The sequence below is a fragment of the Urtica dioica genome, chromosome 6, assembly GCF_054948205.1.
Source record: "Urtica dioica subsp. dioica isolate 48M chromosome 6, U.dioica_male_clone48M_v1_H2, whole genome shotgun sequence".
NCBI lineage: Eukaryota > Viridiplantae > Streptophyta > Magnoliopsida > Rosales > Urticaceae > Urtica > Urtica dioica.
The window spans coordinates 7,276,241-7,346,661 of NC_142761.1; the positions used below are offsets into that span (position 1 = coordinate 7,276,241).

General features: G+C 42.8%; 5 protein-coding genes and 1 long non-coding RNA gene across 9 annotated transcripts; 1 reads left to right on the top strand and 5 right to left on the bottom strand.

Moving 5' to 3' along the window:
* Nucleotides 1-15,155: 15,155 nt before the first annotated feature.
* On the top strand, nt 15,156-19,176 carry LOC149393207 (disease resistance protein RPV1-like). The gene is made up of 5 exons (XM_089617942.1): nt 15,156-15,637; nt 15,996-17,037; nt 17,117-17,428; nt 17,551-18,234; nt 18,327-19,176. The coding sequence occupies exons 1-5, from the start codon at nt 15,156-15,158 to the stop codon at nt 18,987-18,989; spliced, it is 3,183 nt and encodes a 1,060-aa protein (XP_089474068.1). The 3' UTR covers nt 18,990-19,176.
* Nucleotides 19,177-21,772: 2,596 nt separating this feature from the next.
* LOC149393208 (protein root UVB sensitive 2, chloroplastic-like) lies at nt 21,773-23,811 on the bottom strand. Its single transcript, XM_089617257.1, has 6 exons — nt 23,701-23,811; nt 23,048-23,403; nt 22,895-22,978; nt 22,796-22,823; nt 22,330-22,719; nt 21,773-22,089 (listed from the first exon to the last, which is right to left on the bottom strand). Exons 2-5 carry the CDS (start codon nt 23,078-23,080, stop codon nt 22,556-22,558), a joined length of 309 nt encoding a protein of 102 aa, XP_089473383.1. The 5' UTR covers nt 23,081-23,403; nt 23,701-23,811; the 3' UTR covers nt 21,773-22,089; nt 22,330-22,555.
* A 7,170-nt stretch (nt 23,812-30,981) lies between these two features.
* LOC149393209 (serine/threonine-protein kinase SRK2A) lies at nt 30,982-36,624 on the bottom strand. 4 transcript variants are annotated; one of them, XR_016299864.1, is made up of 5 exons: nt 35,236-35,559; nt 35,072-35,164; nt 34,860-34,964; nt 31,407-31,919; nt 30,982-31,303 (listed from the first exon to the last, which is right to left on the bottom strand). XR_016299864.1 is itself a non-coding variant. In XM_089617677.1 (5 exons), exons 3-5 carry the CDS (start codon nt 35,329-35,331, stop codon nt 34,770-34,772), a joined length of 384 nt encoding a protein of 127 aa, XP_089473803.1. In that variant the 5' UTR covers nt 35,332-35,559; nt 35,633-36,048; nt 36,467-36,624; the 3' UTR covers nt 34,045-34,769. The 4 variants fall into 4 exon arrangements, 2 of the variants coding, with proteins under 2 accessions (XP_089473802.1, XP_089473803.1); XR_016299863.1 differs by lacking the exons at nt 30,982-31,303; nt 31,407-31,919 and adding exons at nt 31,968-32,165; nt 32,626-32,725; XM_089617677.1 differs by lacking the exons at nt 30,982-31,303; nt 31,407-31,919 and adding exons at nt 35,633-36,048; nt 36,467-36,624 and having other exon boundaries at nt 34,045-34,964.
* On the bottom strand, nt 35,338-35,752 carry LOC149393210 (serine/threonine-protein kinase SAPK7-like). Its single transcript, XM_089617943.1, has 2 exons — nt 35,606-35,752; nt 35,338-35,559 (listed from the first exon to the last, which is right to left on the bottom strand). The coding sequence occupies exons 1-2, from the start codon at nt 35,750-35,752 to the stop codon at nt 35,338-35,340; spliced, it is 369 nt and encodes a 122-aa protein (XP_089474069.1).
* Nucleotides 36,625-42,343: 5,719 nt separating the features above from the next.
* On the bottom strand, nt 42,344-42,997 carry LOC149393211 (uncharacterized). Its single transcript, XM_089617944.1, has 2 exons — nt 42,629-42,997; nt 42,344-42,547 (listed from the first exon to the last, which is right to left on the bottom strand). Exons 1-2 carry the CDS (start codon nt 42,995-42,997, stop codon nt 42,344-42,346), a joined length of 573 nt encoding a protein of 190 aa, XP_089474070.1.
* A 2,567-nt stretch (nt 42,998-45,564) lies between these two features.
* Nucleotides 45,565-47,248, bottom strand: LOC149393212 (uncharacterized). The gene is made up of 3 exons (XR_016299882.1): nt 47,019-47,248; nt 45,839-45,957; nt 45,565-45,633 (listed from the first exon to the last, which is right to left on the bottom strand). It is a non-coding gene; the product is annotated as an uncharacterized LOC149393212 (long non-coding RNA).
* Nucleotides 47,249-70,421: the final 23,173 nt, after the last annotated feature.

The window sequence follows — 70,421 nt, forward strand, 5'->3', positions numbered from 1 at the left end:
ATGAGGTGATATACATTGCATTTCAGCAATCTTGTACATGGATTCCAAATCTATGAGAACTTCACAAAGTTACTCATGACATTCTCACAACTTAGTACTTCACCAATAGGCCCTGTTCAGAATCACATAGTGAGTCCGAACTCTGACTTTCTCAAATGAGAATACGTAAGCTGTGAAATGGCATGTCTCATTTCAGGATTAAGGTAAGCACGATGCAATTCATACGTAGTGACTTCGAGACATAAGAGGTTAAATAGTTTGTTCTTATTTTGTCTGTAGAAGTGCACTGGTCAATTCAGTACCTACAGAAGATACCTAGAAGAACTATAGAGTCTCCAACTCTCAATGCCCCATAACCAGACATCATAGATTCTCCTAACAATCGTACTGAGGTTAATAGTCCTTTGACCCTTAGATTGCGAATATATCGTTTTTAAGCAAACTACGAAGAGTTTTTTCATGCAAATCTACATTTGTCTCTTCGTAAGTTGTTAAATTTGTTTATGGACTAAAGACTAATGTTTTATCATAAAGCTTCAAACAGACAAGGAAAAATGAATGAACGTTTCAACTTTTTATTAAGGGTTATTAAGTTATATAGCCATACGGATATAATGGATTGAGATATAGCCTACCTTTAGTTAATTTCTTGTAAATAGCCAAGTAAACTTATTAACATATTAATAAAAGAGTTATTTAACACAACCAAACATATATTTTAGGTAGTTAATAGGCTGCACGTATGCAAGTTGGCTATTTACAAAGTATTTACCAAAGGTTGGCTAATTTACAATTCCTATAGTTTAGGTGGCTTACGTAGCCAATTTTTTGTTTTATTAATGAATAAGCAATTACAAGGAAGAGTCTTCGTGAGACTTTATTACATCAAATGTACAAAATAAAGACTACAACTCTTCTTGTGGGCACCATTGACAACATACGAGTGCGTCGTCGTGCGGATTGGTTGTCCCTATGGCTTCTTTTTCGGAGAACGAGATTTGAACGTTTTGTTCCGGTCTGATTCTGGTGGTCTGGTTACTCAACTGACGTTGATATGCTTTGATTGAGTTGACCGTTCCGTTGCAAAACTTTAAGCCGCCCATTATGAAGTCAACTCTATGTTTTGCGATGGTCGGTGGGGAACTCTGTTCCCCTTCCTCAACAGGTCTTGATCTCTTGGGGGAGAGGTTGCCGCTTCCTCTATTGTTGTTGTTGAAGACCTTCTTCTTTGGCGGGGGTCCTAGATCAACGTCTTTTAGTTCCACTTTTGCATATTTTTCTGCTAGAGCCTTGCGCATGGTTTCACAATTAACCGTGTCGTGTCCATTTTTTTGCCTGGGGACCTCCCTCCTTAATATTCATCGATATATATATTGCCGAACTTAACCTGCCATTCAGCAATATTGTTAAACTTTGGAAAGGAGCAAAGGTAGTTAAAAAGTTTCAAATACTTTCTTTCTTATGGGCTATTATTATAACCATCTTGTTTTCATTGCGATATCCCTTTTGACCAATACCATATCCCAAAAAGACACACAAAGCAGATTTATGAGACAATTTATCGCGCTCGACGTGAGGTCAAAGCACGAAATAAGTGGAACCAAACACACGCAAAAAGGCATAATCATGGACATTGCCAAACGATTTTTCAAAGGGGGACAAACCTGAATTGTGAGCGGTAGGAATTCTATTTATGACAAAGGCAGCGGTATGGATAGCCTCCCCCAAAAACTACTTGGAACCTTGGTGGACAATAAAAATGAGCGAGCGGTATCAACAAGATGACGGTGTTTCCTTTCGGCAACACCGTTTTGCTGAGGTGTGTCAGTGCATGAGGTTCGAAGAATGGTCCATTCAGAAGCAAGTAACTGGCAATAAACGTTAGAAGTATATTCACCCCCTAAATCACAACGAAAGCATTTAATGACAGCAGAATTTGTATTTTAACGAGAGCTCTAAATTCACGATAAATACCCATAAAATCATAACTACGTTTCATAAGATAAACCCAAGTGTAACGAGTCAAATCATCAATAAAAGAAAGGTAAAATCTAGAACCACCCTGAGTAGATACAGGGGCGGGTCCCCACACATAAGAATGCACGATATCAAAAGGAGCAATAGATGACGAAACACTGTTTTGAAATGGTAAAGGTGATAATTTTGCAACTTTACAACCACTACAATCAGAAATATCATGGGAGTTCAAATGACCTAAAGGTTCCGTAGAAACCAAAAAACGCAAACGAGACGCTGAAACATGACCTAAACGAGAATGCCATAAATAAAAGTCAGATGATAAATGACTCAAACGAAAAGAAGATAAATCCACACTAGAGGCAGCCACATCCGATACTTTGAGTTCAACCAAGAATAGAGTCCCCCCTACTTACGGCCCGTCCCAATCACCGTCAAAGATCGCGGATCCTGAATAGAACAAGTGGAAGAAGAAAAGGTGACTAACAAACCAGAATCACACAATTGGCTGATAGACACAAGATTCATAGCAAGACTAGGGATATAGTAGACATCAGGAAGCGAAATATGAGATGTGATAGTAGAACCAACACACTCCGATGGCATAGGAGTGCCATCAGTGGTCACAATGGGAAGAGATGAATGACAAGACAATGACACAAAATATGGAAAATGGGGGGACATATGGTTGGAGGCACCTAAGTCAAGTATCAACACGAAGGATGGTATACCTGTGACTGACGATGAGGACAAACCTTTAGAGGAAGAGGCATACATGGCATGAGGTTGCGAGGCAATAAACTGCTAGAACTGTTCAAATATGTACGGATCCATAGATGGAGCAACAACATCGTTGGTGAGCTGAGCTACCCACGAAGCTGTCAGACGGGGTGCCTACGGCTGGGATAGACATTGTTGTTGTTGTTGTTGAGGTGGTCATTGTGGATGCTGAGGTGGTCGTTGTTGCTGCTGCGATTTACCTTTGCCCAACAAGAGTGGACACTGAGTCTTCCAATGCTCATTCTCCTTACCTCTGCTCTGATATCAATATTCGTATATATATATATATATATATATGTATATATATATATAAGTCATTATTATTATTATTAGAATAAATTCCATTTTTACCCCTTGGACTCGTACCTCAGTTACATTTCGCCCCCTGGACTCAAAAATGTTACAAAACTCAACTCACAACTCAAACACGTGTTACAAGGCCCCACTTCCGTCAGTATTTGGACGTTAAGTTTCACGTTTTGATGACGTGGTAAGATTTAAAAGGGTATACTAATATTTTCTATTATTCTAAATACTTTTAAGATTTAAATATTGTTATCAGATATATTAAATGTTATTAAATATTTCTATTATTCTCTCTCTCCTCTCTCTCTCTCTCGGCTCTCTCTCTCTCTCGGCTTTCTCTCTCTCTCTCTCTCCTTTCTTCTTCTTTTCTTCTCTGCATTTTTTTCTTTCCTGCGATTTATTCTTATTTTTATTTTATTTTTACAGAGCAATTATCAACTCTGTTTCTCACACGAGGTCTCGCTTGACATGTTAGCATAGCATTTACAAAGCTTCCGTATTAAATATTAATCACAAGCATGAATATTCAACAAGAAGATTAAATATTAATCCCCTCCTAATACATCTTAAAACGCAACCGTTTGCAGATACTCATTCAAAGACCTAAAACCAGTTCCTATAAATTACATGCATGAATATTCAAAAAGAAGATTATACAGGTTTTTGGTCCCTAAATATCTCAAGGAAGCAAAACACGAATAGTCAAAGAATCACAGACCTGAATAGAGGAGCTATGGCACCCATTTTCGAAGCCGGTGAAAGAAGCCATGAACGAGAGATTTCGTTTCTGGGTATTGACCGATCGGCGAAAAGATACTAACTTTGAGGAATTTCGATGAAGAGAAATGGATGATGAGGAAGAGAGAGAAGAATACAACGATGGCTTCTTTTGGAGGTTCGGTGAATACAAAGACGACATCGTAGAAAGGCTCGTGATCTTCATTGTTTCCTTATTATTGTTAATAGTTTTTTATGCGTATTATATTCGAGGCCCAATGACCCGAGCCGGGCGTCGGACCCGTTCTTTCTTAAGCCCATCCTCGATGCCAAGCAGATCGCCACAAAGGTCCAATCCTTGGCTTCTCTCACCCAGATCAATCCCAATTTGAAACAGGTTTGTGATTGTGTTATTCGTTGCTTGAGATTTTCGTTTGCATTTTGAAGCGTTTCTCTGACGATCTAATGAATGCAGAGAATAAAAGAAGAAGAAAGGAGAGAGAGAGAGAGAATATTAGAAATATTTAATTATAATATATCTGATTACAATATTTAAATCTTAAAAGTATTTAGAATAATAGAAAATACTATTATACCCTTTTAAATCTTGCCACGTTATCAAAACGTGAAACTTAACGTCTAAATATTGACGGAAGTGGGGTCTTGTAACACATGTTTGAGTTGTGAGTTGAGTTTTGCAACATTTTCGAGTCCAGGGGACGAAATGTAATTGAGGTACGAGTCCAGGGGGTAAAAATGAGATTTATTATTATTATTATTATTATTATTATTATTATTATTATTATTATTATTATTATTATTATTATTATTATTGTTGTTGTTGTTGTTGTTGTTGTTGTTGTTGTTGTTGTTGTTGTTGTTGTTGTTGTTGTTATTATTATTGTTCTTTAGGATTATTACCATTTTCCTTACAAAAGGCACACTTATCAGGATGGACTGTCATCGATGGCCTGGGCGCACTACCACCAGACGACCGATATGGGGGAGTAAGGACATCAGGTGCTGGGGGTGGTGGAGTCTCCTTGTCAATCTTAGACTTGAGACGAACCTATTCGGCCAGCAGCTCGTTGACCACAGAATCAACAGAAATAAGAGGACTGCGGTGAAGAATCGCACCACACAATCCCTCAAAATTGTCGCGAAGCGCCATAAAAAACTAAACCAATCGCTGCTCTGTACCCGATAGATGTAAGAAGCCATTGCCCTCAACTCAGCCGACTCAGTCAATGCCAACTGATCCCACAACAAGGACATAGCAGAATAGAACTCCTGAATACTCATACTATTCTGCCGAAGCGCATAGATATCCATCTTCAACTGATACTGCTTGAAAAAATTAGACTGAGTGTAGAGTCTCTCCAGATGTTCCCAGACCTTCTTGGCAGTCTCGTACTTCGCCAACTAAGCACCGATCGAGTGGGTAACAGAATTGTTAATCCACGTGATAATCTTCCCACTATCAGCCTCCCAAACATCCAATAGAGTCGTAAAATGATCGGCCTTCTTATCGGAAGGCTTAGGCCGCCCACCTGTCACATAACTCTACATCGATTTTTCACGCAAAAAATTCCTCATAACGTAACTCCAATATGAGTATTTTTTGCCATCCAACTGAACACCAATCGTCTGAATGGAATCATCTCTACGACCCGCCATATCGAAAAAAACAAATCCAAACCCTCCAAAAACAAAGTCCATAAACGCAATCACCAGCGCATCCAAACAACACCAAAACGAAGGAATACAATCACCCAACCAATTACGACATCCACAAATAAAGAAAAAGAGCCGAAAATACCAACTGTATGGACGAAAACACCGTGGTTGGTATATTATGTTTCTTAAATCAATCAACAAAGCCATGAGTGGAGAAGATGAATCTGATACCATGAAGACTTAGGGATTCAGAAAAAAGAGAGTCTGAATAATGAATTGTATTAAAGAGAAATACAATAGTTTGAGTATATATAACCTTAATAGAACAAAAAAAAAGAAATAAAGGAAAAGGGACATAATCCTAAATAAATATAATAATAATAATAATAATAATCATAATTAATATATATATATATATATATCTATTTAATACTTAGAAGTGCCGATGACCTTTTACTGTTCATTTACTGTTCATAAGAGAAGCCAATTAAAATCTTCCATGTCATTATTTTGTCCAATCAAATTGATTCACCTGGGCCCAGCTCCCTGGCCCACACGCAGAAAATCCCAGAAGCCTTAGCTCTAACACGCGCGTAATTCCTCTTCTGCGCGCGTGTGAGACGAGCTGACGAACTGGGACGAGCTGACGAACTGAGGGTGAGACGAGCTGACGGACTGAGGGTGAGACGAGCTGACGAACTGGAGGTCGAGGTCGAGCTCGCCTGGAGGTCGAGCCTGGCTGGAGGGCGAGCCTGGCCTGGAGGTCGAGCTCGCCCCGGGGGTCGAGATCGCCGGGGGGTCGAGATTGCCCGGGGGTCGAGATCGCTAGGAAGTCGAGATCGCCTGGAGGTCGAGCTCGCTCGGGGGGTCGAGCCTGGCTGGGGGTCGAGATCGCCCGGGGGTCGAGATCACCTGGAGGTCGAGCTCACCCGGGGGTCGAGCTCGCCTGGGGGGTCGAGCCTGGCTGGAGGGCGAGCCTGGCTTGGAGGTCGAGATCGCCTGGAGGTCGAGCTCGCCTGGAGGTTAACCCTGTGGTCGAGCCTGCCTGGAGGTCGAGCCTGCCTAGAGGTCGAGCTCGCCTGGAGGTCGAGCTCGCCCAGGTGTCGAGGTCGCCTGGAGGTTAACCCTGCCTGGGAGGTCGAGCCTGGCTTGGAGGTTAACCCTGCCTCGGAGGTCGAGATCGCCTGGGGAGTCGAGCCTGGCTGGAGGGCGAGCCTTCCTAGAGGTCGAGCCTGGCTGGAGGGCGAGCCTTCCTGGAGGTCAAGCTCGCCTGGGAGGTCGAGCTCGCCTGGAGGTCGGGCTCGCCAGGAGGTCGAGCTTGCCTAGGGGGTCGAGCCCGCCTGGAGGTCGAGCCTACCTGGGAGGTCGAGCCTGCCTAGAGGTCGAGCTCGCTCGGAGGTTAACCCTGCCTGGGAGGTCGAGATCGCCTGGAGGTCGAGCTCGCCTGGGGGTCGATCTCGGATCTAGCCTGGCCTGGAGGGCGAGCCTGGCTGGAGATCGAGCCTTCCTGGAGCTCGAGCTCGCCTGAAGGTCGAGATTGCCTGGAGGTCGAGCTCGCCTGGGGGGTCGACCTCGCCCGGGGGTCGAGATCGCCTGGAGGTCGAGCTCGCCCGGGGGTCGAGATCGCCTGGAGGTCGAGCTCGCCTGGAGGTTAACCCTACCTGGGAGGTCGAGCTCGCCTGGAGGGTCCAGCTCGCTTGGAGGTCGAGCTCGCCTGGGGGGTCGAGATCGCCTGGGGGGTCGAGCTTGCCTGCGGGGGTTGAGCTCCCTGGAGGTGGAGCTCGCCTGGAGGTCGAGCTCGCCTGGGGGGTCGAGCTCACCTGGGGGGGGGGGGGGGGGGGGTCGAGCTCCCTGGAGGGGTCGAGCTCCCTGGAGGTTGAGCTCGCTTGGAGGTTGAGCTCGCCTGGGAGGTCGAACTCCCTGGAGGTCGAGCCTTCATGGAGGTCGAGCTCGCCTGGAGGTTGAACTCGCCTGGGGGTAGAGCTCCCTGGAGGTCGAGCCTGCCTAGAGGTCGAGCTCCCTGGAGGTCGAGCTTGCCGGGAGGTCTAGCTCGCCTGGAGGTTGAGCTCGCCTGGGGGTAGAGCTCCCTGGACGTCGAGCTCGCCTGGGAGGTCGAGCTTGCGACGTGTCTCGCCTGGTTTTTATGATTTGGCGGAGTATATTGGTCTCGAGGATGCCTGGAGATCAAGCTCGCCTGGAGGTCGAGCTCTCCCGGGGGGGTCGAGCTCGCCTGGAGGGTCGAGATCGGGGGGGGGGGGGTCGAGCTCGCCTGGAGGTTAAAACTTTGGGAGGTCGAGCTCGCCTGGAGGGTCGAGCTCGCCTGGGGGGTCGAGCTCGCCTAGGGAGTCGAGATCGCCCGGGGGGGTCGAGCTCGCCTATCGAGCTCGCCTGGAGGTTAACCCTGCCTGGGAGGTCGAGCCTGGCTTGGAGGTTAACCCTGTCTCGGAGGTCGAGATCGCCTGGGGGGTCGAGCCTGGCTGGAGGGCGAGCTTTCCTGGAGGTCGAGCTCGCCTGGAGGCCGAGCTCGCCTAGAGGTCGGGCTCGCCTGGAGGTCGAGCCTGCCTGGAGGTCGAGCTCGCCTGGAGGTCGAGCCTCCTTGGAGGTTAACCCTGCCTGGGGGGTGGAGCTCGCCCGTGGGGGGGGGGGGTCGAGATCGCCGGGGGGGGGGGGGGGGTGGAGCTCGCCTGGAGGTGGAGGCCGAGCTTGCCTGGGAGGTCGAACTCCCTGGAGGTCGAGCCTTCATGGAGGTCGAGATCGCCTGGAGGTTGAGCTTGCCTGGGGTTAGAGCTCCATGGAGGCCGAGCTCGTCTGGGGGGTCGAGCTTGCGACGTGTCTCGCCTGGTTTTTATGATTTGGCGGAGTATATTGGTCTCGAGCCTGCCTGGAGGTCGAGCTCGCCTGAAGGTCGAGCTCGCCCGGGGGGTCGAGCTTGCCTGGAGGGTCGAGATCGCGCGGGGAGTCGAGCCCGCCTGGAGGTGGAGCTCGTCTGGAGGTTAACCCTGTCTGGGAGGTCGAGCTCGCCTGGAGGGTTGAGATCGCCTAGGGGGTCGAGTACGCCTGGGGGGTCGAGCTTGCCTGGGGGGTCGAGCTCGCCTGGAGGTTAACCCTGCCTGGGAGGTCGAGCTCGCCTGGAGGGTCGATATCGCCCGGGGGGTCGAGCTCGTATGGAGGTCAACCCTGTCTGGGAGGTCGAGCTCGTCTGGAGGTCAACCCTGCCTGGGAGGTCGAGCTCGCTTGGAGGGTCGAGCTCGCCTGGGGGGGTCGAGTTCGCCTGGGGGGGTCGAGCTTGCCTGGGGGGGTCGAGCTCGTCTTGAGGGTCGAGCTCCCCGGGGGGTCGAGCTCGCCTGGAGGGTCGAGATCGCCTGGGGGGTCGAGCTCGTATGGAGGTCAACCCTGTCTGGGAGGTCGAGCTCGTCTGGAGGTCAACCCTGCCTGGGAGGTCGAGCTCGCTTGGAGGGTCGAGCTCGCCTGGGGGGGTCGAGTTCGCCTGGGGGGTCGAGCTTGCCTGGGGGGGTCGAGCTCGTCTGAAGGTCGAGCTCCCCGGGGGGTCGAGCTCGCCTGGAGGGTCGAGATCGCCCGGGGGGTCGAGCTCGCCTGGAGGTCGAGCTCGTCTGGAGGTTAACCCTGTCTGGGAGGTTGAGCTCGCCTGGAGGGTCGAGATCGCCGGGGGGGTCGAGTTCGCCTGGGGGGTCGAGCTTGCATGGGGGGTCGAGCTCCCTGGAGGTCGAGCTCGCCTGGAGGTTAACCCTGCCTGGGAGGTCGAGCTCGCCTGGAGGGTCGAGATCGCCCGGGGGGTCGAGCTCGTCTGGAGCTCAACCCTGTCTGGGAGGTCGAGCTCGTCTGGAGGTCAACCCTGTCTGGGAGGTCGAGCTCGCCCGGAGGGTCGAGCTCGCCTGGGGGGTCGAGTTCGCCTGGGGGGTCGAGCTTGCCTGGAGGGGTCGAGCTCATTGGAGATCGAGCTCGCCTGGAGGTTAACCCTGCCTGGGAGGTCGAGCTCGCCTGGGTGTCGATCTCGGGTCGAGCTCGCCCGGGGGGGTCGAGCTAGCCTGGAGGGTTGAGATCGCCGGGGGGGGGGGGGTCGAACTCGCCTGGAGGTCGAGCTCGTATGGAGGTTAACCCTGTCTTGGAGATTGAGCTCGTCTTGAGGGTCGAGCTCGCCTGGAGGGTCGACATCGCCAGGGGGGTCGAGTTCGCCTGGGGGGTCGAGCTTGCCTGGGGGGGTCGAGCCTGGCTGGAGGGCAAGCCTTCCTGGAGGTCGAGCTCGCCTGGAGGTCGAGCTCGCCTGGGAGTCGAGCTCGCCTGGAGGTCGAGCTCGCCTGGAAGTCGAGCTCGCCTGGAGGTTACCCCTGCCTGGAAGCTCGCCTAGAGGTCGAGCTCGCCTGGAGGATCGAGCTCGCCTGGAGGTGGAGGCCGAGCTTGCCTGGGAGGTCGAACTCCCTGGAGGTCGCCTGGAGGTTGAGCTCGCCTGGGGGTAGAGCTCCATGGAGGTCGAGCTTGCCTGGGGGGTCGAGCTTGCGACGTGTCTCGCCTGGTTTTTATGATTTGGCGGAGTATATTGGTCTCGAGCCTGCCTGGAGGTCGAGCTCGCCTGAAGGTCGAGCTCGCCCGGGGGGTCGAGCTCGCCTGGAGGGTCGAGATCGCCCGGGGGGTCGAGCTCGCCTGGAGGTTAACCTTGCCTGGGAGGTCGAGCTCGCCTGGGTGTCGATATCGGGTCGAGCTTGCCCGGGGGGGTCGAGCTAGCCTGGAGGGTTGAGATCGCCGGGGGGGGGGGGGGGGGGGGGCGGTCGAACTCGCCTGGAGGTCGAGCTCGTATGGAGGTTAACCCTGTCTTGGAGATCGAGCTCGTCTTGAGGGTCGAGCTCGCCTGGAGGGTCGACATCGCCAGGGGGGTCGAGTTCGCCTGGGGGGTCGAGCTTGCCTGGGGGGGTTGAGCCTGGCTGGAGGGCGAGCCTTCCTGGAGGTCGAGCTCGCCTGGAGGTCGAGCTCGCCTGGTAGTCGAGCTCGCCTGGAGGTCGAGCTCGCCTGGAAGTCGAGCTCGCCTGGAGGTTACCCATGCCTGGGAGCTTGCCTAGAGGTCGAGCTCGCCTGGAGGATCGAGCTCGCCTGGAGGTGGAGGCCGAGCTTGCCTGGGAGGTCGAACTCCCTGGAGGTCGAGCCTTCATGGAGGTCGAGCTCGCCTGGAGGTTGAGCTCGCCTGGGGGTAGAGCTCCATGGAGGTCGAGCTTGCCTGGGGGGTCGAGCTTGCGACGTGTCTCGCCTGGTTTTTATTATTTGGCGGAGTATATTGGTCTCGAGCCTGCCTGGAGGTCGAGCTCGCCTGAAGGTCGAGCTCCCCGGGGGGTCGAGCTCGCCTGGAGGGTCGAGATCGCCCGGGGGGTCGAGCTCGCCTGGAGGTCGAGCTCGTCTGGAGGTTAACCCTGTCTGGGAGGTTGAGCTCGCCTGGAGGGTCGAGATCGCCGGGGGGGTCGAGTTCGCCTGGGGGGTCGAGCTCGCCTGGAGGTTAACCCTGCCTGGGTGGTCGAGCTCGCCTGGAGGGTCGAGATCGCCCGGGGGGTCGAGCTCGTCTGGAGCTCAACCCTGTCTGGGAGGTCGAGCTCGTCTGGAGGTCAACCCTGTCTGGGAGGTCGAGCTCGCCCGGAGGGTCGAGCTCGCCTAGGGGGTCGAGTTCGCCTGGGGGGTCGAGCTTGCCTGGAGGGGTCGAGCTCATTGGAGGTCGAGCTCGCCTGGAGGTTAACCCTGCCTGGGAGGTCGAGCTCGCCTGGGTGTCGATCTCGGGTCGAGCCTGGCCTGGAAGGCGAGCCTGGCTGGAGATCGAGCCTTCCTGGAGGTCGAGCTCGCCTGGAGGTCGAGCTCGCCTGGGGGATCGAGTTCGCCTAGGGGGGTCGAGCTCGCCTGGGGGGTCGAGCTCGAGCTCCCTGAAGGTTGACCTCGCCTGGAGGTTGAGCTCGCCTGGAGGTTGAGCTCGCCTGGAGGCCGAGCTTGACTGGGAGGTCGAACTCCCTGGAGGTCGAGCCTTCATGGAGGTCGAGCTCGCATGGAGGTCGAGCTCACCTGGAGGTTGAGCTCGCCTGGGGGTATAGCTCCCTGTAGGTCGAGCTCGCCTGGAGGTCGAGCCTGCCTGGAGGTCGAGCTCGCCTAGGGGGTCGAGCTCCCTGGAGGTCGAGCTTGCCGGGACGTCTAGCTCGCCTAGAGGTTGAGCTCGCCTGGGGGGTCGAGCTCCCTGGAGGTCGAGCTCGCCTGGGGGGTCGACCTTGCGACGTGTCTCGCCTGGTTTTTATGATTTGGCGGAGTATATTGGTCTCGAGCCTAGCTGGAGGTCGAGCTCGCCAGGAGGCCGAGCTCGTCTGGAGGTTAATCCTGCCTGGGAGGTCGAGCTCGCCTAGAGGTCGAGCTCGCTTGGAGGGTCGAGCTCGCCTAGGGGGTCAAGATCGCCTGGAGGTCGAGCTGGCCTGGAAGTCGAGATCGCCTGGAGGTCGAGCTTGCCTGGGGGTCGAGCTTGCCTGGGGGTCGATCTCGGGTCGAGCTTGGCGTGGAGGTTAACCATTAATACTTAGTTAAACACGTGCGTTAGCACGTGGTACAATCTAGTGTGTATATATATATATATATATATATATATATATATATATATTGCTAATAACAGTGACTTGGGAATTTGATAAAAATTGATGTTAGCTACTCAAAAAGGCTTATCAAACTTCCAGACCTCTCACAAGCTTCCAAGTTAAAGCATGTATATCTAGAACATTGTACGAGCCTGCGTGAAGTTCCTTCGTCTATTGAGAATCTCGGTGAGCTTATAACTCTCAATCTCAACGGTTGCTCATCGATACAGAAGTTCCCAAAGCTTTTCCTAAAAGATTTGTGTGTTTGGTGTTGAGTGGAACGCTTATAGGTCTAATACCTTGGTGGATTCTGTAGCTCGATCATCTCAAAATACTGAACCTTTCCGGTTGCCAAAATCGCACGTGTCTCCTGTTGCCAAGAGTAACAGCTTCTAGTGAAAATCAAGACCTGTCAAGTCTCATAAAATCAAGTATGTCACAACATTGAATTTTGTATTTGCAGCCATTCATAGACTGCTTTTTGCCTGGAGTTTGCATTGCATCATTAATGTTTTAAGTAACCACGTTGATTTGGTGGTTATTGTGTTGATTTCAAGGACTTTTCTCACAACATGTTTGGCTTCTGACTTTAAATATCTAGCTCATAATTCTATGTTTTTTTAATTGCTTAGGCTTCTATGGGGAAGAGACACAGATACAGTAAATGCAGACTTGAAGCTCTGTTCCAGGGCCATTGTTTCTCGTGAATTTACGATGGTGCGTTCCTTAGACTATAACCTTATCGCAGCAGATTCAAATTCCAGTCCATAAGTCTCAGTAGTTCGACGATGAAAAACAATATTTTTTATGTTCTTTCTCATTTTCCGAGCGCATATGCTGGAGGTAGTTCCTCTCAGAGCAAACATTGGATTCTGTTGTCCGAGAGGCCATATTCCAGATTGTTCGATTATCAGTTTAGTTGTGACACCATCTGTATTGGCTTCGAAACCAGACTAGACTGAAATCTTGGGCTTTCTTTTATGTACGGTTGTCGAGTTACATAAAGAGTTCAACTCACATTGCGAACCAATCTACACGCCTTCAAGTATTGATGTTTTATTAGGTGTTTAAATTATTCCTAATAGGATTTTATTTGTGTAATAACCCAATTAAGAAAAGTCATGCGGAAGTTAGACCTACATTTAAATATGTCTTTCATCTTTCAACCAAAACAATATAACCACTCTAAGATCAACATTACCATCATAATGGCTCCTCCTGTCCGAGATCACTGGTTTGCTATATAGTTAATCTTTAGTAAGTTTTTGATAAATAGCTATAAACTAATATTTACACGTTCAAAAAGCTTAACTGTAACAATAAAAAGAAAATAAAAAATGTGTACTATTTACCTAATATTTATTGAACGTTAGTTAAACAACAATTTGAATTTCGAAAGTCTCAGTGGGTTAATTTCCAAATTTTTTGCTTATAGAATTAAGGGGTCTTTAAATAATTCGACCTAGAATTATATCCCAATCCTAAGCACCACCCCTTAAAGATCTACAAAACCTATATATATATATATATATATATATATATATATATTTAACATTATACAATGAATCGTAAGTTATATATGGACATTTAAATACAAATTATGAGAAAAATCTTTAAAGCTTCATAAGTAAGACTTCTTACGTTTCATTGCCCTCCCCTCATCTCACATGCACGAGGTCTTATAAAAAAGGCTGAGCAGTTGGAGGATTCTCAGAGATGTTGAATATTGAAATATTGCATGAAACAAACAAAAAGTCGACGAAAAATTATTATTATATCGATCTCGGACGATGAAAGACAAGCATTTCAGTAAATATTATCTATATGTTATAATTTTTGTTTTGTTCACAAAATTTCTGTTCATAATTAATTTTTGTCGACAGCATTATTTCAAATTTCGCTAAATTAATTTTTTAATATCGACAATTTTGTAAAATTGACCCATTACCAGCTATCATTTCGATTCTTGGTTAAGTAATAGTTTAGACTTTAGATAGAGCAGTGATATTAGTTAAAGGTTTAGTCAGCGCGTTGAATTACATAGGTGGGTCCCACCTCACGTGTGAGAGTCGCCATCAATGGCGCTGAAGTATTTTTTTTTTTTTTGAGGAAACGTGGTCGGAGCCACGGAATATCATAAAAGCCCTCACGTATGGCGGAGGAAAACCGTGGTTACAAAGATAAGAATGAAATCGAAACCAACGGAAAGAAAACAGGAACACAAACAAGCAGGGTCCTAGGAGGCCGTGCGGGACCTCAGCTCGCGATCATCGGCCCTAATGGCCTCTTCCGAACAAGGCGGGACTAAACCCAGCCAGGTCGAAGACGAGTGATGGTTAACCGCGTAGCGCGCTAGATTATGCGCAGCAACATTACAAAGACGGGAAATATGTAAAATGCGAAAAACCTCTAGCTCCCTCACCTCTCTGAAGATGCGGTGCAAGATCGTCCCAAGCTCTGTCGCAGGCGTCACGCCCTCATCGATCATCCTCACCACCCCCAAGCAGTCGGACTGGATCTCCGCTCTCCTGCCCCCGACGCTGCGAACTAGCTCTATGCCCTGGAGGACAGCATACGCTTCCGCAAGCTGGGGGGAGAACCCCCTAGCCAGGAAAAGCGTCTGCGAGGCGATCACCTCTCCGGTGTGGTCTCGAACTATACAACCGACACCGAAGCCTCCACGGTCGCGAGCGAGTGCCGCGTCGACGTTAATCGAGAGGGTCCCGTCCCTAGGGGGGGTCCATCTGGGGGTCGTAGTCACCCTCGTGCTCGTCGGAGTCTCCCCAACCGAAGCCGCTCTATACTCCTCGAGGAAGCTCACAGTCCACTGGAGCTTCGATCTCTCTATGGCGTCCTTGAGTGCCAACGAAATCTCGTCGCCTCTCCGGAGTCTTTCATCGTCTCTGAAGGTGTTGATGTGTTCTTGTACCAACGATGTGTAGAGATGGTCAGTGAAGCCGTGACGTGTTTCGCCTCTGAAACTGAGAAAAACGTCGAACTCTGGACTGGAAATAGTCGCCGAAGAAGAAGAAGAAGGAGAAGCCATGAGTCAATTTGGAAATTGAAGGCGAGCATTGTTAATTAGAGGGACTAATGTCTTCTTCTTCTTCTTCTTCGGCGACTATTTCCAGTCCAGAGTTCGACGTTTTTCTCAGTTTCAGAGGCGAAACACGTCACGGCTTCACTGACCATCTCTACACATCGTTGGTACAAGAACACATCAACACCTTCAGAGACGATGAAAGACTCCGGAGAGGCGACGAGATTTCGTTGGCACTCAAGGACGCCATAGAGAGATCGAAGCTCTCCATAGTCGTCTTTTCGAAAGACTACGCATCTTCGCGGTGGTGTTTGGACGAGCTTGTCCACATTCTAGAATGCCGGCGAAGAAATGATCAGATTGTGTTGCCGGTTTTTTACGACATTGACCCTTCCGATGTGCGAAAACAAACAAATACGTACAAGGCTTCGTTCGCTAAGCACAAGAAACGTTTCAAGAGTGAAATGATAAAGATCTGGAGACGGGCTCTGAAAGAGGCAGCTAACTTTGCTGGATGGGATTCAAGTGTCATCAGGTACCGAATTTATATTTTTTCTTAATTTTTATCAAAGACAATTTGAGATCTACTGATACTTTTGAACTAGAAACCAATATATATTTTGCCCATACATTATGACCTCTTTTTCGTGATTGGTTTTGCTTGCAAACTAATCATTGGCTATCCTTCCGAATGAATATTTTATGTTCTGCTATGACTTCTTTTATTTCATTAAATTAGAGACAGTTTGATATCTACTGATAATTTTGAACTAGAAACCAATGATATCCCTTGTTAGATTCTTGATGTCAATCATGATTTCTTAATATATATATATATATATATATATATATATATATATATATATATATATATATATATGTAAATGTGATAGATCTGCGGCCGAATTAGTAAAGAAAATCGTCTCAGACGTCCTCGAGAAACTAAACCGTGTTGACTCGTTAGACGATTTCACTGGCTTTTCCGGATTAGAAAGACGTTTCAAAAAGATTGAAAATCTGCTGCGTGGCACCTCACCGAAACCTCTTCACACGATCGGGGTATGGGGGACGGGAGGGATAGGAAAGACGACTCTGGCGCGTATGGTCTTTCAGCGTCTTTGCTCCAAATTCGATGCTTGTTTTTTCATCGAAGACATAAGGGTCCAGTGGGAACAAGGCCGGAAAAAGTACTACTACTCGAAGAACAATCTCTTCCCACACAACCAGCTCGGGCGAAAAAAAGTGCTAGTGATTCTGGACAACGTGAATGATTCCGAGCAGCTAGAGGTTTTAAGAGAAGATGCTAATCGGTTTGGCCCGGGAAGTAGAATCGTCATAACGAGTAGAGACAAGCAAATCCTCAGGGGACAAGTTGATGGTTTGTATAGAGTCGAGAAGTTGGATTTCGATGAAGCGCTTCGATTGTTTCGTTTGCATTCGCTTAAACAATCGGTCGATCAAGAGGACGATTCTGATCACGAACTATACGTGAAGATCGTAAACTACGCCAGTGGAATTCCATTAGCTCTGAAAGTTTTGAGCTCGTTCTTTCGCGGTAAGAGGCGCGAAAATTGGGAAGCGGAGCTTAGCAAATTGAAGGAGTGTCCGAACAGAGATATTTTGGATATTTTGAGGGTGAGTTACGACGGGCTTGACGAAATGCAGAAGCGTGTGTTCCTCGACGTCGCGTGTTTTTTCGGAAACGAATTCAGAGATTATGCGGAGAGGATTTTCACAGCGTGTGGTTTGCACCCGAAAACTGGATTGGATGATCTTGTTGACAAGTCTCTCATATCTTTCATTGATGGAAAACTCCACATTCATGCATTGATTCAACAAATGGCTTGGAACGTTGTAAATTCCGATGTAGAGCTCGATAATCGTAGTCGCATGTGGATTTCTCAAGTGTCCATTCACATTTTGGAGACTAACAGAGTAATTGATTAAATATGCTTTGAAGTTTTTTACCCATCTCTATGAGTTTTATTAATTATAAATTTTTTTCAACTTCCAGGGGACATCGATAATCGAAGTAATATTTCTTGATATGTCGAAATTTAGTGAGATAGAGTTCGACTCGGGTGCTTTTCAAAGCATGTCTAAGCTCAGACTACTTAAAATATTTCACTCAGACGTTCGCAAGACATGCAGAGTCTCCGTAAAAAATGGAGACAGCTCTGGTCTTCAATTTTTGCCTGATTCTCTTCGGTATCTCTATTGGGAGGCATTTCCATGGGAATCATTTCCAGTGGGATTTAGGCCTCAATATCTTGTCGAACTTAACCTGCCATTCAGCAATATTGTTCAACTCTGGGAAGGAATACAGGTAGTTGAAAAGTTGCACGTCTTTCATTCCTTTAATAGAGTTTTGTTTATGAAATTAACAACACATAAGAGTTATTTAAGCTTCTTGGTCTTTTTTTTTTTATTTTTTTTTTATTGTTACAGCCGCTTTGGAATCTGATAAAAATTGATGTTAGCCACTCGAAACAACTTATTAAACTTCCGGATCTCTCTCAAGCTTCAAAGTTAGAGCATGTATATCTCGAACATTGTACAAGTCTCTGTGAAGTTTCTTCATCTCTTGAGAATCTTGAGGAGCTTAAAACTCTCAATCTCAACGGCTGCTCGTCGATAAAAGAGTTCCCAAAGGTTCCCAAAAGTATTGTATGTTTGGTGTTGAGTGGAACGGCTATAGAGAGAGTACCTCTGTGGATTCAGTATCTCGATCATCTCAAGATATTAAACCTCTCCGGTTGCCAAAACCTAGTCTGTCCACAAAGTTTATCAACGATGCAGAGTCTCGTGGCCTTCCTGTTGGATGAATCCAACCTCGAATATGAGACCCAAGTCTCCATAAATCAAGTCAGTCACAGTATGGAATTTCGTTCAGAGACCGCTTTTTGTCTGGAGCTTCCATCGTTCGATCCCGACCAAACTGATCCGGTGCCTATTGTTTCGATTCCAAGGGCTGTTCTCACAAAAAGTTTGGCTGCTGACTTTGGATATCAAGTTCTAGATCTCGTGTTCTTCAATTGCTTAGGATTCTACGGAGGAGGAAGAGACGTAGAAACAGTCAATGCAGAACTTAAGCTTCGTTCTAATAGCATTGTTTCCTGTGAATTTACAAGCGTATGTTTCATATCCTATACTCTCGTCGATGATGTATAACACATCTATATTTTTATATCTACTTTCTCATTTTTTGAGTGCATATGATATAGGTACATCCACATCCTATCGCAGCAGATATCGGTTTTTGTTGCCGGGGAGACAATATTCCAGAATGGTTCGAACAAGGCATCGGGGACACAGTCATTACAGGCTTCGAAGCCCGACCGGATCGTGAAATCTTGGGCTTCGCTTTATGTGCAGTTGTCAATGTCTGGGATTACGGTCCCAGAAGGCATAACTTTCTCCAGCGCCTCTATGAAGACAGCTATAAGAAGTTGAACTTTCTATGCAAACCAACGTTCATGGGACTAGCGAATTCCAATCCTAATGATGTCAAGAAAGAATGCTCACTCAGAAGAAGCAAAGATATATCAGAAGCGTCGTTTAGATTCTGGGTCTGCAATAACGAAGGTACTAATTTTGGTGCTAAGGTAACAAAATGTGGGGTCCACGTTATATATGGTGATTATATATTGGATTCAGATTCAATTATTGAGACCGGCGATGAACATGAGATAGAAAACCAACAAAGTTTATGTGAACCAGAAGAGTTAAAAACTGAAGCATCGAGTGTTGGTGAAATAAAAATAGACAAGAGGCATCGTTGGCATGTCAGATTAAGAATAAGCTTGCTCCGAGCACTTCAGAATGGTTGGCGACGGGCATCGAAAATAAAACTCAAAACGACTGGACTGAAAAATTTGGGTAACTAAATGTTTGGGTATCAAATTCAGGATCCTGTGTTTTCAATTTCTTAGGATTCCATGGAGGAAGAAGAGACAGACACAGTTAACGCAGTAATCCGAAACCACTGTTTCTTGTGAATTGACAACCGTACGTTCGTTATCCTATATTCCTATCGCAGAATACTCAAATTTCAGTGTCAATAACTGCTGTGACATACAATATATATATACATATATATATATATATATATATATATATGTGTCCTTTTCTCATTTTTCTGAAAGCATATTCCCGGACCTGTTTTAGTGTCTAATAGTCTTGCTGGTGAATTATGTGGTCTCGTATTTTGCATTGAAAGTATGGCTACTATTTGGAAAGATATAACTGTAATTGAAAGTGATTCCAAGCTGCTCATTGATTCGTTGACCAGGAAAATAAAACCTCACTGAGTGACTGATGTTTGTTGGAATTTTATCTCCATGGCTACTAAGAATACACAGCTTGTCCATGTGTATCAACAGGAAAATATGGTACCCGCTCTTAGCAAGATGGGTCATTCCTAGTCTGAAACACATACTTTCCCACAACTTGTAATCAGTAAATAATTAATATATATATATATATATATATATATATATATATATATATGATTTAATTTACCAAATTTTTCTTCAAAACTTGAGGTTATAAATTAATATTAATTATATGAAATATTTCAACAATACATATTACTTATGGAGTAAAAATTTTGAGAGACTCTCATAATCAGTGCAAACATTTCAAGGAAATATCTAGTCAGTGAAATACTTAAAAAAAAATTAACATAAGTAAATAAAAAGTCAAAAATTTGGTGTCTTGATAGACAAATAGAAGGAAAGAATCGTTAACAAACCAAAAAGTTTAAAAGTAACTTAAGAAGACATGTTTTACTCAAATTTTTTGCTTTTTGTTAGAGGTTGATGTTGTTGGGGAGTGATCTTCCTCTTTCTTTTGAGCTGTGTCTAGTTGGTCTTGATCATCGGCAATGTGTGCTTCTTTGTTTTTCAGCTCTTGGTTGATAGAACGAAGCTCGGTGAGCTTGTACACTTGGTTGACAGTGAGTTGTCGTTCCATTCCTGTTGAATTGAATTTTCTCGTGTATTGAACCAAAAATGCTTTTGTGATAGTTTTTTCGGCCTTAAATATTGGTTTCAAAGAAGCTCTTTGTGAACCATGTATAACAATATATGGAGAACCATTATTTTTTCAAAAAATTGGCTACGTAAGCCACCTAAACTATAGGAATTGTAAATTAGCCAACCTTTAGTAAATAATTTGTAAATAGTCAACTTGTATACGTGGCAGCCTATTAACTACCTTTTATACATGTTTGGCTGAGTTAAATAAGTATTTTACTAATCCATTAATAAGTTAACTTGGCTATTTACAAGAAATTAATCAAAGGTGAGCTATATCTCAAATTCACTATAACCGTGTGGCTATATAACTTAATAATTAATTATTTAGATAAGAAATACATACGGACATATATTATTGATTTACCCGTTCCAGAATGCCGTGTATTTGTTTAGCCTTGCATGAGAAGAGCTTTTCAGCGATGTACCCAAAACATGTAATTTCCAACTTGTTTGAACCATCCATCAAGATAAATTGAATGATGAGCATAAGGTCAATTAGAATATGTTGTGACAAGAAAAATGAATCATCTATAAATGAGTTAAGATAAATGATCACAATACAAATTAAAATATCGATAACAATCGGAATAAACGAAATGTAGAGCAATATTCAACACTATGAACTGGAGAAAGAAAAATAACCTTGCGATTCTTTGCAAGACGGGGTACCAAACGAAGACGGTATGACGGAGACGACGCGTAAGAGATGGAGAAAGCTGTAGAATGAAGACTTAATATTAATAAAACAGTTTTTTTTCTTCTTCTTTTGTATCAAGCCCTTCAAAAAAAAAAAAAAAAAAAAAAAAAAAAAAAAAAAAAACCCAGAAAGTTTTATTGCCAACAAGCTTTTGCTCCATAAAAAAATTAAAAAAAAAGAATGTAGCGCTAAATTCAACGCTATGAATTGTTTAAAACACACATCTTTGTTTATTTTTACAGATACGAACCATGATCAAGTTATTATTAAAAGAATTGTACAGATTGACTTTGTGAGATTTTGAGATGGAAAGCAATCCCTGCCTCCTTTTCTCCCAGTCTAAGAGTATATGATTATTTGCACTCATTCCTGGTCTACTGTTTATTTTTCCCAGATCTCTGTATATATTTAAAATATTCCAATTTTTATCTTGTTTGGTTTCATATGAATTGTTGAAGATTGAAAACATGACACTCAATTTAAACACCTTTTTTCTGTCCTTTCATAGCTTGGTGTGAATATTCATTTTTATGTACAACAAGGTCGGAATTTTTTTTTTCATAACTGTACATAAATCATTGAGTAAATGAAAAAAAGTCTTAGTCTAGTATATTTCCTGTAAATAGAATACCCTAAGTTTCTTATTTGATCACCAGAGAGCTTTTGTTCAAGTGCTTCTCATGGAAGCTCTTCTCTGTAAAGCTTTTGAGTTGTGGAAGTCAGCTTTCGTCCGGTGATCTATCCAATGATGTTACTGGAAGAACCTTTTTTTTTGTTCAGAAAAAAAAATGAAAAAAAACATTGATTATGAGAACAACAGTTATAAAAGCTCAAGATGGTTTGTGGACTATTATTTACTTGGTGATTTTCAGTGGCGGCGGTGGCGGTGACAGTGGTGGATTGCGGTGATTGATAAAAAAAAATTGTCGATTATGGAATACATTTTAACAACTAATAAAATATAAAGTTAATTTTACAATAAATTAGAAAACATAGAGGAGGATTGTGATCGACTTTAATGTGCAATGTATATGATGGATCATTTCAATAAAGCAAAGGAATATGAATGATATTTTTCGATAAACAAACATCGCTATTATACACAAGCAGTGGATATGTCAAACAGGCCTTTACAAAATCGGCAACAATCATAGCGGTCCTTTGTGGATTCAATGTGTTCACAGGAGTTGCTCGCATCTCTTCGATGACACAACATACATATACAAAATAAAGTATAGGGGCAACAATCAACTGCATAGAGTAAAGCAAATTCAGTTCATATTTTTTAGACGCTTCAGTCAACCAACATTTCCTCTACCTATTTCAAAGAAAACACTTAAAGAAGCAGTACATAAAGGATCACTCAAATGTCGATGCATAAGACTAGAACCACAAGTGCATTTAAAAGTTTTGGCCTAAATAAATTTGATCATTTTTGCCAAACACACGTACGAAACTGGAAAAATTCAGTAACGCATATGGATCAAATACCTTTCCTTGCATAGTTGAGCAGACTGTTGATGCCAGTTGAATTCCTGCTCCGATTCCGAGTACATTGAAAAATGTCGAGATTGCCTCTCCTTTAGCGAAAAGATCACTCTGATTACCTTCTTTGGCAAATGAGGAATATATAGGTAACCTCGTTGCCCATGCGACCACAACTGCGATGCCCTGTATTTCAAAAGATAAAACTTGATTTTAAACATAAGATTTTGATTTACGTATTAAGTCGATAATCTCGAAAAAAATCTTCAATACGGATACGGGTGTTTCGTGGTCTCGACTTTGCGAAAATACCGAGCCCATCCATTTGGAGGAACAATTGCGGACATAATGGCGAAAGAACTTCTAAGCCCGTTCCGAAGTCGTAGAGTACATCAGCTGCAATAGTACAAAAGAGAAAGAAAAAAAAAAACCATCATTCTTGCTAAACATGCTATACTACATATGAGCTTACCCACGTGTTGCATTCTGTCTTTCAAGACCTGTATCGGAAAAAGACTATTAGTATCGTCATCATTCAAAATCAGAACTTACGCAGTAATTTACAACTTACCCAGCTTACTACAGTGGCTTGTGCAAGTGTGGGTCTCAACCCCGCGGCAAAAGAGAATACATCCAATTTGTGATTGTCAAATATCTGAAATAAACACGAGGATATCCAATTGTATCTGAAGTAATTTTTTTAGCACCAAAAAATGAAGCGGACCTGAGTTGATAAGACGAAAAGTGTTGCGCTCATGAAGTGTTGCAGCGCCCGAAACTCTGTGTATCTTAGCTACAAAAAAGTGAAACATTCGAATCTCGTGAGATGTCTTACATATTTTGTTTCTTATAAAATCCATACGCATGAAACCATTGAAGAGCACTGTGGTAGAAGAATCTGCAGAATAGAAAACGAATCATAAGTAAAAAAAATATAATTAAAATTAAAAACTTGTACATCACATACTTTCCAGAATCAATAAGAATATTGCGTTGCCCAAAAGATGAAGGATAACGAATAAAGATGCTCGTGTTAAGTCTTCTATTCTTATTGCCAGGTTCTGCAGCTTTTGAGCAAACCTGAAAGTTTAAAAGATTATAGCATACATAATTTAATAAAGATTTATCTACCATATATAATTTAGTAAGTGTACAATGGAGACCAACAATCGAATCACAATCATAACTACGACCAAAATTAAAAATGTAATATAAAAAAAAAAAGGAATCCTGATACAGATTCAATGAATGTCCTACTGACATTTTTTTAAATAAATAAACAGTTCATGAGTATCACTCTATCTCTGAAAACCACGAAATCAATGATTCACATATATTTATATCGGATTCAATTGATAACAAAAATTAAAGCCATGCCTGTTTGTTATAGATGTTGAAGTAGATATTGAATAGGTACCAAAGGCCGAACAAGCAACCAACTGGAGGAGTCTTAGAGAAGACGAACTTCTCCATAATCTTCCTGTGAACAAGCTACAGTAATTCTCGCACATTTCAAAACAGCAATTAAACAAGAGACCAGAAGGAAGAATACTAAAACATAATAAAAAAAATGGTATAAACGAGATTGAGAATCATTACGCAAGAAAAAATAAATATGGAATACTGAATCCAGCTTTCATAACTCAGGTGAGTGGTAAGAAAAATATAAAATCCAGACGCGACAATTATTTTCATAATCAAATCAATATCCAAGAAGTTTGTTCCTCAAATTTAGAGCAAGAGAAGACAAAGAATCAAGGATTTACCTTAATTGAGACAAACACGACAATTACTCCTCGTTTTTTCCCTCGGTCATTTCACTTTTTCTGTCATCAGAGTAGTCTTCTTGCTCAGCGTATCTCAGTCCCAACCGGACACGAAAATCACAGCTCCAAACCTGAAGCAACCAATCCAGAACCAAAACTATAAGCTATAAATTTCCAACATGAAACAAAAAACCGGAACAGTGTTGGCTATAAAAAAAAAACTAAAAATTTTATTGCCTTGAATATAAAGTCGTAAGAACTACTTTCAACATTATTATCTACGGTATGGGTTCTACCCCTATGTGTATGGGTTCTCAAACAAATGTGAGTCTAGAAACGAACATTAAACCACGTGTATATGATTCGACGACATAGATATATATATGAAATCAGTCTTCAAATTTTGAAGCACAACTACGACTTGAAGATGAAGTGATTTAAACCAAATGGAGGAATTGTGGGACTGTAAAGAAAACTTTTTTTGGCACCAGAAACATTATTGACCTATGACTGCAGTTACTTGGCTAAGAATGAAATCCCTTTCTTGTTGATCAAGAAATAATTGTTGAGCTTTCGCTAATGCCGCAAGAAATCAACAAGTACAATCAACATAAAAAAACGAAGCCTCCCTGTATTTTTTTTAGTGACAGTTTCCCAGTAATATAGAACAATTCATAGTGTAGTACAATTAAAAAACTAAGATAGAAATCACATGAATGACATCCCTTTTAACTCTACAAAAGCCATTATTGCATAATACCTGCTTTAGAACATCCAACAAACCTTCCACACAGGAATACTCATGGTTCTCAATGGAGTCCGAATTGTCTTGCAACTCAAAATATGCAAGTAAATTTTAAAATGGTTTCAACATAATTTTGTAAAGATTGATTAATTGGAAAATGAGGAATTAATTGTTACCGCATTGCCACAAAGCTTTCCGTTTTCAGATTGATTATCATGACAGAGGTTCCGGTAAAGACCAACTCTGGTTTCCACGGAAAGGGCATGCACTTTATCATCATTGTACAAACAAAAATTTTAATATCATTTTCGAAGAAGATGGATATAAAATCGGACGCACTTCCGCGACCAGTCAGCTGTAGGCAAAGCGAGGAATAAAGAAACTTTAGAGAAAGCCGGCAATAGTTTGGAAATCTAAAAAATGGAAAGTCTTCCAATACAAATTTAACAGTATAGAAAAAAAGTAAAAAAAAAAAACTTATGTACTTCGATTCTCACCCTATTTACCATACAAAGAGGTGATGAATTTTCATCGAGATTCACAGTTTTCGGTGGAAACTCAGGCAAATATCAGCCAAAACCGAATATAATTTCCATGGAAAACCAACAAACTTCCAGGGTGAGAAAAATAAAACAAAAACGAAAAATCAACAATAAAATTTCCGTAAAAAATTAAACCACTTAGAATCAAGGGTTTAACCCACCTGTACGGATATCCCGAAGGAAAGAACTTGTTCAGGAAAGAATCCAACACCCTATGAGCTACTGGTCTTGAGTCATCTACAAATATCGCCTGAGAAAGAAAATTTAGGTCAAATTCTACCACAGAAACAAAACTTTGAAAAAAATGAGAAGATTTGTTCTATCTAATACAAAACGGCATATATACGACGAGAAATCAGTTCCTTAAAATGGGGAAGAATTACGTACAGAGAGTCCACAGTGGGGCTGAAACTGGAAGCGATGAGAGACAAGAGAATATAACTGGATTGCCGGTGATGATCCATGGTGAAGAGCGGAAGAGCAAGGGTCTGCAACCCCGCGTCACTGTAGACGCACGGGAAAGCCTTCTCCCTATTTTGAAAGAGGAAAAAAAATAAATAACCACCGACATGGATCACACGGATGAAGAAAGAATAAAAAGGAGAATGATGTATTATGAATAAATGCAGCATTACGAATACTGAGCGTCATTACGAATAAGTGAACAAAACCAACTCTCTATTTGAAGGTGACATGTCGTGTGGTGATTGAAGAAGTAGATTATAGGTGATGTGGCAGTTTAGTATCGGTTATAATATAGGTGAATAGTCTATGAATAGTAATCGATCATTCTGCCTTATTTGAAAACTCTTACTGTTCGAAGAGTGTCATCTAATCAATATTTTTTTTTCTTTCTTCATGGCTGTCGAGTTGGGATAAGTCGGTTAAATCGTTTGAAATGTATTATCTACATCTACGTAAAATAGTGTTGTCAAAACTTCGAGACCACCGAACTTATAGGCGAGAATTCGTCGATTTATGTCATGTGGAGGAAATAAACAGTGAACTTAGAGGGGCACCGAGGATTTTCCCTCGTTGTACTCTCCGACGTTCAACATTAGTATAAGTGTAATGTTAAACAACAATGAAAAAGCATGATATTAGCGCGGAAGGGTTTAGCAATTTGTGTTTGAAATATGGGTTCTCCTATGTTGTAAATGATTAGCTTTTTTTTTGTAGAGTGGCTCCATATTTATAGTGCATTTTGACCTGAGTTCGTGGCTGGCACAAGTTCCAAGGGAATTTATGAGCTCTTTTTGGGAGGTCTTGCCCTTGGCCTTCCTGGCCTCGCCATTGGTCGGCAAGATCTTGTGAAGGGGTCGCTTGCGGGAGGCTGTGTTGTCAATGGTGCCCACAAGAAGAGTTGTAGTCTTTATTTTGTACGTTTGATGTAATAAAATCTCACGAAGACTCTTGCTTGTAACTGCTTATTTATTTAATAAAAAGTTGAAACGTTCATTCATTCTTCCTTGTCTGTTTGGAGTTTTATGATAAAACATTAGTCTTTAGTCCATAAACAAACTTAACAACTTACAAAGAGACAAATGTAGATTTGTATGAACAAACTCTTCGTAGTTTGCTTAAAACAATATATTCACAATCTAAGGGTCAAAGGACTATTGACCTCAGTACGATTATTAGGAGAATCTATGATGTCTGGTTATGGGGCATTGAGAGCTAGAGACTCTATAGTTCTTCTAGGTATCTTCCGAATGTACTGAATTGACAAGTGCACTTCTAGAGACAAGATAAGAACAAACCATTTAACCCCTTATGTCTCAAAGTCAGTACGTATGAATTGTATCGTGCTTACCTCAATCCTGAAATGAGCATGCCATTTCACAGCTTACGTATTCTCATTTAAGAAAGTCAGAGTTCGGACTCACTATGTGATTCTGAACATGACCTATTGGTGAAGTACTAAGCTGTGAAGATGTCATGAGTAACTTTTTGAAGTTTTCATAAATATGGAATTCATGTACAAGATTGCTGAAATGCAATGTATATCACCTCATGTTTTGTTCATTGGAATGTGAATAGATGAACTGACCAGTGTCCAAATCGAGTCTTGACTCTTTTGAATGAAACAATGTGACTTGTTAGCTCCTCGTCAATACATTGCTTCTAATTTATTCACAAGCGACAAAGGAGTTGAGGAAATAACAGCTAGAAAGGTAAAATGGTAATTTTGTAAATCCTGACTAGCTGATGATATTCATGAAGAGTAAACATAGATAATATTCAATGGATCCACTCAATACAATTAGGTTGAATTCTTAAGTAGAAAATAAATTCATTTGAACCAATATATTTTCAGTGTCAACTCTTTAGTGGAGTCAGTTGACATTAAACTAAAATTGGAAAAATGTTTGTGAACTTTTAAGTCCAAGTTTTTAGGTCAAGCTTTGTTCATTTGGATCCATGAGGTCACTGTCACTAATCACATCGAGTATGAATAGTTAAACTAGAAGCTAAGCAAAACAAGAACGAGACGAGTTTTGCGAAAATTGTAAAAAAGGTAATTTAGTCTTTTTAGACATAGCATGAAATGAATGTCAATAAATTTTTTGACATGGTCATATGATGACCTAAATCACTTGGCCATGATGTGTTCATTGGGCATTGTGGATTAATTTCATTTCATAAGAGTTTTATTAAAAATTCTTAATAGGCATTTCTCATGTTGTCATGAACAAATGAAGAAGCTTCTAGAAGCTCCTTCTAGGAGACTTGGCCGCCCACCCTATAGAAAAATAAAGGGAGATTTTTTTGTGCATAAATGTATCAAGATACTTGCCAAAAGAAAAAGAGGAAACAAATTTCCTCTAAAAGGAAGGAAGGAAATCGGCCAAGGCTTAAGGGAAGCAAAAGAGGAAACAAATCCAAGCCTTCTAGAAGCCTTATTTGGCCGCCCAAATGAAAGAGGGAAAGAATGAATATTTTGCTCATGAATATGTGATATTTTATAGAATAGGAAACTACCTTATTGAAGGTGAAACCTCTCCTATAAATAGAGCCCTCATTCTTCTCATTTCATTCATCCAAAGTTTTAGAGATTGAGAGCTTCTCTCTCTAGACTTGGCCGACTTCTCCTCTCTCTCTCTCTCTCTCTCTCTCTCTCTCTCTCTAGTTTTCTTTCGTTTTTGTTTTGGCACCTAGGTCCTCATTTGACCTAGTGTTTTTAGCTCTTCGACTTTGAGACTTGTTCTCGAGCCGTCGTGTTTAAAAGTGCCCACCCACTAATTCCTTTTCTCTCGAGTGATTATAGTGATAGAAACTTTCATGGTTGCTCGAGTTGGCGAGGAAAGAAAAGAGACGTGCTGCGAGGGGAGACGAACGTTGCAACTTTCCAAAAGCTTCTCAACGTTCAAGCTTCTAAAAAGGTTAGTAAATTTATAATGCTCATAATAATTTTTATTTACGTGTACTTGCTCTTTGTCTAGGTTAGTTAAATCGTTTTACTTGTCAAAAGAAATTTTTTAAAATTTCGCCGCTTACCCGAAGCGTTAAACTTTTTCTTAAACCCTAGATCAATTCCAACAGGCTGGTCTCGCTGCTAGACGTTGAGACCTCGTGTGTGGGGTCGCCTACTGGAGCATGGTCTCGTGTTTGGTAAGGAGACCACATGGTAGGGCCGTAGGGGCACAGCCTAGGCCTCTTCGTCTGGTGGCGAGGCCTTGTGTGAATGTATTGGTCTCGCCTTGTCTGGCGAGACCTTTGGTTGCCGAGGCTTGTCCTCGATGTCTTTAGTAAGCCTATCATTTTGGTCTAGGTCTCGGCAAGACATGCCATTATGGGCTGGGTCTCGCCGAGAGCATACGAGAGCTCTTTTAGGTCTCGCAAAATCATGGCGGACACTGGTTCAGCAATGTTAAAAAATGATTCATTTTCTCGTATTCCATCATCATTTGTACTTTTCTAAGGGCCGGATATTTACTTTATAACATTGATGTCACCGCTTTGTTTCTCGCGCTTGAAAACTAACCTCTTATCTTTCAACTGAGCTCGGTTCACGGTTTTCAAAATTTTCTTGTGTGTGTGTGTGGTGGCGAGAACTTTTAAGCAAAGGTCCCACACCATTTTCCTCATTCTTCTCTCTTCTTCTCTTCTCAGCCTTATTCCCCATCTTTCTTTTCTTTTCGCGAAGCCTCTTTATATCTTGTTAACATCATGGACCTTAACCACATGCTTGATGGTGGGTCCAAGAGTTCGTGTACGCCCTATAAGGGCTCCCTTGTGTGAAGAATATTATTTTAATAACACGATAATGGACATATACCGATATATGTTTCAAGGCCAAGGCAATGACTACTCCATGGAGGAGATCCTCGGCGGAGCAAGGGTGGCTACCAATCCTTTGTTGTCATTGTCGATGAAGGCACTCGGGTGCCAAAACACGGCGGCTTTTCCACCCACGTGATGGTAGGGTTGGAAAAGCATGGTAGGTCTCCCTTACACCCGACGATCGACGGAAGAATCTTGCCTGTTGTTCTCGAGGTGGAACGGATTGGTGACCCTGTCTGTGGAGTCACCAACGTTGTGAGCGACACGACGATAGGTCTCCGACCATGTTTGGGTCGAGAGTTCAAGTTGGGATCGTACGGACCTAGGTCTGCCAGCCCTCACGTGGGGTTGTTCTTGCGGGAGCTAAGAACGCGTGTGACACTTTTGATGTCACCATGATCTGTGGATGCCAAGGGTAAGACCTCTGTCACTTAGAGGTGTTCCGTGGGACATCAACTGCGGCAGATAAAGCATAAGGGGACTTCTTCTCCTCTGCCAATTGTCGTGGGAAGTCTTCCTTGGATCCGAGTCAAGGGTGAGGGGGGAGGGGGTGCTTGATCAGTGTATGTCCTCCTTCGTGGTAGAATTAGGTTATTATTTTGATGGTCTCGTTGACAAGGTCCCTACGAGATCGTTTTGTGTAGGGCATGGGTGCCTGTAGGTCCGTCTTTTTCCATGTTAATTAGGGCTTCCTTCCAATGGGTTTCCTCGTGTTTGTTGGTAGTTTCTTTACTTTACTTATGATTCAAATTCTCTTAAAGACTTTTGAAACAACTTCACGAAGTTTGTAACGAAAATATTACCAAAAAACTATTTTTGGAGTTTAATGCGGAAATTTGAATTCAAAACCATTTTAATTCAAAAATACTTTTAGCTCTATACAGTCGTTTTAGCTCTAGAATTTTTTTAACTAATCTAGATGAAGGTGCGGCTAAATAAAACAACCATAAGACACAAATTAAATAACTAGTTCAAAACACATACATTATCACCACGCAATTTGATTTTCTACACCGGTAGTCTTTGTATTTTTCACATTCCTCGCATTTATCGTGGCCTTTGAGTTGGATCAAATGTCTTCCAACTTGTTTCTCTTAATGATATAAACCAAGGCGTGGGCCATTTCATTGATTCACTAACTATTCCGACAAGGTGTCAGAATGATTTTTTCTTTCTTTTGGAAGAGTTATGGACATATTCTCTAACCCTGGGAAAGAGGAAATTTGTCCAAACCAATGCACGGTTATCCAAGTGTGAAAACCATTATATTGTAATAAATACCTCAACCCTAAGCCTTTTACTTATAGCTTTTACTTTTACTCGAATAAAATATACATTTTCTTGATTTGATCCCTTTTTTTATTTGATCTTATTCTATTTAATAAAATATATTTATTCTATGAATAGAACTAATTAAATTATATCTCCAATATACTTTAAAAAATAAAATATTCAGATCATATCTAATTTCTCATAATCTAATATATTATACATGTTGTCGCTCGTTTTCGAACAACGATTTAGGAGCCCCAAACGGTTCGACCCAAGGCCGGACCAAGTGATCACGTTCGGGTTCAAACGTGTCGGATTTGGTATCTCAAGTCGTCCCTTAGCTGTAGATGATGTTTGCCTCGTCTCAACACCTGAAAAGTAGGAAAAAGAGGTTAGGTGTTTAGAGAGCAGAGACTTGAGATAAATGAGTGAGTTATGAGTTCAGCAGCGTTTCAGTACTCAAAATCGGATTACCTGTCTCGATGGGTCGAGCTTCGTATTTATAGGCGACCAAGGGACGTTTTGAAGGCCCCTTGGCCGAGTGAAGTTGAGTCGGCCATTGGCCGAATGAGACTTGATCGGCCAATGGCCGAGCGAGAAGCTTGGGCCAGATGAGGTTGACTCGGCCCTCGGCCGAGTGAGACGCTTGGGCCGGATGAGATTCATTCGGCCATTGGCCGAGTGAACTGCTTGGGCCGGATGAGGTTGACTCGGCCGAGTGAGACACTTGGGCCGGATGAGATTCACTCGGCCATTGGCCGAGTGAACTGCTGGGGCCGGAAGAAACTCACTCGGCTGAGTGAAGCACCTGGGCCGGATGAGATTCAGGCCGAGTGAACTGCTTGGGCCGGCCAATGGTCGAGTGAACCTGGGCCAACCATTGGCCGGGTGAGTCTTGATCAGCCATTGGCCGGGCGAGCTTGTCCGGCCGCCCGAAAGGCCGATCGCGTCGTCGGATCTCGTCGGGCCGATAACATTAATTATTTACTGATTACAACCACCACGTGCGAAGCACATGTTTCAAACTAGTATATAAGTCACACGTACTACATAAGTAAATAAGTAGGTCAATGATGCATAATAAGATAACAAAACATAAATTGCTTCAAAAGTCCTTAAACAAACAAACATGGTGAAGAAGCAACAAAGAAGACAGATCTCGGCTTAGGCGGTCTTGGGAGGGCCCTGCTCGCTGATGACATAGTTCTCGGTCATGCGGCGTTTCTTGGTCTTCTAACAAAACACAAAATAGAATGCATTTACAAGATTCAACTTTTTCTCCCGAGAGAGAGAGAGAGAGATTGCCCCAGTAAAATTCCAAACGTTTAAAACACAAGTATATTAAATTTGTAATGCTCCTTGATAAGTTATTTTTTTAAAACCATGAGAACACACGTGCCTCAAAAACATGTTTGTGTATTCATAATAGGAACATCCTAAGTTGATACAGTGGAAAAGAAGAGCGTATTTTTTCCCTGGCACTACAGACAAAGATCTAAACAAGACATTTTTTATTTCAGCAAAATCTAAACAAGACATAAAAAGTCTATTTTTCTTGGATTAGTCAATGGGAACATAATAGATATTCTTGATACTTTATTTAACTCATTTTGTACTCGATAAATGAAACATTTCCAAGTTACATTATTTTTACACAGTAAAACGAAGGAAAAAAAAATAGAAGCTTACGTACCATGGTCCACCGAGAGCGAAAAGCAATATCGCGTAGCGTTTTCTACGAGAAGTCGGTCGCGATCTTCACATATTGCTGTACCGTGGGTTCACCACCATACCTAGAAAACAAATGAACACAAGAAGCATATATATATAGCTTAAACAGAAAACAAAAAACGACATATACTTGATCAGCTCCGTCTCGAGCTGGATCTGCTCCTTAGCAGACCAAACCACCTCGTCACTACTCTTCTTCAGCATCCCCGGAACGGAGTCGATCATGAGGAAATTCGAACCTTCTTTACCACTACGAGAGCTCATCGCCAAAGTGTATATCTGAGAGAGTAAGAGAGAAAGAGAGAGTTTCTTTGGCAATGCAATGGAAAAAGAGTGAAAGAGTGAGAGAGTAGCATTACAAAAGGGTAATATATATATATATATATATATATAGAGAGAGTTCTTTGGCAATGGAAATACAGTGAGAGATGGAGAGAGTTTTACCGAGGGGTAGAAAAAATTACCATATTGCTTTCTCAGGGCCTGGCATTTTTTTTTTTTGAAACAGTGATCGGGCATAGCATTAGAACACATGTGAGGTGAAAAGACGCGAGTGGTTGATAATTCATGCTATATGTAAAGATAAAAATATAAATCTCTACTTATCTCTTGGCTTAGCAGCTAAGTAGAGATAAGTAGAGATTTAAATTTTTATCTTTACATATAGCATGAATTATCAACCACTAGCGTCTTTTCACCTCACATGTGTTCTAATGCTATGTACGAGCACTGTTTCAAAAAAAAAAATGGCAGGCCCTGAGAAAGCAATATGGTAATTTTTTCTACCCCTCGGTAAAACTCTCTCCCTCTCTCACTATATTTCCATTGCCAAAGAACTCTCTCTCTCTCTCTCTCTCTCTCTCTCTCTCTCTATCTATATATATATATATATATATATATATATATATATTACCCTTTTGTAATGCTACTCTCTCACTCTCACTCTTTCACTCTTTTTCCATTGCATTGCCAAAGAAACTCTCTCTCTCGCTCTCTCTTTCTCTCTTACTCTCTCAGATATACACTTTGGCGATGGGCTCTCGTAGTGGTAAAGAAGGTTCGAATTTCCTCATGATCGACTCCGTTCCGGGGATGCTGAAGAAGAGTAGTGACGAGGTGGTTTGGTCTGCTAAGGAGCAGATCCAGGTCGAGACGGAGCTGATTAAGTATATGTCGTTTGTTGTTTTCTGTTTAAGCTATATATATGCTTCTTGTGTTCATTTTCTTTTTTGTTTTCTAGGTACGGCGGTGAACCCACGGTACAGCAATATGTGAAGATCGCGGCCGACTTCTCGGAGAAAACGGTACGCAATATTGCTTTTCGCTCTCGGTGGACCATGATACGTAAGCTTCTATTTTTTTTCCCTTCGTTTTACTGTGCAAAAATAATGTAACTTGGAAATGTTTCATTTATCGAGTACAAAATGAGTTAAATTAAGTATCAAGAATATCTATTATGTTCCCATTGACTAATCGAAGAAAAATAGACTTTTTATGTCTTGTTTAGATTTTGCTGAAATAAAAAATAAAAATAAAATAAAAAATGTCTTGTTTAGATCTTTGTTTGCAGTGTCAGGGAAAAAACACGCTCTTCTTTTCCACTGTATCAACTTAAGATGTTCCTATTACGAATACACAAACATGTTTTTGAGGCACGTGTGTTCTCATGGTTTTAAAAAAATAACTTGATAGGAGCATTACAAATTTAATATACTTGTGTTTTAAACGTTTAGAATTTTACTGGGCCAATCTCTCTCTTTCTCTCTCTATCTCTCTCTCTCTCTCTCTCGGGAGAAAAGTTGAATCTTGTAAATCCATTCTATTTTGTGTTTTGTTACAAGACCAAGAAGCGTCGCAAGACCGAGAACTATGTCATCGGCGAAGGCGAGCAGGGCCCCCCAAGACCTCCTAAGCCGGGATCTGTCTTCTTTGTTGCTTCTTCACCATGTTTGTTTGTTTAAGGACTTTTGAAGCAATTTATGTTTTGTTATCTTATTATGGATCATTGACCTACTTATTTATTTATGTAGTACATTTGACTTATATATATACTAGTCTGAAACACGTGTTTCGCACGTGGTGGTTGTAGTTGTAATTGGTAAATAATTAAGGAAAGGTCTCATATGATGAACGAAGCCGGTGTGGTGAGAAGTGAGGAAAAGGAATAAGCGAATGAAGAAGAGAGCAATCACCCACCTGAATGGTCTTCCTGAAGTTCTTGGGGTCATCTTGATCCTCGAAAGGGTATGCGCCGACGAGCATGACGTAGAGGGTCACTCCACAAGACCAAACATCGGCCATCTGAAAACTCATATCCAGAGATTATAAGCTACATGTACACCTGCCTGAGGAGAGAGAGAGAGAGAGAGAGAGAGAGAGAGAGAGAGAGAGAGAGGAAAGGGAATTACTTTGCCGTCGTACTCGCGGCGAGAGAGAACCTCGGGGGCGATATAAGCAGGGGTGCCGACGGTGGACTTGGGGCGAGAGTGGAGGAGGGAGGACTATATGATGGATCAAGTGAGTGAAGTGAGTGAATGGAGAGAGAGAGAGAGAGAGAGAATAAGGAGCGGACCTTGGAGTATCCGAAGTCGCAGATCTTGAGGCGGGGGGCGGGGCTGCCGTCGAGGAGGGTGTTCTCGAGCTTGAGGTCGCGGTGGCAGATCTGCATGGAGTGTCAGTAGCTGACTCCGGAGATGAGCTGCTGGAAGAAATTGCTAGCCTCGTCCTCACTGAACCGCCCCGCGTTGCAGATGCGGTCGAACAGCTCCCCACCGGCAGCGTACTCCATCACGATGGCCAGATGCGTCGGCGTCAGCACCACCTCCTTGAACCGGATAATGTTGGGGTGCCGCAGCGACCGGTGGTTCATAATCTCCCGCCCCACGTTCTCGTCAATCTGCCATCAAAAGATCTTGTGTCAAACACACACACACACACATCACCTGATTCGCAAAACTCACTCTCTTTACCTTCATCTCTCTCTCTATGTACTTCATCGCCACCATCTCTTTCGTCTCCTTGTGCCGCAGCAGCCTCACCACCCCGAAATTCCCCGCCCCCAAATCCTTCACCACCTCGTACCTCTCCATCTCTCTCTCACAGATCCAGATCTCTTTTCTTTTCTTTTTTGTATCAATAAATGAGATTATGATATTACAAGTATCTCCCCTCTTCTTCTTCTATTATTTCTTTCGAAATAATTCAAGATGTATACTATTATACTATTTTATTTATAAAACAAAATTAAAAAAAAAAAAGTGAAGAATGGAATCTTCAACAGTACGCGATGACCAGCTCGATTCAAGTCACTGCCTCTTCATTGTCCCTTATTTACTTCTTCACTATTATTTACAGACATCACCGGGAATCTTCCCAGCTTCTTCACCTTTCACACCAAATTAAATTTAATAATTAAATTACATCCCACCCCTGCATGCCATGATGTCCACATATACATTTATATATACGACGATGCACTTAACAAACAGTTTTAAAGTACTCTCGCCATATTAAACAAGATCTAATTCACCTGGGAACACATTTACCACTAACAAAAGTAGCTCCAGAAATCTTTTGAGTGAGCTCGATTATGTTTTTTAGCTTCAATCGTAAAATTAAATCTAGAAGAAAAAGCCTATAGATGAGTTGATTCGTCTCCGAGTTATTAAAAAGGCATAAAGGTTAGATTTTTACGGAAATCCCAAATGACATACTCAAATAGAAGTCGAGAAGTGAAGCCCTAGAAATCGAATCGAACATGCGTGCGTAGATTGAAATCGAGAAACTTGAATTTGAGAAAGTACCTCGGGATCGAAGACGATAAGCGCGATTTGATTTTGAGTTTGAGACGAGACTAGTGTGAAGGAGTGAGTTTAGGTCTTGATTCAATTCATGATTTGGTCTCTATTCGACGGCTACGATTTTCCATCTCTATCTAAGCTGGATCATCTCTGACGTCATCTTCTATATATATACTAGTCTTAAAGGTGGTTCTAGTTGTAATCAGTAAATAATTAAAATATGTATGATTTCATTTACCAAGTTTTTCTTCAAAGCATGAGTTTATAAATGAATATTAAGATATCAAATATTTCAACCATACATGATATTTAGAGAGTTTAATTTTTGAGACTCATAATAAGTGCAAACATTTCAAGGAAATATATAATCAATGACAACTATATTGATTATGGAAACCATATATTTTCCTGATATGGAAACCAAACTCGGACTGCCACACATAAATAAATTTAAAAAAAAAAAAAGATTATTCTTTCTATGTTAACATCTTAACGACTTTAGTTCTTATATAACAAATAAAAAAAATTAGTACCTGCTCTCAAACTTCATCCGAAATTGCTACCTTGTTATATGGAATCTTGGGTAATGATGCTTCAATTTGTTCAGTCGTTATACCGAATCCTGAGTCCTTTTTCCGAATGGTCTAGCTCGAGGCCTAGGGCGTGCGTATAGGTCGCGGACCCGTCAGCGAGGAACTTTACATCTTTGTTCTCGGGGTAGGTTTTAGTCCATGCCTTCATCACAAACGGGTCATTCATTGCACACACAACAAGAAGCAAGAATTGGTATCTGAGATCAGGTTCAATTTAATCAAAAGTAACCCCATTTTCAAACACTTGACATGCATATGATCTAACAGACTGTAGTGCATTATTAATTAGATTCGATTTAATCAATTAAACCCATTTTCAAACATTGATATTTCTATGAACTATATGAAGACCTTGAACATTCATCAGAAAAGAAAGACCTTGAACATACATTAGCTTCAATTTGATCAAGCACTGACATTTTTATGAGGAAAAACAAAAAAGACCTTGAAGAAATACTTCTATGTAAGACCTTGACATTTTCAGAATGAGCTTCAATTTAAGTGAGACACGAACACACAAGACAAGACCGGTTCTCATATTTAAGCAGCCATACATCAAAGCAATCCAAGAACAGCAAACCAGATTTTGTTAACTCACCCTAGCTCGTGGACCTCGATGACTCCATTGTGTTTCGAGGCATCATTCGTAGGTTGAACTGTTTTCCACAATCTGCGAACGACACGATCGAGCCAGAAAACGGGTACTAAAGTGGTTACATTTGGGAGAAAGGTTATTTAATTAAACTGGAAACTCTAATGGGATTATGGAAAATGGGATTATGGAAGCAAGAAGGGTAATACTCATATCAGTCCAAGATATTGGGCATAGGTTTATCAACACTAAATCCAGTATATTATTTCTACCACACCAGACTTCATTTCTAAGGATTAAATAAGATATCCCTATATGTTCCATATATTTTTTTTGTTTCTTTCCAAGAAACTTGTCTGTACAGGGAAACATATGAGCCCAATTATTTCTTATAAATTATAGACAAACAAAGCATACATGATGAAGTGCCTTTGGTATGTGGTACCTTTACATCAAAAGAATTATACTCGGAGTTCCAAACACAGTAAAAAAACACACACATACACATACACACACACACACACAAATCAAAGGCTTAAAACACTACACTGAACTTAAACCTCCTTTATCGTATTACATTTCCATGTATATCAAAGCAGTACCAAACTAATTAGGCTTCTGAACTAACCTTTCACAATCACATCATGATTCATCAGTGCACTTTTCTCCTCTAATTATGTGAATCCAATATACCTGGAACAATGAACCAGAGATATCATATATCATTTTCAAAAATTGAATGGAATGAAGAGAATTAAAACCTGAAAGCTTATGGTATGAACCAATATTTTATTATGAACCTTAAGCACTACTTAAATAGGCGAGATACAATCAGTTACAATCTAGGAAATCTCGGAAAAAAATAAGCTAACTAATGCTAGAATATCTCACTAACTAAATATAGAATATACACAATAACAGCTCCTATTCTATCGAGTAAATGCAGAATAATTACAATATTAATTACAGATTTCTTCACTCCCCCTCAAGTTGGAAAGTATATATCAAACATGCCTAACTTGGAAATCATCTTCTCAAACACTGGTCGAAAAAGTCCCTTTGTGAGGATGTCTGCAGTCTGATCGGTTGTTCCCACAAAAGGAATTCAAATGATGCCAGCATCTAGATTCTCCTTTATGAAATGTCGGTCCACTTCAACATGTTTTGTAAGATCATGTTGAACAGGATTATGAGCAATGCTTATTGCTGCTTTGTTGTCGCAAAACAGCTTCATTGGTAGGTCAATCTCCATCTTCAATTCCTCAAGCACTCTTCTTATCCATAGTAGCTCGCATACGCCATTAGCCATCGACCGATACTCTACCTCAGCACTGCTTCTTGCCACCACGCCTTGTTTCTTGCTTCTCCACGTCACGAGGTTACCCCATACGTATGTACAATACCCGGAAGTGGATCTTCTATCCACATCGGATCCTGCATAGTCGGCATCTGTGAAGGCTTCTACTTCTTTCTTCCCTCCTTTTCTGAACAAGAGACCTTTTCCGGGGCAGCTCTTCAGGTAGCGTAGTATCCGGTTTGCAGCTTCAAGATGTTTCTCGAAATGGCAGTGCATGAACTGACTTATCATGCTCATAGCAAAGGCAATGTCCGGTCTTGTGTGTGACAAGTATATAAGCCTGCCCACTAGTCGTTGGTACTGCTGCGTATTGACAGGAACTCCCTCCTTGATATTCCCCAGCTTCAGGTTTGGATCTATCGGAGTGTCGGCTGGTTTACACGCACTCATTCCAGTATCTTGAAGCAAATCAAGAATGTACTTCCGCTGTGTCACTGCAATTCCTTCTTTGGACCGAGCGATCTCCATTCCCAAAAAATATCGCATTTCTCCCAAGTCCTTTACTTCGAATTCAGTGGCAAGCTTCATCTTCAATTTCTCCATCTCTTTCAGATCATTTCCTGTAAGAATTATGTCATCCACATAAACAATCAAAATTTACATTTTACCGTCATTTGAGTGTTTAATAAAGAGGGTATGATCTGATTGAGATTGCTTGTAGTCTTGTCGCTTCACGAGCTGAGTGAACCTGTCAAACCAGGCTCTTGGAGATTGTTTCAGCCCATACAATGCCTTCTCCAATCTGCAAACATTATAGCCGAATTTCTCCTCGAATCCCGGAGGAGGACTCATGTAGACTTCTTCCTCAAGTTTTCCGTTAAGGAAAGCATTCTTCACGTCCAGCTGTCTGAGAGACCAGTCTAGGTTTGTAGCAATAGAGAGCAAAATCCTCACTGTGTTTAACTTTGCAACCGGAGCAAATGTCTCCATGTAGTCGATGCCATAGGTTTGCGTATAGCCCTTAGCAACTAACCTTGCTTTGTAGCGTTCTAGACTCCCATCGGCATCGAACTTTGGTGTGAACACCCATCGGCAGCCCACAATCGATTTCCCTTGAGGTAGCCCTTCAACCTTCCATGTTTGATTCTTCGCAAGAGCATTCATTTCTTCCATCACAGCCACCCTCCATTTTGGTTCAGATAAGGCTTCCTGAATAGTTTTAGGGACAACAATGGAGGACACATTTGTGGTAAAGGCATTGAAAGACATGGATAGACAATGGTTAGAGACATAGTTGGACATTGGATATATGGGACGCATGGTGCAAGATCTTTTTTCTTTTCTCAAGGCTATAGGGAGATCAGAGTCAGAGTCTACCTTTTCCTTACCTTTTTCAGAAACTTCCACCGGTTCGGGTTCATGGTCGGCTGAGGGAGCAGTGATGTTCTCTATCTCTTGATTCATGATCCTCTTTGTATAAAATTTCTCATACGGACTTAGTAGTTTCTTATTTTTTATTTCTCCGGGATTGTGAGGTGGTTCTTGACTTGTATCTATAGAAACATCAATTTTATCTATAGAGACATTTTCTTCAAAATTTTTATCCAAAACATGATCAATACTCGGATTAGGTATATTTTCAGATTCAATTTCGACCCTATTATCACCAATTTCATCAATTTTAAGAAAATCTAGGCCTAAACTATTTGTAGTGTCTTCATTTTGTTTCTGCCCCTGAAGAACACTACTAAAAAAGGCTTCATTTTCAAAAAAGACAACATCCATGGTAATAAACATTTTTCGTGTCATAGGATCAAAACATTTATATCCTTTTTGTGTAGCTGGAACACCTAAGAAAACACATTTTTTCCCTTTTGGATCAAGTTTACTTGCGGTCCTGTCTGAACTTTTTATAAAAACCGTGCATCCAAAAAATTTTAATGGCAAGGAGTTAATGGTACGAGAGTTAGGAAAATATTTTGAAAACACATCAATAGGAGTTTTAAAATCCAAATTTTTTTAAGGCATGCGATTTATAAGATATGTTGCATGAAGAAGGGCATCTCCCCAAAGGTATTTGGGTATTTTTGCTGAAAACATAATAGATCTTGTTACCTCGAGAAGATGCCTGTTTTTTCTTTCCGCTATGCCATTTTAAGCTGGAGTGTCAGTACAAGAACTTTGATGAATGACACCTTTCTCATCAAAATTTTTTTGTAAAGTTTTTGAAAAATACTCTCGACCATTATCACTTCTTATCATTTTAATTTGTGCACTATATTGAGTTTGTACCATATTAAAAAAGGTTTTAAAAATGGTTTTAACCTCATTTTTTTTCTTTAAGCAAGTAAACCCAACTTATCCTAGTGTGATCATCAATAATCGTCATAAATCACCTCTTTTCTTTTAATGTAGATACACAAGAAGGTCCCCAAATATCACTATGAATTAGTGAAAATGGAGATGTAGGTGTATAAAGCCGTGTAGGATAATGATTTTTGTGATGTTTAGCTAAAGCACATATATCACAATGAAATGAAGAATGATCTTTATTTAAAAAAAGAGTAGGATACAACCTTTTTAAATATGAAAAACTAGGATGTCCTAGTCTAAAATGCATCAAATACACTTCTTTATTATTCATCGGAAAAGAAAAAATTTGAAAACAAGAAGTCTTTTGACCTATTTTATTCACGTCCGATCCATCTTCAAGATAATAGAGACCATCATGTTCCTCAGCACTGCCAATCATCCTCCCCGTTGTTAGTTCCTGAAAAACACAAGAATCGGGTAAGAAGATAGCACGACAATTTAGCTCTTTTGTGATTTTTTTTACTGACACAAGGTTACAGGCTAAACTTGGAAAATGAAGGACTTTAGATAGAGAGATATTTGATATTTTTACACTTCCTATTCCTGCAATTGGTGTAAGAGTACCATTTGCAACTTTAACCTTTTTATTCCCCGCACAAGGTTTATAGGATAGAAAAAGACGAGAATTTCCGGTCATGTGATCTGTTGCACCTGAATCAATTACCCAAATATTATTTTCTTTTGAGCATAAAAAGGTAGATAGGGAACCTGCGAAGGAACACGAGGGAATATCAGAGTTTGAAGCCTTTTGAGAGAGTTGGAGGAGTTTTAGATGCTGGTCTATCTGAGCCTTGGTGAAAGGTGGCTGTTCGGGTTGCAGTGATTGCTCTCGAGAGGAATCGGCCATGTTAGCTTGTAAGGCTCTTTCCTTCTTCGTTTTGTACCCGGCCGGTTTGCCATGTATCTTCCAACAAGTCTCCCTTGTGTGCCAATATTTTTTGCAATGGTCGCACCACAGCTTCTTCTTCTCCTCGTTTTCTCGGGTAAACAAGGCTGATGTCTCTACTGTCCGATCAGTAGCTTCTTCATTCTTCACTACCACGCATGATCTTCCTCCTGTTCTCTTCAATTCTGACTTCCGAGAAGACTTCTCGGATTGAGGGCAGCGGTCGTCTCCCGAGAATTCTTCCCTTCACTTCATCAAGATCTCGATTCACACCTGCTAAAAACACATACACGCGGTCATTTTCTTCCCTCTTCTTCTGTTTGGCATAATCGGCTGCACTCTCCTAGGTATCTTCATTGTATTGATCCAACTCCTGCTATAGCGCAACCATCTCGTTGTAGTAGGTTGTCACATCTCGACCAACTTGCCTGGATTGCCATAGCTTTGTCTTAAACTCGAAGACCTGCGAAGCATTCTCCCGATCAGAGTATGTTTCTCTGACCGAGTCCCATACCTCTTTGGCGGTCTTCAAGAACATATGCGGTTTGGCTATTGAGGCCTCCATCGAATTGAGCAGCCACGCCATAACCAATGAGTTCTCTGACCTCCAGATGGTATATCCTTCATCTCCCTCCTTCGGCTGCTTGACTTCACCTGATAGGTATCCAAGATTTCCTCTTCCGTCAATGGCAAGCTTCACGGATTGGGCCCACTCCAAGAAATTATGTCCAGTTAATCTATGCCCTGTGATGAGCATAGACGAAAGGACTGTTGATGGTTGGGAAATTTCCATGGAGGAAGAGGAATGAGTGTTTTGTGTTTTACTATTTATCGGTTTTTTCATAAGGGAATCGCTCTGATACCATGAAAGCTTATGGTATGAACCAATATTTTATTATGAGCCTTAAGCACTGCTTAAATAGGCGAGATACAATCAGTTACAATCTAGGAAATCTCGGAAAAAAATAAGCTAACTAATGCTAGAATATCTCACTAACTAAATATAGAATATACACAATAACAGCTCTTATTCTACCGAGTAAATGCAGAATAATCACAGTATTAATTACAGATTTCTTCAAAACCCATTTAGCAACTTTCTCTTTCAAGCATTCAATTTCAAAATTAAAATCCCGAAATCAAATTTCAATTCCAAACTATAAATAAAAAAAAACCTTCCATTTGATTCGCGGACACAAAAGAGGAGGAAAATAATCTATAGTTTACGTTTCTTTGAGTTCGGCCTTCCTCGATAATTCTGGCTAAAGTTCTCAATTCCGTAGTTGAAGTTCTTGAATGAAATCCGGCGAATTCACTTCGGCATACTCTTTCTCTTAGAGATGCGACAGAAGAGTGTACGTAGAGAAGTGGACGAAGAACGGAGTAACAATCTGAAGTTTAGAACAAAGAAAAAGAAGAAAGAATGGAGATGGAAATCAAAATTATCAGAACATGATGCCACGTTTTGCCACCATTTGGGCATCTGTTAAATTCTGATTGATTAGCAAGAAGTCTGTTGGTGTAATTTGTAATGCCGAGCTTTATCATTAACATATTCTTGAAAAACAGACCCAATTATAAAACAATCTGGAAACATTTCAACAAACACATGGTACGCAGATCGATAAACGCCTAAATATCTACCAAAAAAATATTCACAACAGAACCTATAAAAGACAAATAAAAAAACGGAATTTGTAAGATCACAAAAATCACAGTAACAGGAAGTCGAAGCAAACCATCATCCATAGGTTGGTGATTTGATGTTGAAAAAAAAAACCACAGCAGCATGAGCAAAGACTCGACGAAGTCCTAGAAGCGTAATAGCTTTACAATCTATAGTTTAAGTAATAACTGAAGAAATCAATCTACAAGTAATCAATCTACAAGAAATTCTACTTCAAATTACAACCAGCTAATGGAAAACACTTAACAGTGCATGAGGGTCGGTGACGGGGCGAAAGCGGCTTGGAAAAGGATTGTAGTTAAATAATTCAAGAGCTAAATTAGAAAGACCTATAAATTTGATTTGATCAAAGGAAAAAAAAAGTTCGTATGCAATTAGACACCAGTAGAAGAGAGAAGATTTGCCGAACCAGATAGTTGGGTGGTCTTCTCGAATTTGTTTAATGATTCTTCTTACTGCCTTCAAAGTTCAAACCAGGTAAACTCGCCTATTATGCAATTTCTTATTAATAATCAATCAGTTTCGAAAGATCAAACTGACCTAATCAAGCGAATCATAAGATTTCATATGATGAACTATAAACATAGATGCTGTTATGAATGAAGAAAAACCTAAATTCAATTACATGGATTCTTAAACATACACAAAACTGAGAAAAATGCACATATCTATTGGAAAAAATTGTTGGATTAAAGAATAAAATGAGACATAAATCAGATTTCAAATAATTTTTTTTTGCTTGTTACCTCGATAAAGCTCTGTATTCAGGGGAATTATTTTCAACAATAATTAAGGCTCCGTTTGGAACCCGGAAAATAGGTGGGAAAGGAAAATGGAAATCCCTCCTATTTTACTAAGGTTGTTTGGATTGAGGAAAATATGGTAGAAAAAAATATGATGGAAAATGCGAGGGAAAGTGTATAACTAAAATGAGGATTCCATTTTCCTTCCAAAATCAAATGGAAAATGAGAATCTCTCCACATTTGTCTACGAGGGGATCACATTTGTCTAAGGTAAAAATGTTAAACTTTTAAAAAATGGGCAAAAATGTAAATAAAAAACTTTTAAAGGGTGCTAATTAAAAAAAAAATTATGGTAAAAATGAAATTTTTTTAAAAAAATGGGTCAAAAGTGTAAATTTTTTAGGGTAAAAATGTAAAACTTTTTAAAAATGGGCAAAAAATGTAAATAAAAAAATTTAGGGGGGCTAATTATAAAAAATCATGGTAAAAATGAAATTTTTTTTAAAAAATGGGTCAAAAGTGTAAATTTTTTAGAGTAAAAATGTAAAACTTTTTAAAAATGGGCAAAAAATGTAAATAAAAAATTTTAGGGGGGCTATAATTAAAAAAAATTCATGGTAAAAATGAAATTTTTTTAAAAAAATGGGTCAAATGTGTAAATATTTTAGGGTAAAATATGTAAATTTTTTTAAAAATGGACAAAAAATGTAAATAAAAAAAATTTGAGGGGGAGGGGGCTAGAGCCCACCCTTGACTTGAGTTAGCTCCCTCCCTAGTCTCGTCGATACTTTCCCGTCAATTTTCTCTCATATTTTCGATGATTTTCAAACACAATTATAATTTTGACTTTTCCTATTATTTTCTCTTACATTTTCATTTTCTCTATTATTTTCACTTTCTCTCTTATTTTCCGGGTTCCAAACGGAGCCTTAATGGCTTAGAGATCGTGCACGGGGGAAGTCGTGATGATGCCAGAACAAAGAACTTTTGACAGAAATCTGACAAAATATTAAAAGAAAAAATTTCAAATCTCAAGACCAAAAAGAAAAAAGAAACATATAACAAGCAAACGCAATCAAAAGAATGAAAAGGCAAGGCAATCACATGAATTGAGATCCAAATAATTTAACAAAAACACTCACTAAAAAGAAAATCCAAACAAGAAAAAGAAAACGAAAATGAAGAGGAGGCGCGAGAACTGACGAGAGGAAGTGTGGAATCCCCGACCCAAGAAGAATGGGAACGGCGTGAACATCAGCGAGAAAAGGGCAACAATGGCGATGGGGAATCATGATCCGTTGTGGCCGCAAAAAACTCAAAACCTAGAATTTCATCTTTAAATTTGAGCAAGGAAAAAAACCTTGTGTACCATTAGCAATTTCAATGTATGCCCGAGGAGTTATTTATTTTGATCCAAAAAATAATGGACGCCATTTTAATCTTCATAAAATTCTTAGATACACAAAACATCAAACACCATGTGGGCACTACATATATTTGAGAGATTAGACAGTAAAGATCTTATAAGAAAAAAAAAACAAAACAAAATTAAGTTAAGAGAAACCCAGGATAAAAAATTGAAGAAAGGAAAAAAATTAAGTTAAGAGACATTGAACGCGGAGATACGGCCGAAGATGACAAACATTGAAGAAAGGAAAAAAATTAAGTTAAGAGAAACCCAGGATAAAAAATTCCAATCGAAAAAATATAAAAAAACCAAATTTAAACTCAAAATCTCTATGAATCTCTAACCACCGTTTGAACCACACAAAATCGACCAAAAAAAATCTCCTAAATCAGCGAAGGACAGGGACATTGAACGCGGAGATACGGCCGAAGATGACATACTTTGAAGAAAGGAAAAAAATTAAGTTAAGAGAAATCCAGGATAAAAAAATTCCAATCGAAAAAAATATAAAAAACCAAATTTAAACTCAAAATCTCTATGAATCTCTAACCACCGTTTCAACCACACAAAATCGACAATTCAAATTAAACATAACTCAACTACAAAACCAAAATTTCTAATAGACTTCACAAAATTCTTAGATACACAAAACATCAATAACATGTGGGCACTACAGCTATTAGAGAGCTACCTTAAGCAGCTAAGGACAGAGACATAATAAGCAGGAGATATGACCGAAGATAACAAACTTCAAATAAAAAAAAAGCTAAGACAAACTAAAAAATATAACTAAACCCTAAAACATAACGGGAAAACTCCTAAATGTGCTCTACAAAAATATCTCCTAAATCAGCTACATATATGGAAGAATCTGACAATTTCTTAACCTAAACTTTGAATCCACACAAATAACTATTGATCGAGACTTAATCATGATCAAAACGCAATAGCAAAATCAAGTAAGGAAATCAAAACCTGTGAAAGTGAGGTAAGAAGAGTCTGGTCGTCAGGAACGGAATTGAAAACTAAAATTAGAATCTTCGTCGTTGCAGTCTGAGAAATCGTCAGAGAGAAATCGAGAGTGCTCCATGACCTTCTTGTCCGTGTGAGTTCAGTCTCGTCGCTGGAGTTAGGGCGAGAACCGTCTAATGACCGACGAGTTGCAGCAAAGCGAAGAATTGGGTCACAGATTGAGTCCACTGAGAGCACGGGTAGGAAAAAAATGCGGGGAGAGACGCCAAATCAAAAAACCAAGAAGAACAAATAGGCAGTTAATTAAGAGAAAACCGTCCAAAGAAAGAGAATCGGTGTGGGTAAATTTGCAATTGGCAAGAGGAATTTTTCCAAAAAAACAAGTAAATCATCTCTAGATGTTTCAAAGCATCTTAAGGTTCAAGACGATCGCAAATCTTAAATACTCCAACAATCTGTAAGGTACAAATGACTAATTTCCCAGCCACACGATTGAAAACTTCAGAGTTGATGGATCACTCGGACTCGAACTTAAATTCTACAGAAACAAAAATTCAGAAATACCCAAAAATCTTGATTAGGTGAGAGAGATAGAGAGACAGGGGATATAACGAATTCGAAGGAGATGAAGTGGAGGGACCTGAACTGGAGATCGGTAGTGGCGGCGGATGTTCTCGAGCCTTTTGATCTCATGGTCGCTGAGTTTTTTTTTTGGGCTATAGAACCGATTGCAGAGACAGAGCTAGGGCTTTCGGTGGCAATGGTGAGGAATCGCGAGAGACGAGGCGCGGCGAAGAAGACGAAAGATAGTAAGAGACTAAGAATAAAAACAGAAGAAAGAGAGAGGAAGATGCGAGGAGCGGCGAAGAAGAAGGAAGATAGTAAGAGACGAAGAATAAAAACGGAAAACCCGAAACGCCGAGAAGACGCGCCGATCAAAGGGCCGATGGTCAGACCGAAGGTCCTGAAGAGCGGCAAGCCTTCCATCACGAGTCGACTGGCAAGTCCTCGTGCCAAACTCTCAGCTCCTCAAGTCGAGCCTCGCTCCTTGAGTTGAGTCATTCTCCTCGAGTCAAGCCCTCGAGTCGAATCGAGCCTCGAGTCGTTCTCCTCGAGTCAAGCCTCGAATCATTCTCCTCGAGTCGAGCCGCGTTCCTCGAGACGAGCCTCGAGTCATTCTCCTCGAGTCGATCCTCGAGTCGTTCTCCTCGAGTCAAGCCCTTGAGTCGTCCTCCTCGAGTCGTGCCTCGCTCCTCGAGTTGAGTCACGCTCCTTGAGTAGAGACCTTCATATTTTGCGTGACAAGCGTGATATCCGAAGACCACGAAGGCCCACAAGAGTCCGACGAAACAGGCTGTGCGTCGTGCGACTCTCAAGGAAACCGCGCGCGCAGCAAGCAACGTCGGCCGCGCGACATGCCAAGACGTGCCCGCGCCGTCCGGAAAGCACGCCCGTGCGCTGCACATCCCGCGCCGCACAAGCCCCTGCGCGCCGCGCGCCGCGCGCGCCGTGCACCTCCGCTTGACGGTGCGCGCGCCCCTAGTCCCACATGGACGATAAAGGACCCTCTTAAGGCCCTCAAACACCTATAAATACATCCTCTCATTGAGGGGAATGTGATCCCATTCATTCATATCGATACGCTCGAATTCTCGCTCTCCTCTATTTCTCTTGATGCCATCTTTGGCCTGAAGGACTCCTACAAGTCTCTCTCAATCTCAGAGGTTCTGAAGCACTCTCGGGGACTCCCGGACGTTGCTCCCTCTGATCGAACGCCTCCTAGTGCCCAGGCACGCTCCTAGGATTTCCCGCTGAGAATCCCCTACGCGTCTAACACACTAGACGCGTCCGCGATCTCCGAAGTTCTGAGACGTCGCCGAGGACTCCTCCGCACTCCATCTCCTTCGTCGAGTATGCCTCTCTCCCAGCCTCCACACCTCATACTGCGTCTCACACGCCCTGAACTATGTTCTGACCTGATCCCACACACGGGTACGTAGGCAGCCTACAACACAAAGGCACGGTCACTCCTCCTCCTCACCCATTCCCTCCTCTGAGAGGTGGGTTGATCGGAGATAGCCTAGCTCGAGACTTTCGAGTTCACACTTTTGTCCCGGGTGCGATCACTTGGTCCGGCCTTGGATCGAACTGCCTGAGGTATACAATAGTTATTCATTTTCGTGCGACAACATTTTGGCGCTAGAAGGAGGGGACTTCCCGACCTGTTCAGCCCGAAATCCCTTCTATTCATTTTCTTCTTTTCTCTTGAAGACTCGACTTTCTCGGACTCGAGAAAAGATAAGTAGTCAGCCACCCGTACGTTCTAAGGGCGTCAACAACCCCGATAACGTCACTGGGACGAAAAAATATTTCTTGCACTCCCAAGCGCATGGTGACGAAGAGTCGCTCCATGAAGAGAGCTCGACCCGTTCACCATCTCCATCTCCAGATAGCAGGGACGACCGCATCATGGAGTTGGAGGAGAATATCCGCCAACTAAAGGCAAAGAACGCGAGGTACCACAGCCGACTGGCTGCAAAGCGACCTACGCATGATACGGTGACCCCCAACGGGGATCCTGTGAACCTCAACGAGGAAAGTCGCGACCGCGACCCTGATTACGAGGGTACTGGCAATTCGGAGGTTATCGAGACTTCTCTCACGAAGGACAGGGGACTCCCCGCCGTGTTTGAAGCCAGTCCTTCGAACCCCTTACCCAAGACAGGTGACGTACCTGCGGCTTCCCAAGAGGGAAACTTCCGACGTTCAGCCCTTGACCGACTTGGTCAAAGGGAGAATGTTGTGGAAAGTCAGAGCACGCGGAGAGCACGCCGTCATAGATGAAGTCTGCGCCTCCGTACGACAAGCCCTGACCTTAGGGACCATCTCACCGCTCAACGCATCGGGCGTGGCAATGATCTGAGGGAGCGATTGAGCTCTAGGCCCGACATCCCGTTGGCAGTCCCAACCAACGGGAACAGCCGCACGGGTCAAGGATCTAATGAAAGGCGACAGGTGACCCCTCCCGAACAGGGAGTTACTCCGACAACCGGTCTAGATGTGGTCACTATGATCCACAATCTTCGAAATGAGGTGCGAGATCTCCGGGAATACGGAATAGGTGGAAGCGCCTATGGAGTCGTTGAGGAGAATTCCTCGCCTTTCACAGCTCAGATATTGGCTGAGGTTTGTACGGGGAATTTCAAACTCCCGAACCTCGCTCCCTATGATGGAAAAACAGATCCTGCTTACCACATCCAGCACTATGAAACCTGGATGACGATGCAGGGTGTCTCTCCTGGCGCCATGTGCCAAGCTTTTAGTCTTACCCTCGCCGGACCCGGTTTCGAGTGGTTTAAGAACTTAAGGCCGGAAAGCATCCACTCGTTCAAAGACCTGAAGGACATGTTCCTGGCACGGTTCGCCACATCTATGGTCCAAAAGAAGACCAAGATGTACCTGTGGTCAATCAGGCAGGAGAATGGCGAGTCTCTTAGGCGATACCTTGCCCGATTCACAGAAGAGTCAAACAAGGTTGACCGCTTTGACGACGGTGACGCAATCACCGCTATCATTGAAGGCTTGCGCACAAGTGACTTCCTCAAGTCAGTCGTTGGCCGTGTCCTTTCTACCATGGCCGAGTTGATGACTCGGGCTAAGACCTTCATGGGAGTCAAAGATTACCTCGACGGCCGCAATAGCAACAATCAAAGCTCTCATCGTCGAGAAGAACCTAGCCACGAGCAAGGCGAATCTCGTAAAAGACGAAATAAGGGGAATCAGGTTTCCAATAACCGGCCCCCTGCACCCCAGAAGCCGCGACTTGCAGAAAACTTCAAAGGGTATTCGTCGTTCACACCGTTGAACACGACGCAAGAACGGATCCTGGCCTTGGCACATGACAAGTTCACGCCCCTGGCTCCAATGAAAAAAGATCCCGCGACTCGCGATCGATCTAGATATTGTGAGTTCCATCGGGAATACGGTCACTTGACCTCCGAATGCTACAACCTTAAAAGGCAAATCGAGGCTTTGATCCAACGGGATGAGCTGAAAGAGTTCGTGTTACGCATGATCAGCGCTGCGGGCCCCACCACGAACAGACCACAGTCTGGCAAGGGAGGAGGAACAGCCGCTTCTGCCGACCGAACTGCGGCTACTGCCAACACCAATCCGCAACTCCACATTGTGACCACCATACTGGGAGGTCCACAAGATGGAGATTCAGCCCGACAACGGAAGAAATTCCTTAGGGCCGTGGCTCAAGAAGACGCTGCCATGCACGTCAACTTTACGTATAAAGAACCTCCGTCCGTGCCTCACGAGACGATGTATTTTACCAATGAAGAAGCCAAGCGAGTTGTGCATCCACACAATGACGCGATTATGCTCAAAGCCCAAGTGGCCAATAACTTGGTGAAAAGGGTTCTCAACGACAACGGCAGTGCTGCTGCCACTACTACATAACGGGTCATTTACGGCGCTCAAAAAGTGATGCTATAGGAGATTTGCGTCACTTTTGGTGTGCCGTTATATCGGCCGACGCTCTTGCTCTAAAGCGTCACTTATTTAGAAGCGACGTTCCACGTGGATCCACGTTGGATTTGGCGCTGGATTGGGTGAGGCGTCGCTTGTTGAAAAGTTATGGTATAGAGTTCTGCGTCACTTGTTTTTCAAGTGATGCTTTATTTAAAAAGTGATGTTATAGAGTTGGGCGTCACTTGTTTTTCTGTTGATGGCTTAGGCAATAAAAAGTGATGCTATAGAGCCGAACGTCACTTGTTTTTCAGGTGATGGCTTAGGTAATTTTTTTTTAATTGATAAATAATTTCGATTTGCCAATAAAAACATGTAGCAATTGATTCCAAATACGTACGCACAAAAAAAAAAAAAAACAGTAGCAATGAGTCTGGTTTCAAGCAAAAAAAAGTAAAAAAAAAACAGTAGCAATGAGTCTGGTTTCAAGCAAAAAAAAGTAAAAAAAAAAACAGCTTTAGACTCACACCGCACTGTGATTGTGCCTTCGGAGCTTGGATACGGCGAAAATAGCAGCAATGAGTCTCACCCTCTCCTTTCTCTTCTATGTCTTCTTCACATTTTTTTGCAGCCTGAAACCACACTTTTCAACTCAATATCGAACTTCTTTAAGTGATCTCCCATATAATAAAAAGCAATTTTATTTTGTCCTTGAATAATTTTATTTCTAGCATGTGCAATCATTTAAAAAATTTATATCCATACAAGTATTTCTGAAAAACATGACATACAAAAAATTAACTTCTCAGAATCTTAAATCATTAAGCACTTTGACCAAAACTAAAATTATGACACATTAGTTTTTTCCCACTATAACTATATAAACTATAACATTTAATGGCAAATATGAACCTATCCAAACAACATTTGAAAATCTTCACACATTCTCCAATTAAATATACAGCTTTTATGATTGCTTTAAAATTATTGATAAATTAAGTTGGCCGGGCTGTTTTCCGAAATTAAATACGAACTGTAATTCTCCATGCATTCTAACATTAGCTGCCTAAATTCAAATAACAGATATAAAAGACTATTATGTGTTATATGTAATATCATATTCTGTTTGTGTTTTTAAAAACATATAATATGCTAACTCTCTTAAACATCTAGGGGAAACACAACAAGATCTCGACAAAACAAAATTCATTAATAAAAATTTGCTTACCGACAATGATTTTGTACGGCTTGGTGTTTCATGAACCGGAGATGGTACGTATGGTTCAGGTATACGTGGAGGAACATGATTGCTTGGCCTCCTCGCCTTCGGATTTTGCGGTGGGGGATGCGGGGATATGCTTTTTGCATGACTTATACAAAGTTCAAGTTCCTACATAAAAACAGGATTATTAGGTATATACATGTGAATTTATGTATATCTATTTGTTATTACCATATATACCTCATCAGTGAAATTTGGCAAACGCTGAGGTGTGCGAGGCGACTTTAGATCTTTACGTTCATGAGGTTGGCTCTTTTTTTTTCTTCTTTTGACGCGACACCCGAGCTTCAACCTCTTCCACATATGGCTCCTAATTCAACAAAAGAAGTTCGAATTAAAAACAAAAAAAATAGCCAGTACCACAAAAAAAACAATTTTCAGTTGAGCTCAAGTCTGATAAAAAAAAATAAAAATTCCACTAATCATTTGAACATAAGCAAAACTGAAATCTTAGACTGAGCATATCACTATTTGAATAAACTAGAGTTCAGGAGCAAATCGTCAATTAAAAAAACAATAAGAATCAAAAGGGTCAATGTTTCACCACCCATACATTTAGAGGGCATGGATGCGAAATTACAAAAAAAAAAAAAAAAAAAAAGAAGTACTAAATAAACCCATATAACTTAAAACACATATTTTCACAAATCATTGTTAGAAACACACAGAATGTACTCTATAAATCCAAAACATTGTTTACAAATCCATTATTTTTAATAAGCAATGTACTTCTAAATCCAAACATTTTCAGTGAAAATCTAAAAAATAACATGCAATACCCATGAAAATTTCAATAGAACTAAAATCATAAAGAACAAACCGGCACATACTCGCTCTAGGACTCCAGTGATGGGACTCCGAGCGCAGCGGTCCGAGTGACGAGTGATCAGAGCGCGATGGTGATAGCGCGGCGGTCCGAGCCCGGCGGCAGTGGTTCCACACGCTGGGTTCGAGCTTGGCGCTCAAACAACACTGTACAGAATGAGAACGAGAGCGAGAGCGAGGTCAAATTACAAAAAGAGTGTCTTTCCATTGGGTTCACGGGCGTTTTGGATTTTTTTTTTTAATCCATGCCTGTGTTTTTTCTTTATTTGCTTCTGGTAATATAGTGAGTGAAAGAAGAGCAATCAGTTTAGTTGTGTGTTAGCTTAGTTTTATTTTAGTACCATGATTGTGCTCTGTAATGTATATACCTAGCCTACTCTCTTTTATCAAATATGAATATATATGTGAAATATTGTTTGTGCCAATGCCTTTTGGGTTCTGTTTATTCTCCCAGACGGTGCCGCGACGGTGGGTCGAAGCTCACTGGGGCGAGATGGTGATAAAAAAAACCAATCAGAAGTAATCGACAACAATAAACACAGTGAGTTAATGAAGAGAGAAGCAAAAAAGAAAAGAAGAAAAAAAGTCATGATACAAAGTCACTGTCATCCCATCTCATGTGAAGCGTCAACTAGGATTGTGATATAACTATATGATGGTGATATTGAGGATACTAAATCTTTGTTGTACTACACTCAAACCAGTCGAAGATGACGAAATTGATTAAAAAAAAAACCCCCAAATCTCAAAGCACACAGTCAGAAGAAATCGACAACAATAAACACAATGAAAAACCAGAGCGTGGAGACGCGCGCGAACCAGAGCACGGGAAAACTAATGAAAAACAAAAAAAAATCAAGATTTCAAATTGGGATAAAAAAACCCTCAAAACAATAATGAAGACTCACAGATGTTTTCCCGACCGAGAAGAAGAAAATATGGCGGCTTGAGTGTGACGACAACAGAGAGAAAAATCGGAGAAGAATGAACGGCCGGCGGCGTAGATTTGATGAGCAGCCGTACGTCAAAAATAGGAGCTGCGCGATCGAGATGACCAAGACGACGGCCTGGGTTTTGAAGAAGCGGTTTTCTGCTCCAGCGGTTTCTTTTGTGCTTTTTTTTTTTGAAGGAATTTCTTTTGAGCTTTTTTAATTTAGAGAAGAAAAGAGTAGGATGAGTAATATGCGTCAAACAGTTACGAATGGCCTTAAAAAAACAGTTACGACTCGGCCATGATATTTGATTTATTTTTTTTTTTTAAATAAATTTTTTGACTAGGCCATGATACAGTCTTTAGACTCATTTATAAAGCTGCAGATCGGTCCTAATGCCAGCTGTGATAGGTATATATATATAAAATTTCTCAAAAGCATCACTTACAAAACAAGTGATGCCACATGATGTCTTTAACTTATTGCATCACTTACAAAACAGGTGATGCCATGTGTTGCATCGCTTATAAATTGAATGATGCTCTGCCACATGTCATTATCAGAATCATCCTCATCTATCTTATAGCGTTAAATGTTATAAGAGCGATGCTAAATCCCGTTTTGGCGGGATTAAAAAATGTGGCGTCGGTTGTGCACATAGTGACGCCGAGATTCGTACACGTGGCACATTCATAAAAATGCCATGTCAATTTTTAACGCAAAAAAAAAAAGTAAAGCATCACTCTAATGTGCCAGTGACGTTATATGGGTGACTTCGAAGCCCATTTTTGTACTAGTGTGCCATAATTTTCAAGTCCACCCTTGTTTGGGTTCATCGGGGAAAGGGTCATGACCGAAGGCATCATCGATATATCGGTCACCTTCGGGAACCCCGGAGGCATTGAGGTCGTTCACATGGTCTCATTCTTAGTGGTTGATCAGGAGTTGCCCTATAACTTAATCATCGGGCGACCCACGCTGAACCGGCTAAGAGCTATCACTTCCACGTACCACCTACTGGTGAAATTCCCAACCGAGGAGGGAATTGACATCATGGCCGGAGACCAATCCCAGGCCAGAATATGCTACGTGCAAGGAGTTGATGGCAAATCCACGGGGAAAATGGTCAACACAATCTTCCAACTGGAAGACGATTACCCATGCGACCTAAGGGACGCAAGGAAGTTCGGAGAACTTGACCCTCGGGATGAAGTCGAAAGACTCAAGGTGGAAACCTCTTATGATCTTGTGCCGGTCATGCTAGATGAATCTAAGCCCGATCAGGTTGTAAAGGTCGGCACCACTCGCCATAAAAACTCAGCTAGCACCCGGCTTCCACTCGCCATAAAAACTCAGCTCGTTGCCTTCCTCCGGGAATTCAAGGATGTTTTTGTGTGGACTCATGCAGACATGCCCGAAATTGATCCCGAGATAATAGTACACCGATTAAACGACGACCCAAGGGTTTCCTAAAAGGTGCAGGCTAGACGGACGTTCAATCCAGAACGATACCTGGCCATAAATGAAAAGGTCGAGAAACTTCTCACCGCAAACTTCATCCGAGAGGCTAAGTACCCCAAGTGGGTCGCCAACGTGGTAATGGTGAAAAAGCCTAATGGGAAGTGGCGAATTTGTATAGATTACAAAGATCTTAACAAAGCCTGCCCTAAGGACTGCTTTCCACTCCTGCGTATCAAACAACTGGTCGACGCCACGGCTGGCCATAAACTTCTCAGCTTCATGGACGCCTATTCGGGCTACAACCAAATTCGGATGCACGAGCCCGATCAAATTAAGACAACCTTTGTCACCGATTGTGGGCTCTACTGCTATAAGGTCATGCCTTTCGGCCTTAAGAACGCAGGAGCAACGTACCGACGCTTGGTTAATCGCATCTTCGCCAAATAAATCGGCAAGACCATGGAAGTGTACGTGGACGACATGCTCGTTAAAAGCCTACTGGCAACTAATCACGTACACGACCTAAGGGAGATGTTCACAATCCTCCGCCGATATAAAATGAAACTCAATCCCAACAAATGCGCGTTCGGGGTTGAGTCCGGGAAATTCCTCGGATACATCGTCAGCCGACGAGGGATAGAGGCGAATCCCGAAAAATCAAGGCACTCCTTGAGATGAAGTCTCCAAGACGAGTCAAAGAGGTACAAAGCTTGACCGGTCGAGTTGCTGCTCTGACACGCTTCGTGTCTAAAGACACCGACAACTGTCAACCATTCTTCAAAGCTCTAAAGAAGACGGACGGCTTTGAGTGGACGGACGAATGTGAAAAAGCCTTCCAAGAAATGAAAACTTACTTCGGGTCCCCTCCATTCCTCTCCAAACCAAAAGAGGGCGAGATGTTATACGTATATCTCGCCGTCTCTGAAAGAGCCGTAAGCGATGTTCTTGTCCGCGAGGAAGACAAGGTCCAATGGCCGGTCTACTACGTGAGCAAAGCCTTACTCGACATGGAAACATGCTACACCGAGATAGAGAAACTTTCTCTGGCTCTCGTAACGGCGGCTAAAAAGCTACGTCCGTATTTCCAAGCTCACCCAATCGCGGTGCGAACTGAGCATCCGATCGGTAAGGCTCTTCAAAAGGGAACATCGACTCGCACGGCGATCTGGTCCCAAGAATTGAGCGAGTACGGGATTGAGTTCCACCCAAGAGCGGCTATAAAGGGTCAGGCCTTAGCCGACTTTGTGGCAGAATTATCCTATACTCCCGATACGGGAAGAGCGAAAAATGACTTAACCGATAACGCAATGACTCGGAAAAGAAAGGTTGACCCAACGGGTCCCATCTGGGAGTTGTACGTAGACGGAGCATCTAATGCCCAGGGGGCTGGCGCCGGAATAATTCTGACTAACCCCGACGGGGAAAAGTTGCGATACGCCCTTCACTACGGCTTCCAAGCCTCCAATAATGAGGCCGAATATGAAGCTCTCATTGTAGGGATAGAGCTAGCGCAAAAGCTCGGCTCACAAAACCTGCGAATACACTGCGACTCGCAGTTGATCGTGAACCAGGTTAAAGAAGATTATACTGCCAAGGAACCTAATATGGTTGCGTATCTAGCTATGACAAACTCCAAACTCGATGCCTTCTCTTGGTTCGAGATTCACCAAATCCCGAGAGAGCAAAATTCAGAGGCTGACACACTTGCTCGCCTCGGATCTGGCATCGACGAAGACAGATTGGGGACCATACCCATCGAATTTCTCCCACAGCCATCCGTCTCCCGAGACAAAATCGAGACCGTAGAGGTTGCGTCTCAGCCTACTAGGATGGACCCAATTGTCGAGTTTTTGCGAAGAGGGGAACTTCCGGAAGACAGCAAAGAAGCCGATAAGCTGAGAGTCTTAGCATCCAAATACACGCTTCAAGATGACATACTCTATAAGCGCGGTTACTCAGTGCCGCTGCTCCGATGCCTCAATAGCGTTGAGAGGACCAAGGTACTCCGCAAAATACACGAGGGCATCTGTGGGAACCATGCCGCTGGAACTTCCCTCGCGCTCAAAGCACTTAAGCAAGACTATTTTTGGCCTACCATGAAGAGAGATGCTTGTGATTGGGCAAGGCGCTGCGAAAAGTGTCAACGCTTCTCAGAAATCCCACGACAGCCGCCAACCCTGTTAAGCAGCATCGTCGTCCCGCGTCCCTTTGCTAAATGAGGCGTGGACATTATTGGCAATCTCCTTAGAGCGCCAAGACAATACGAGTACGTCATAATTGCCATAGACTACTTCACTAAATAGGTAAAGGCCGAGCCGCTCGCCAGAATAACTGAAGCGAATACAACGAACTTCATCTGGAAAAGCATCATATGCAGGCATGGTATCCCCACTTCGATTGTGACCGACAATGGCGCACAGTTCGATAACGCGCGAGTGAGAGATATCTGCGATCAATTAAAAATCAGCAAGACATTCTCATCGCCGCGTCATCCTCAGGCTAACGGCCAGATCGAAGCAGTCAACAAGACTATCAAGAGCAATCTTAAAAAGAAGCTCGAAGACAAAAAAGACGCTTGGGCCGAAGAGTTGCCATTCGTCCTGTGGGCTTACCGGACGACTGTGCGAAACGTCATTCTCCCTCGCATATGGGATCGAAGCCGTGGTTCCGATCGAAACTGAGATCCCCACATTCTGAGTCGACACATTCGACGAAGAAAACAACGACGAGGCCATGCGCCTGGAGTTGGACTTAATCAATGAAAAGAGGTCAGAAGCGCTCAACCGTCTTGCTGCACAGAAATGCAAGGTCGAAAAATACTACAACTCCAAAGTCAAAAGGCAAACCTTTACCGTCGGAAGCCTCATACTCAGACGGGTGTTTCAAAATACACAAGTGCAAGGCGTCGGCGTCTTGGGCCCGAACTGGGAAGGCCATTATAGAGTTCGCAAAGTCATTCATGACGGAACCTACTACATCGAGCATACGGACGGAACTCCGATCTGCCACCGGTGGAATACGGAACACTTGAGGCAGTACTACAAGTAGCTACAACCTCCCCGTTTTAATCATTTTAATTTCCCATTTTCAATAAGGCCTACGAGCCAATGTCTTAAGATTTCAACTTTTCCGCAAGCATAATAAAGTTCAAGATTTCCTTTCCAAAGTCCATTTATATACAAGTTTTCCGGTTATCAAAAGCAAAATTTATAACCCAAAAACTCGGGGGGCTAGTAACAGTAAGGAAACCCTCAAGAAAACACGCTCCACCAAAAATTTTAAGTCTCAACCCGAACACAAACGGGAACGAGGACACTAAGACGCCTACATGACGCACCTAAGATGCCTACATGGCGCACGTAAGATGCCTACATGGCGCATCTAAGACGCCTACATGGCGCACGTAAGACGCTTACATGGCGCAACTAAGTTGTCCCTCGAGACGCACCTAAGACGCCTACATGGCGCACCTAAGACGCCTACATGGCGCAACCAAGTCGTCACTCGAGACGTACCTAAGACGCCTACATGGCGCAGTAAAACGCCTACATGGCGCAACCAAGTCGTCCCTCGAGACGCACCTAAAGACGCCTACATGGCGCAACTAAGACGCCTGTATGGCGCACGTAAGACGTCTACATGGCGCACGTAAGACGCCTACATGGCACAACCAAGTCGTCCTTCGAGACGCACCTAAGACGCCTACATGGCGCACGTAAGACGCCTACATGGCGCATATAAGATGCCTACATGGCGTACATAAGACGCCTACATGGCACAACTAAGCCGTCCCTCGAGACGCGAACAACTAAAATGCCTACATGGCATGCCTAATTCGTAGTTGAAACGTTAGAAGAACGTAAACCATTCAAAGGTGCGTCTGAAGCGAAACACAGCTGACACAAAAGAACTGGTAAGACCGTTGGTATAAAACGCGTGTCTATCAAAGCATGCCATAACCAAAAATGAGCAAACACATTCATAAAGGGAAATAATGTTTCATAAAAAAGAGGGCAATTGCCCCGAAAACCCTAGAAAGCAAGCGCTAAAACAAGTGCGCTGAAAGGAAAAACCTAAAAGAAAGCATGCGCTAGACACTTGCGCGAACAAATAACTAAATAATAAAAGAAAAAAAAATATTTTCACTCGGCGGGATCGTCGCCAAAGGGTTCGACCCCTTCGAGTGGTGGGAACAGCGAGTCGAAGAAGTGGAAGGTGACCCCCCGAGAAACATTCTCGGTAGCTGTAGCGTCCCGACACTCTACCGCCGCCCCATGCCTCGCCTCTTCGATCCCGACGTTGAAGTCATCTTGAAGGTCGGACGCGAGCTGTTCCGCCGCAGCCTTCTCCACGGTGACCCGAGCCACTTCCTCCGCCAAGGAGTCATGCTCGTGCTCCGCTCGAACACGGGAAGCTTCGCTCGATGAAAGCTGGCCTTGAAGAATGCCTACTTATTCTGTACGCGACTCCAATTGGCGTCGAAGGTCCCGCACCTCGCTCCGGAAAACTTCCGTCGATCGAGTCGCCATTTCGAGAGCTTGACGTTCCGTCGTTAACTCCTCAGCCATTTTCGCCACAGCTGACTAAGCATGGTCGCACTTGCCTCGGGTAATCTCCAACTCCACACGAGCCTCTTGGAGCTGCTCGCGGAGACTCGCAAACTCTGCCTTTGAGTGGGAACCTCGCTCGGCACGGGCCAGCTGAGACTTCGCTTGAGCAATCTCCTCTTGGGCAAGGCCCATACGCTGGATAAGGTCGTGAAGGATCTTCTCGCCGCGAGTCGCTCGGGCGAGCACCTGAGAAGGCGAAAGGACAAGTCAGCAAAAGACAAGATCCTAACAAAACAAAGCGAAAGGATAAAGCAGAAGGATTTTACTCTCTGTGCGTCAGAGACGCCATGACGGAAGAACTCCACGTCGCTGCTGGCCACGATGCTCTTCCACATCTTCATCGAAGATTGCGCGAGCCCCTGAGAACATTCCCTTTCCCCTCTAACCTCCACGGCCTCCACCTCGATCATCGAGTTCGCACGCTTCGAATCCGAAGACGTATCCGGAAGAGCTGAGGAAGAGGGTCGCTTCAAGGAAGCGCGAGGACCGCTTTCTGCCAAATGACCGGTATCGGACTTCTCCCGAACGTTCCGTGCCGCGATCCGGGAACGGATTGCCGCCAACGACTTCTGGTCCCGAGAAGCCTTCGCTAGGCGCGCCCGAGCCCTCGCCCTAGCCGAGGAAGCTACAAAAACAATAAAGTCAAATCTCTAGACTAAAACAAAAATAGAGAGAGCAAGCGTCGGAATACCTGGAAGGCCGCTGCTCGAAGGAGATGACACGACACTGGGGGCACTCTCCGTTCGTTGGTTGTCGTCACGGCCAGGAGGAAAAGGCGGGAACCACCCGGTAGACGCTATCAGCTCTGGCGAACAGAATCGCTCACCAGCTTTCCGAGCCTCCGACATTCCCCGGATCTCCTTCACAAAGTCGAGATCATCAGCTCCCGCGTCGGCAGATAACTCGGTCAAGGGGCCAAACCGGAGTGGTGCATCGCCGAAGGCCTCGGCTGAAACTCATACCCACGCTCTCCGGTTGTGCTTCTCCGAATCCGTGATCAGCTTAGTGTTCCGACGATCACGGGCCATGAAGAAACTGGGTTGCCAAACTGCGGCAAATCCACGGTGTGGACAAAAAGGACGATCGTCCGACAAGGGACGGAGGAGCGCCACGGACGATGGAATGGCGAATGCCTCCATGAGACCGATGAATGTTTGGTAGGTGAGCGAGCTCGAAGCATCGACCCCCGAACAATCGAAGCCCTCGGGAGCAGCAAACCCTTCCTCAGGATACCACTCCGTCCTAGCAAGTGACCTCGCCGACACTATCGTCGCTGCGTTTGGGGTCTCGGGCTGAGCACCTCTGGCTCCAAGGAAGGGCCTCCACCCTCCAATACGGCTACGGCAGTTGCCAACGGCCCTTCAGGACACTCCGGTGCGAGGCCCTCGGCCCCCGGACATGTCTCTGAGTCGCCTCCGGGATCTTCTGACTCAGGCCCAAAGTCGTCCATGCAGTCAATCTCGTCGAGGACCGATTCCAACGGAGTCACCGCAGCCGCGCTGGCAACTTCTCCCGGCATGCCAAGAACGTCCAAGTCAGACTTTGGCGCGTCGGGACGGGGCTTGTCACGTGCGCCCCCGCCAACCAAGTTGATCACGAGGCGAGGTGCAGCTTCCCCCGACGTAGGGTGATCGGCGCCCCTATCTGTGCCGTGCCCAGTGGACGCACACTCCTCCCGGGGGTGAGGGATGGGTGCAGTCGCGCCCAGTTCGCCTTCTTCGAGCCACTGCTCCACTCCACTTGGATTCTCCTCCACGTGCAAAGGAACTTCCCCTAACCCCGAGAAGAGGTCATCCTCTACATGCTCAGAGTCCTGAAACAAGAGAGAGAAATCAATCTCGGGATCCTCAGTTGAGAAGGGGCAATGAATATCCATAATGCAAGAGTGTAGAAAAGAGAAAAAGTTTAGAGAAAGAGAGAATAAAAAATAAAGTAGGAGAATAAGAGAGGAGGGAGCCATTATTTATAGACTCCTGGTGGGTAGGAGTCCAAATCCTACTCCCACAAGGAGAGAAAAAGGAGAAAAACCTCCAAACAATCGAATTTCCCCGTGCAAACGCGTCAGCCCCGCACATGGGGCGCACGCCGCGCGGTCACACAAAAAAAAAATCGTGGGTAACGGAGAGGACTTTGAAATGAAGTTTCCTCAAACACCCAACCGAAAGAACTTAAATTTCATCGCCAGGAACCTCCCGAGCGACGAACTTGGGGGGCTAATGTTGTCGGTCATTTTTCGAAAATCCCGGAACGCCGAGAAGACGTGCCGCTCAAAGGACCGATGGTCAGGCCGGAGGTCCTTAAGAGCGGCAAGCCTTCCATCACGAGTCGATTGGCAAGTCCTCGTGCCAAACTCTCAGCTCCTCAAGTCGAGCCTCGCTCCTTGAGTTGAGTCATTCTCCTCGAGTCGAGCCCTCGAGTCGAATCTGTCGTCAATGGTGCCCACAAGAAGAGTAGTAGTGTCTATTTATGTACATTTGATGTCATATAGTCTTACGAAGACTCTTGCTTGTAATTGCTTATTCATTAATAAAAGGTTGAAACGTTCATTCAATCTTCTTTGTTTGAAGCTTTATGATAAAACCTTAGTCTTTTAGTCCATAAACAAACTTAACAACTTACGAAGAGACAAATGTAGATTTGCATGAACAAACTCTTCGTAGTTTGCTTAAAACGATATATTCGCAATCTTAGGGTCAAAGGACTATTGACCTCAGTATGATTGTTAGAAGAATCTATGATGTCTGGTTATGAGGCATTGAGAGTTGGGGACTCTATAGTTCTTCTAGGTATCTTCCGAAGGTACTGAATTGACCAGTGCACTTCTAGAGACAATATAAGAACAAACCATTTAACCTCTTATGTCTCGAAGTCACTATGTATGAATTGCATCATGCTTACCTTAATCCTGAAATGAGACATGCCATTTCACACCTTAGTATTCTCATTTGAGAAAGTCAAAGTTCGGACTCACTATGTGATTCCGAACAAGGCCTATTGGTGAAGTACTAAGTTGTGAGTCTGTCATGAGTAACTTTGTGAAGTTCTCATAGATATGGAATTCATGTACAAGATTGCTGAAATGCAATGTATGTCACCTCATGCTTTGTTCCTTGGAGTGTGAATAAATGAACTGGCCAGTGTCCAAATTGAGTCCTGACTCTTTTGGATGAAACAATGTGACTTGTTAGCTCCTCGTCAATACATTGTTTCTAACTTATTCACAAGCGACAAAGGAGTTGAGGAAATAACAGCTAGAAGGGTAAAATGGTAATTTAGTAAATCCCGACTAGCTGATGACATTCATGAAGGGTAAACATAGATAATATTCAGTGGATCCGCTCATCATAATTAGGTCGAATTCTTGAGTAGAAAATAAATTCATTTGAACCGAGAGATTTTCAGTGTCAGCTCTTTAGTGGAGTCAGTTGGCATTAAGCTAAACTTGGAAATGGTTTGTGAACTTTTGAGTCCAAGTGTTTAGCTAAAGCTTTGTTCATTTGGGTCCATGAGGTCACTGTCACGAATCACATCGATATGAATAGTTAAATTGGAAGCTAAGTCAAAACAAGAACGAAAATAGTCAAAAGGGTATTTTTGTCTTTTGAGACAAAGGATGAAATGAATGTCAATAAATTTTTTGACAAGTTCATTTGATGACTTAATGTCACTCGGCCATGACTTGATCATTGGGCCTTGTGAATTAATTTCATTTCATAAGAATTTTATTGAAAATTCTAAATGGGCCTTTTCTTATGTTGTCATGAACAAGTGAAGAAAATTCTAGAAGCCTTTCTAGAAGTGTTGGGCGCCCAAATACCTAAGAGAAAGAGAGTTTATTTTGTGCATAAATGTATTTAGATACTTGCCAAAAGAAAAAGAGGAAACAAATTTCCTCTAAGAGGAAAGGATATGGGCGGCAAGGACAAGCAAAGAAGAGGAAACAAATTAGGAAACAAATCCCTTAAGGGAATGAATGTGATGGGCGCATATGGAGAGAATGGGCAATAAGAGATTGCTCATGAATGCTTGGAAAAAGAGGAAACTCCTATTTTCTAAGGCTAACCCCTCTCCTATAAATAGGGCCATCATTCTCATTGTTTTCTCATTCCACATAAGTTAGAGATTGAGAGCTTCTCTCTCTAGAACTTGTGGTTGCCGCCCCTCTTCTCTCTCTCTCTAGTTTATTTTCGATTTTTCTTGTCTTGGCACCTAGGTCCTCACTCGACCTAGTGTTTAGCTCTGCGACTTCGAGACTTGTTCTTAAGTCGTAGTGTTTAAAAGTGCCCACTCACTGATTCCTTCTTTTCGAGTGATTTAGTGATAGAAACTTTCGTGGTTGCTCGAGGTGCCGAGGAAAGAAAGAGAGACGTGCTGCGAGGGGAGACGAGCATTGCAAACTTTCCACAAGCTTCTTCAAAGTTCAAGCTTCAAGAAAGGTTAGTAAATTTCTAGCTCATATAGGTTTTTAATTACATGTACTTGCACTTGTCTAGGTTAGTAAAAACTGTTTTACTTGTAAAAGAAATTTTTTAAAATTCCGCCACTTAACGAAGCGTTAATTATTTTCTCAAACCCTAGATCGATTCCAACAAATGGTATCAGAGCTATGGTCAAAGATTAGCATGTACATGTTTTTAAAATTATGAGCTTGAAAATCGTTTTCGAAAGTTTACTAATTTTGTGACAAGTTAGAATTGTTATCTTAGATTTTTTTTTAATTTATTGCTCTTGTCTTTAAATTAAAAAGCATGTTGATTTTCTATGAGTTTGGGATTTTTTTAAAACACATTAGAATCAGTTCTAAAAGTTTTTAATTTTTTATATTGAAAAACGTGTTTTAAAGGTTTGAGAAATTTCGGTAAATTTTGTGACTAGTTACTTTGTCTTTCTAGTTTCTTTTATTTACCGTATTCGTTTTATGCTTGTTGTTATCTCTTTTATTCTATGTTATTACCCTGCTAATAAAACACAAATAAAAGCTTTAAACAACATCTTAAAACGTTCCGTTACACTTGATTCTTTTTCGCACCTAAAAAGGACCAAAGTTTTAATTTATTTCTTTTTCTTCGAGCTGGAGTAAACCCGCATTAAAAGTGGCATAACTCTCTGCTCAGAAATCTAAATTTAATGATTCTTGAATAAACTTAAAGCTCTGTCTGTCCTCTGTCCAATGCCACCGGTTTCGGCCGAAAAGGACATCGGAGCCGCCAGATATGGCGATTTTACTCCGAGGTGCGCGGCTGTCTGAAACTCCAGTTTTTTTAGAAATCCGGATTTTCAAACCCCACTACCATGAGTTATAGAACTCTAATGAGAAAATTTTCTTGAGAAAAAATGTTTTTCATATGATTATAAACATGATGTGTAAGATTAAAATGTTTTGATTTTTGAAAGTTTAATTGAAATTGAATTTTTACAAAACTAGTTTGAATTTTGAAAAACCGTTTTCACTTTCAAACTTGAAAATATTTTGTCATCCAAATCAAATAAATTTTCAAAATGTTTTCAAAACTATATCTATATCACATATGTTCAAAATCTATATGCTCTTGAAAATTTGAGTGAGAGGTCTCCTTGTAGACAAGCCGAAAAATAAAAAGATGTGTAATCTCATACTTTCAAGTGTTCGAGTGAGTTGAAGTTCACACTTCCCTCACGCACTTTCCCGAAATAGAAAATAGGAAAAGATCGAGTATGTACCTTGTGCCTTTATGCACTAATACTGCTCTGAACATGTCGATCTAGGATTCTCTTCTAGTTGTCCGCTCTGTCGCTCTCTAACTAGGAAATTTGTTTCCGAACTTATAAGAGTCGATGAACCATCTCCAAAAACTAAGTGGGAGGGTTATATTCGTTGTTTGTAACCCACGATCCCCAACACTAATGAAAGATGCAATAACGTGGGACTAAGAGCCGCTCTTGCGACCCTCACTTAAATGTGAGTACTCCAAGGCGTTATTGCTTCGATCATTGTTCAATGAGCTACGTCCGAGAGTGATGCAATGATGGCAAGGCCTCCCCTTGGGGTATTGTTTTTCAAAGCTGATCTTTTGGACTAAGTGGTTGGTTGCACACTTAGGCTCAATCCCTAGTATCCTCCCTTGAGGCTCTGAGAAAGGATGTGAGTGATCAAACCAATTTAAAAGGTGGCTAGTCTAAATAGATGTATTGACATCTTGGCTTAGCATTAATGATGTGTCATTTACTTATAAATGGAGATTTTTTGCGGCCTTCTCTTGAGGGAGTAAATTATCGTTTGGTTTATAACACCTTTGGATTTTACAAAAGTCTTAATAAAACTTAAATCCTAAACCAAAGACTAATCATAAACTTGTTTCAACTTTTATAGGCAATATGTCTCTCAACCCTCTCTCTACAATTCTTTCCTCGAATAAACTCGAAGGCGACAATTACGTCGACTGGAAACGTAACCTCGACATAGTCCTTACTGTCGACAAGCACAAATGGGTTCTCACCACCCCCTGTCCTCAAACGAATGAAGATTCGACGCAAGAGGAGAAAGACGCCCTGGCGGCCTGGCTTCGATCCGATGAGATTGCGAGATGCTATATTTTGGCATCGATGAACAATGTGTTGCAACAACAACATCGTGATTATGAAACTGCCACCGATATGCTCTACAATCTCCATGAGATGTTTGGAGGGCAAGGACGTCAAGCTAGGCAACAAGCGGTCCGACAATTCATGAACTGTCGTATGAAGGCTGGAACTCCCGTTAGAGATCATATGATGCTGATCATTAGCTATCTCAACGAGATGGAGATTCTTGGATCTGAGATTGATGGGGAGACTAAAATAGATATGATCTTGGAAACTCTCCCCGAAACCTTTGATACCTTCAAGTTGAATTATTCCATGAACAAGCTAGAGTACATTGTTACCGAGCTCATGAAGGAACTTCAAACCGCTGAGGCACTCACTAAGAAAAAGAGGGCTCAAGGAGAAGTACATGCTACTGCCTCCACCTCTGGATCTAAGAAGAGACCTCGCAACGCCGAGAAGAAGAACCAACCTAAGGTTCACACGAAGAAGAAGGCGCCAAAGGCTCCAAAGGTGGACAAGTCTAACGACAAGTGCCACCACTGCAACGAGCCTGGTCACTGGCGTAGGAACTGTCCTGCCTACCTCAAAACCAAAGCAAAAGGTATTGTACTTGTTACTGAAGCCTGTTTAGTAGCTGATAATGTATCATCGTGGATTATTGACTCCGCTGCTACTAACCATATTTGCTGCTCCTTGACTGGTTTTAGGAAAAGCAAAAGCTTAGAGGATGGCGACTTCTGCTTCAAGTGGGGTGATGAGAGCGTGGTGTCTGCGAAGGCTGTGGGATCCGTGACGCTATCTTTTGAAGATCGAACTTTAAATTTGAATAATGTTTATTATGTTCCTTCCTTTGGGAAAAACCTAGTGTCTGTTGCTCAACTTTTCGAGCAAGATTATTATTTAAAGTTTATAAAGAATGGAATTCGTATTTCTTTTTCTAATTCTTTCGTCACTGATGCATGTATGAAGAATGGTCTTTTTTACATCTATCCCACTCAACCTTCTCTTTTAGACACCGAAATAGATAACGATCTAATTAGGGAGCCAAAGAGGATCAAACTTTCTGAATCCTCCGATCTAACAAAATCAACATACCTATGGCACTTAAGACTTGGTCATATCAGTCTAGATAGGATTAAGAGACTTGTGAGGGACGGTCCACTCCAAGCCTCTGCAATAGGTTCACTACCTACTTGTGAATCCTGCATAGAAGGAAAAATGACTAAGCGACCTTTCTCTGATAAGGGTCGAAGAGCCACTGAGTTGCTGGAACTAATACATTCTGATGTATGTGGTCCGCTCAGCCAACAGGCACGTGGAGGATACGAATACTTCGTTACCTTCACTGATGATTACTCACGATATGGGTTTGTCTATTTTCTAAAACACAAATCCGAGACCTTTAACGTATTTAAGGTCTTTAGGGCTTTAGTGGAAAAGCAAACTGGCAAAGTGATCAAAACCCTTCGATCCGATCGAGGTGGTGAGTATATGTCTGGAGAGTTCGATGACTTTCTTAAAGAAGAAGGTATCGCTTCTCAGCTTACCGCACCTGGCACACCTCAACAAAACGGAGTGTCAGAGAGAAGAAACCGAACTCTTATGGAGATGGTTAGATCAATGATGAGTTACTCATCACTCCCGCTTTCCTTTTGGGGATATGCCCTTGAAACAACCGCCTATATTCTGAACCAAGTTCCGTCCAAAACGGTTCCTGGTACTCCTTATGAACGATGGACTGGCCGTAAAGTGAATCTTGGCCGCATCCGAATTTGGGGTTGCCCTGCACACGTGCTGAAGCAAAAGACTAGCAAGTTGGCTAGTAGGTCAGAATTGTGCCTATTTGTAGGATATCCGAAGGAAACCAAAGGTTTTACTTTCTATAGTCCCGAGGACGATAAGACTTTCGTTAGCACGAATGCTCGTTTCCTTGAGGAGGACTTTATGAAGGATGCGAAACCTAGAAGCAAAATTGTGCTTGAAGAAAAGTTGGGTGAGGAAGCTTCTACCTCATCTGTAAGAACTATTCTTACCCCAACCGAAACACAACCTAACTCATCAGAATCTCGTCAAGTAGTACTTCGACGTAGTGGGAGGACTGTTCGACAGCCTGACAGGTACATGTCTTATGGGACTCTCTCGTAGCCGTCTCTGACATGGATGACCCTGTTTCCTATAGCCAAGCGATGGCTTGTTCTGAATCAAACCTTTGGCTTGACGCCATGAAAGTTGAAATGCACTCGATGTATGTCAACAAAGTCTGGAAACTTGTAGACCTTCCTGAAGGGATTAAACCCGTAGGGTGTAAGTGGATATACAAGAAGAAAAGGGGTCCTGATGGGAACGTCGAGACGTTCAAAGCACGACTTGTGGCGAAGGGTTATACCCAACAAGAAGGGATTGACTATGAAGAAACCTTCTCGCCAGTCACGATGCTTAAATCCATCCGCATACTCCTATCCATAGCTGCAGCTCTCGACTATGAGATCTGGCAAATGGATGTCAAGACAGCCTTTCTGAATGGCAATCTTGACGAGCGCATTTACATGGCTCAACCAGACGGTTTCGTGGAAGAAGGTCAAGAGACCAAGGTTTGTGAGTTGCTTAAGTCCATTTATGGATTAAAGCAAGGATCTAGGTCATGGAATATTAGATTCGATGAAACTGTAAAGAGCTTTGGCTTTGAACAGTCAATAGATGAGCCTTGTGTTTACAAGTTAATACACGAAGGCAAAGTTGTGTTTCTGGTACTATATGTCGATGATATACTACTCATTGGTAATGACGTGGGTAAGTTATCTGAGGTTAAGGTCTGGCTGGCAAAGCAATTCGATATGAAGGATCTAGGAGAAGCCGCGTACATTCTGGGGATCCAAATCTTTCGAGATAGGAAAAACCGGACCCTGTCGCTCTCTCAAGCGTCTTATATTGATAAGGTGATGGATCGCTTCTCGATGCAAGACTCCAAGAAGGGCCAAACACCCTTTAGGCATGGAGTTTCACTCTCTAAAGACCAGTCTCCCAAGACTGCACAAGAGATTGAAGACATGAGGAAAATTCCTTACGCCTCTGCCGTAGGAAGCCTCATGTATGCTATGCTTTGCACTAGACCTGACATCTGTTTCGCCGTTGGCGTAGTTAACCGTTTCCAATCCAACCCTGGACCCGAGCACTGGATTGCTGTTAAGCATGTTCTTAAGTATCTTCGAAGAACTAAGAACTTGATGCTTACATACTCAGGTACTGACCTGACTAT

Bases quoted from the DNA above. Each gene is read 5' to 3' on its own strand.
- LOC149393209 (XM_089617677.1), bottom strand. From the start codon at position 35,331: ATGCAGATCTGCCACCGCGACCTCAAGCTCGAGAACACCCTCCTCGAC. The intron at 35,165-35,235 runs GTCCGCTCCTTA...TCCATCATATAG, and splicing joins GCGACTTCGGATACTCCAAG to TCCTCCCTCCTCCACTCTCG. The intron at 34,965-35,071 runs GTAATTCCCTTT...ATGAGTTTTCAG, and splicing joins GCCGCGAGTACGACGGCAAA to ATGGCCGATGTTTGGTCTTG.
- LOC149393210 (XM_089617943.1), bottom strand. From the start codon at position 35,752: ATGGAGAGGTACGAGGTGGTGAAGGATTTGGGGGCGGGGAATTTCGGG. The intron at 35,560-35,605 runs GTGATGTGTGTG...TTTTGATGGCAG, and splicing joins GAGTGAGTTTTGCGAATCAG to ATTGACGAGAACGTGGGGCG.
- LOC149393211 (XM_089617944.1), bottom strand. From the start codon at position 42,997: ATGGAAATTTCCCAACCATCAACAGTCCTTTCGTCTATGCTCATCACA. The intron at 42,548-42,628 runs GTTGGTCGAGAT...GAAGATACCTAG, and splicing joins AGCTATGGCAATCCAGGCAA to GAGAGTGCAGCCGATTATGC.
- LOC149393208 (XM_089617257.1), bottom strand. From the start codon at position 23,080: ATGAGCGCAACACTTTTCGTCTTATCAACTCAG. The intron at 22,979-23,047 runs GTCCGCTTCATT...TGTTTATTTCAG, and splicing joins TTTTCGTCTTATCAACTCAG to ATATTTGACAATCACAAATT. The intron at 22,720-22,795 runs GTAAGCTCATAT...GTACTATTGCAG, and splicing joins AGACAGAATGCAACACGTGG to CTGATGTACTCTACGACTTC.
- LOC149393207 (XM_089617942.1), top strand. From the start codon at position 15,156: ATGTCTTCTTCTTCTTCTTCTTCGGCGACTATTTCCAGTCCAGAGTTC. The intron at 15,638-15,995 runs GTACCGAATTTA...TAAATGTGATAG, and splicing joins TGGGATTCAAGTGTCATCAG to ATCTGCGGCCGAATTAGTAA. The intron at 17,429-17,550 runs GTAGTTGAAAAG...TTATTGTTACAG, and splicing joins AACTCTGGGAAGGAATACAG to CCGCTTTGGAATCTGATAAA.